Here is a 72089-nt window from a genome sequence, read left to right as displayed (position 1 = left end):
TTGCGGAGCCCGAAATCCAACGATTGGCGCACCAGGTAGGGGCGTGTCGAAGTTTCCTCCAAGATCTGCCTTCACAAACCTCCACGGCTCCGATGGCTGATGCTTTCCGGGTTCACGTAAAATGCCACGCCACCCGCATCGCCCAGACCGCGCTCGTCGGTGCCGCCGGCGCGCGTCGATCGCCGTCGTCCGTGGTGAACGCTGCCGCTGGCCCTAAAGTTCAATAGCAACACGGCTCCTCCCAGCCGGTGACGGAGCCGGTCGACGGCCGCACCGCCACTCTGTCGCTCACCTGTCCTTTGGGATCGACATTGTGTGTCAAGCCAGAGATGCCCCACGGCCAGCGCGCGCTTGCCATGGCCACCAAGATGCTCCGTTATCGGCCTGGTCCTGACCGCCACGACGACTGGCTCCAACGCATCGAGGAGCTCATCACCGCCGTCGGCGACTCAGCGACGCTCTCCTGCTCGCTCCGACCCCATCTGTCCCTGGTTAACAACAAGGAAGAAGGCGCACCACCCCCACCCCCGCGGCGTGTCCCGGACCTGGAGCCCATGCAGGAAGCGCGACCCCGCGGTCGGCCTCGTGAACCGAGGGCGGGGCTCGGAGGTGAAGCGAGCTGCCACATGATCCCTCGGCCCCGTGCCAATGTATGCGCACCCCCGGTGCCGTAAATTCCGCGTCATGAGCGCGCCCCGCTCGATGCAGACCACGTGGAGCAACAAGACCCGGCGGCCCCTGCTACTTCTCAAACAACAGCACCAGAATTTGACACGTTGATGGAGACTTGCTTGTGTTGGTTTTTCCCTTGAAGAGGAAAGGGTGATGCAGCACAGGAGCAGTAAGTATTTCCCTTAGTTTGAGAACCAAGGTATAAATCTAGTAGGAGAATCTCATCAAGTCCAGAGTACCTGCACAAACACAAAAGAGCTTGCACCCAACGCTTTAAAGGGGTTGTCAATCCCGTCAAGATTGTTTGCAAAGTGAGATCTGAAGGCGGAAAGTGCAACGAAGTAAAAAGTGTAAGGCTGAAAATATGGTGTGGAGTAGACCCGGGGGCCATAGTGTTCACTAGAGGCTTCTCTCAAAATAGCAAATATTACGGTGGGTGAACAAATTACTATCGAGCAATTGATAGAACCGCGCAAAGTCATGACGATATCTAAGGCAATGATCATACATATAGGCATCACGTCCGAGACAAGTAGACCGATACTTTCTGCATCTACTACTATTACTCCACACATCGACCGCTATCCAGCATGCATCTAGTGTATTGAGTTCATGACGAACAGAGTAATGCCTTAAGCAAGGTGACATGCTGTAGAGGGATAATCTCAAACCAATGATGAAAACCCCATCCTTTTACCCTTGATGGCAACAACACGATGCGTGCCTCGCTACCCCTTCTGTCACTTGGTGAGGTCACCGCACGGTATGAACCAAAAACCAAGCACTTCTCCCATTGCAAGAATCATAGATCATTGCAAGAATCATAGATCTATATATATATGTATATATATATGTATATATATATGTGTATATATATATAGATTGAGGTATCTGCTTTCCATGGTTCCTAATTTCGATATATTTCTTGTATGCACTTGATGAAATCCCTTTCTTTTCTTCTTGGCATACAGATTGGATTCTTGTTGATCCAATCGGAACTCTTGGGTTGAAGGGTGGCCGTGAAAGAAGAACTATTTTGATGATATGAATGAAAACAAGAGATTTCATTCTTCATGGTGTATTTCAAGACTAGGGTACCCGCATTCTAGGTCTAGGACTTGTTGCTTCGGATAAGTTCCCTTTAGAAGCTGTTTTCCTCTTCTTCAATCTCGAATCCTGAAGGAGAGGCTCCAGTTGCCAAGTCAGAAAAGATCTCGGTAGTTAAATTCATGCATGTGAAAGCTTATCTGTGAGATACAAATGATACTTGCCACTACTTGACCAAAACTGGGACTTGAGGAGGAATGAAATTCTAAGGGAAATCAATCAACTAATTGAAATAGTGATACCAGTATCGTTACTCTGGAGAAGGGCCCGACCTAAGTGCCCTCTTGAGACTTGGACTCAAAAGAGGGAAAGATTAGTGGGTCAATAACCAAGTTCCTGATTGGATTCTAGTATCTGATCAAGCCGAAGTAAGCAAGTTCCGGATTCAAGTTTCCTTTTCTGACTGGAATTCAAGTAGGATTCCACATCCACTCGGTATTCTAGTTGTACCAAGTCTTTTTCTTCAATCTTTAGAGGGAAAGTATGCTTTGGATTTGCTAAGTGATACATGTATGCTTGCCAATCCTGCTGCATTTTCTTGATCTCTCCCTGGGATTCAGAACTTGGATCTGGGAAAGGAGGCTTAAGAAGAATATGACTCCATATTAGTAGTAGTATGTTGCACTAGAATCATATGATTAGGAAGCGATAGAAGTTATCAAAAGCAAAAAGGATAGGGGCAAGAAAAGGGTTTGGAAGTTCATTCTCACCCCTACAAACTTTCTTTTCTTCTTGGCGTACATAATTCTGTGCCTTTAGTCACCCTTAGCACGAACCATCTTCTTTTCGAAGGACGGAGTTGAGACTCCTGTCTATTCGTAACACTTGCACGATGAACTATTCATCCCACTATCTCTCTTTCCATGAGATCTAATATACCCCTTTTCTACCTATACTTGGCTAGACTCGTGTACCTCGATTTACGTACATTCACCTAATTTACTAATGTTATTGCCTGCATTCGAGCAAATACCAAGAAGACATTGATCTCTAAGGAGCTGTTACGAAGTGTCGTAGTCGCTGCTAACGGTAGGATTTACTATCACGTTTTTTCATTAACGTGCTTGCACCGACTAGTTTACTACTTGCTTTAGCTTAGCTTTCCCGAAACCACCAACTCTTGCTTTTCGAGCAGGTTTTTACCAATCTGGTATCCGCTGCTGATCCATAATCTAAGATACCCGTTTTCTTTACGACAATATTCTTTATGCTGAAAAGATCCATGAAGTAAAAAGGAGGGATATGGACTCCATCCTATAAACTCAATATATAGAGGCTACTCCGGAAACAGGAAGAAACCAAACTCAACATACAAAACCGACTCGTCTTAGACAAGCTTTTCTAAATACTCAATTATACTATTATGTAGTTGACTTGCTAGGAATTGGATGAAACTATTAGTGCATCCCATTATCTATTTCTTCATTTAGCTATAAGAGCTAGAAATTGATAGAATTTATCCATTCTACTTCCTCCACTTATTTAAAATCTTCTCCAATCACACTTATTACAATCTCACACACTTCTTATTCTTCCTGACCTTGAGCGCAATGCTGAAAATCTAGTGTAGATTTTGTGATATATCATGTATAGTGGTTTGAACCAGCTCATGCTTCAGTCCAAGTGTTTGTCGTACGCCTTCCTTAAAGGGCTTAGTTTAATCAGTAGTGGTCCTATCACGGGTGTCACATTCATTTTGACCTATTCGGGAGACCCTATTTGATAAGAGATCCATGCGATGCTAGAATCCGTCACTAAAGCGCCATATTAAAAACTATATGAAAACTTCTTACACCAAGAGGAAACATTGAAAACTTGGATTAATGACAACACCATTACAACAACACTCCATAGAAAAGCTTTAGGTGAAATCTAATCCAAGATAACTCAATGAAGAAACCATGGGTTGAAAATATCCCATGATTGAAGGAATTGGAGGATTTAAATATTTCATTCTTGAAACAACTTCTCTTCGAGACTCCTCCACTAACAAGAATGTATAACACCACCTCAAGGATAAAGGAAAAGAAAAGAGTGAGCAGTTGGGAAAAAATTGATATCATGAGCCACTCCAGAAGAAGAAATGAAATCACTATGAAACAAGAATAAGAATTATGTTATTCTTATCCTTCATCAAGTTAAATTGATGACAAACAACGGATTTAGCATACCACTTATTCTTCTTGAAAGGATTGATGAGAGATATGAGCACAAACTTGAAGAGTATTGAAGGAGACACATGTAAGAATTGGAATGAATGTGGATAACAAGAATGAATGGAGATACATGAGAACGAAGAGATCATGAGCCACCTGAGAAAAAATTGAACAAGGCACCATAATAATTGAGAGACGAACAAATATACAACAGTTGGGAAGAATTTGAGGATGAAAGCTGAAAGCTAAGAACGAAGAGATCTTTTGAAATGATGGCCTTCGGAGGATCAAGAATGAAACAAATATGAAATGCACCGAATATCAAGAAATCGATTTCTCACGATCGAGAACAATTCAAGATGATAACACAAGGCTGAAATGATGAATTTTCCAAAGAATGGACCAAGATTTAAGAGCAACTCCCCTTCGGTTTCCCAAGCTGAGAATGACGAGGAGAACACCACCCAGAATAACTGAGACACTCCGGAATGATGAACAAGGAAAAGTTGAGCCAATGAAGGAAATGAATTCGAAAAGATCTTAGAGAAGGGATATGACTGATGGAATCATACTTGTGTCATAATTGAAAAGAATTATAGATCTCCAGAAAATTTTAGAAGAGCTAGATAAGATCCTGGGAAAACCTGTGGGTTATGGGCCCACTAAAAGAGAACACCATTGAAACAATTGATTAGAAAGAGAGATTGCACCGGTATAACTGAAAACTTGATGAAGTTACCACCTCGAATTAATTGAAAGGTTTGAAAACAAGAAACTCCAGAGATATCTTCAGCTCTTCGGAGAGAATAGAGAGAAATGACAACAAGAAAGACTTGATAAGAATTACGAACATGGGAAAGAATTTAAAGGATGAAAAGGATATGATGAACACAGATAGCTTGAATTGAATCCATCGGAGAAGAAAAACAAGAATGAAGAAGGATGAACTAGCCACTCCTGAGAATCTTCACAATGAATCACCAGATAGGATATAGAAGAAAGATAGCGGAAGCATCACTGAAAAGAAAGGCACTTGGATGATGATTGAATCACTGAAGAGAAGGGTGGGAGGGCAGGAAAAACAAAGACAACTTGGGACAGATGAGATGAACTCTGAAAAGAAATGAGAGATTGAACTTGCAAATCTTGAAAAGAATAGAATTGACTTGAAGAGACACACACCGGATGAAAAAGAATTGACACAACGACTCCGGTTGACAAGAATCGAAAAGACAACTTGATTGAGCAAAATAATTTGCATTCCCATAAAAATATGAGAGCACTTCTTGGAAAGATATGAATTCACCACTTGACATTGAAGCAACTCGAATTACCATACTCCAACAAAACAAAGGATGAGGCTTACAACACAAGCCGGAACAAATTCACGACAGAGATTTCGTCCGATATTTTCGTGGATAGGATCGCCCAGGCTCGATCCTACAGTAGCCATCATGTACCAAGCAGTGCACACGACATACGAAGCGCCCCCGAGTCGTAGCAAGCTATAAGGACTCTTTAAGACACAACGAGAACCGTTGTAAGACGACCGTGAACATACAAATCCACTAGATGTCGAACCCCAACATCACATCATGCATCTGTTGGAAGATTGTCCTATTTATAACTACTTGAATTCCCACCTAAGAACTCCCAAAAATTTCTGGTCATGCAATCGGGTCCTCGGATACAAGGAGTAAAATTTCACTCAACTCCTAGCAATAAGACTACCAGTCCAGTGTATCACATCCGTCAACACATAACCAGAGATCTTGGAAACTCATCTATCTCAGATCCTCGTAATCACAACATTACTAAGTATGGCGATACATCTGGACCTATCTGCACCAGTACTAGGGAAGCCGGACTCCTCTCGCCACTACTAGTATTGAAGAAATTTCGAACATCCTTCGTCCTGAGATACTAAGAAATCTGAATGATAACGATGTGCTCAAGAATCCCGTGGATCTCAACTCCCCGGGAGAAATCAAGTCAGACATGAGGAACCAAGACAGAACTTCGTCACATCGACATCATATAGATCCAAAAAAATATGCGCGTGATCCTAATTTTTTTTGAGTGAGAAGAGGAGTGGAATTCAAATTATTACGTCAAGATTCCTCACTAGAGCATAGAAGAGGAGAAAAAAGAATCCTACTCTCCGATATATAACTAGACTCAAAGCAGTTTTTCACTAGACTCGACTCGGCCAAGTTCGATCAATCAAGGGGGCTCCTAGGTCGGTACTGTTCTGATACCAACTTGTAACACCCAAGATGCGGTCCTATCATTATTTTGGCACGAGGGCCTCGACGGGGATAGAAATGCATCTCGTCGTTTCGCAAGCATGGATATCGTTACAAGTACATGTACTGCAAACATGAGTATAAGGAGTTGGCTTACACTCGCCACAAGCTACATCAGAGTCACATCAGTACAATTCATACAATCATCATGAAGAAGATCAGGGTCCGACTACGGACGAAAACAAACGATAAAAGAATGACGTCCATCCTTGCTATGCCAGGCTGCCGTCCCGGAAGCCATCCTAGATCGAAGAAGAAGAAGAGGAAACTCCAAATAGCACAATCAGCGTGCTCACGTCAAAGTAACGCTTTACCTTTACCTGTATCTCATTTCCAAGGGTATCAAGACTAGCAAAGCTTAATGGGTGAGGTATGGCTAAGTGGTGAGGCTGCAGCAAGCGACTAAGCATTTATTTGAGGTGTCTAACTTACGAGTACAAGATTAAAAGAGGGGGGGGGGTGGTGATATACACATAGCGGACGTGGACTACTGATGATCAAATGAATGATCCTGAACACCTACTTACGGCACACATAACCCTACCGTGTCGTCGATCGGAGAAGGAGCTCACGAAAGAAACAGTCATGGTTACGCACTCACTTGGCACATTTTAATTAAGCTTACTTCAAATTATCTAGAACCGGATGTTAAAGAAAGTTTCCATGTTGCCACATAACCGCAGGAACGGCTTTCCGAAAGATTTAACCCTGCAGGGGTGGTCCAACTAGTCCATCACAAACTACCACATGCTGCGCCGGAATGACCTCGATCAGGGAAACCCGTGATCTCCTCGGGTTCCTATTGGAAAACCTCAACCTCGAGATAACCCAAAGAATCCTCGGAATCCCTCGCACAAGACGCTCGAGAAAGGTAAAAAAAGTCCAGCAAGGCCACCCGATGTGCCGACATCCTGATAGGAGCTGCGTATCTCATTCTGAGGACACGACAGATTGTCCAAACTTCCGGTTGGGCAATCACAGCGTTTCCCTTGGTAGACACCGACGGTTGACAGGTTGGACCAACACTCATGCGGAGCACTGGCCCAGGAGGGGTTGATTAGTTATCCACGGGGTCCGAAAAGTCCCTATGCAATTTTGTTCGGTTATTAGGCAAATCTAGTACCAATGTTGGGCCTTGCCAGACGATCTTTATCCCAAAACGAGAATCTAGGGGGTCCCCATAACAACCCCAAGCATGTTAGGAGCGCTTATTTATGGAACATAACACCGGTAGCCAAAACTAAGGCGGCAAAGGTGGAACAAAACACCAGGCTAGAAAGGCCGAGCCTTCCACCTTTTACCAAGTATATAGGTGCATTAAATTAAACGGAATTTAATAGGGTGATATAACAAGGAACCCATGTTATCACATGGAAGCAACTGCACCTGCAACTAGCAATGCTAACACATGGTTAAGCAAGCGGTAACATAGCCAATGAGTGATTTGCTAGGTTGTGAACAGGTTGAAGGTTTTCATGGCAATGTTGGGAGGCATGTTAAACATGTGGTAGGTAGCGAGACTGAAAAGACATCGATGACGCCTAGAGGGGGGGTGAATAGGCTATTTAAAAACTTCTTCGGATTTGGCTTAAACCTAATGCGGAAATAAACTAAGAGGATACTTGTCAAGCACAAATCCTAAATGCACTTGGCACTGCAACGTGTATCAACAACACGATCTACCAAGATGGACACAATACAGTTACTAACAAGCACAAGTAAGTTACACAAACTTACTTGAGCTATATCACACGACAAGTAGGTGAACGACACAAGATACTAGATCACACTATAGCACACGATATATCAAAAGCTGCAAGTGTGAACGTGTGGATATAAAGGGTATGCTTGAATGATTAATCTTGTACAAGAAATAGCCAACATAATATAATGAGCACAAACAATATGCAATGTATGTATGCTCAAGTAACACAACTAAACCACAAGTAAGGAGTTAGGGTTAAGGATAACCAAGGTCACTGAGACGAAGATGTCTCCCGATGTTCACTTCCTTGGAGGGAAGCTAGTCACCGTTAGAGAGGTGGATGTTACCACGAAGGCACACCAACGCCACGAAGGCTCACCCTATTCTCCCTTTGAGATGACACCACGAAGGCGTTTCTCAACCACTAGTGGTAAGACTTTGACGTGGCTTCCAAACCCTCACAAACTTTTCCAGGGGTAATCACACAGATTGATTCCTCTCCGAAGAACTCCTACTGCCTAGGAGTCTCCAACCTCCAAGAGTAACAAGATCATGGGGAATTCTCAAATCTCAAATAGCTTGGGTTGAGAGAAGGAGAGGGATATGATCTATCTTTTGATTGGAACAACTCTCAAAGGGGCTCACAAATGCTCTTGGGATCTAAGATTTGGTGTGAGCAAATGTATGTGGGGGTAGAAATGTGTTCTTATGAGGATATCGCTGTGTTGGGCACCCTCTCACCAAGTGGGAGGGGGTATATATAGTGGGGAGAGTAAAACAGACGTTGGGGACACTAAGTCACACAGGGGTCGGACATCCGGCAATTCACGGATGTCCGGGCGTCCACAAGGAGTCGGACGTCCGAGAGGGGTCGGTCGTCCGAGGGATGTAAATATATCTGGACCCACTTGGTAGTTGAACACGGACCGGACGTCCGGAGAAAGCCGGAAGTCCGAGTTATTCGACTCAAACTTCTCTGGTGCACGATTCCGGATTTCCGAAAGTGGACGGACGTCCGGCCCTCGGACGTCCGGAGGGAGCCGGAAGTCCGAGTTATATGGCTCAAGTTTCTCTGGTCCGAAGCTCCGGATTGCCGAAGCTGGTCGGACGTCCGGCCCTCGGACGTCCGGAGGGAGCTGGAAATCCGAGTTATATGGCTCAAGTTTCTCTGGTGCATAGTTCCGGATTACCGAAGCTGGTCGGACGTCCGGAGGAAGCCGGATGTCCGAGGCACTGGTCCTGTTTTTTGATATCAGCAGAGTAGTGGAGATGTGGTATGAGACGAACAGTGGATATCTAGTTTGAGCAAGTTCATCACAAAACCTTTGATCCCCTCTTAGTAGTGCGGGATCCCTAAAGACTCAAGAATTGTAAAAGGGGTACCGATGATCCATACTTGAGTGTGTACTTTTATTCGCTGATCATCACTCCGCACCGCTAACTTCAAAGGAACTGATACCTTTGAGTTAGCCCTTTCACTTGAGCTTGATGTTTTTGTTCCTTCTTGGCTCAATGTTGAAATCAAGACATGATGAAGTCTTCAAGTAGCTCTCCCATACACAATGTGGAAAGCCTAGCTTATATATTCATCTTCATTTGTCCACCATGTGAACATCCACAAGGATCAAGCATGTAGTGCTCAGGAATGCTTATCTTGATCTTGTCCTTGTTAGCACATGAGCTTGTCCTTATCAACACATGATCATTCACAATAGCTTAAAAGGGGATTAGAGATTAATTATCTATATGTGTGTTGTCAGCAACACCAAAACACGATTAAGGGCATGACTGCACTTTCAATCTCCCCCTTTTTGGTAGTTGATGACAACATACATATAGCTCTCAAAAATAGTAATAGACATGTGTGGCTTATGAGAGATTTGTTACGATGCTTATGAAGCTCCCCCTTATTATATGCATAGTAAAATTGGTAAGTGCTGGAGCTCCCCCTTAATGTGTGCATTGAAGATAATAGCATGATATAACACCATAATAGTTCAACAATACATAGCATATCATATGAATCAAGGCATATCATATGAATCAATAGGATAGCACAAAACTCATCACCATATGACACAACGATAATATCATGATATCTCATCACCACATGATAGTTCAACAATACATCATCCATAGGTGATGGCATAGCACACCATACATAAGTATCGTTACAGGATGACACATCATTAAGTTCGACATAATACATCATACCATACATTGTGAGAGAAACTAAAATCGAAACTAAGATAAGATAATGTTCTCCCCCTTTGGCATCAAGGACCAAAAAGGAGGGAAAACCGACAATGCTATCACATACTCAAATATCACCCTCATCAATATCATCATTAATCAGGCATCATCCTCATCATCATCATCCTCATCGTCAGGCAAACCACTGCCACCAGCCTCGTCAAGAAAAATCAGCCCACTCATGACCAGATGGGAAGCCAAAGTCAGAAGGAGGAGCATCAGGAAGGGCCTCATCGTCACTCACATCAAGAGCGCCCGAGTCTCTCAGACGAGCCTTGAGGGCATTCTTGGAGGAGATGAGACGAGAAACCACATCATGGGTTTGACCGCACTGGAAAGAGAAGGCCTTCATCATAGCAGAATGTGCCTTGCCAATGAATTTGGCAAAGCGACCGAGAGGAGCTGAGCTGGATGAAGGGGTTGCTATCCGGGCAGCAGTGCGGCGAGTGGAGGTGGTTGGTGGGGTTTTCTTGGGAGCATAGTTATCCGCCATGTGAGCGGGAATGACCCACTTGTGATGCATGTGAGTGACAACAACAGTGAATTCAGCCACATGGTTAATAAAAGCCTGGATAAAGGGGGCGTGAGGGAAGGCTCTCTTGTATTGAAAACTAGCGAGCCGAATCTCATGCCATAGAAAGTGAGGCACATTAATTTTGCCCTTGGGATTCTCGTGCAAACGCGACATGATGTCAATACAGTAGCCACTGCAGGATCCCTTATCACCCATCTTTGGATAGATGGTGCGGATAAGACACTGAAAGATGATAAAGTAGGGAGAGCGCCAGATGGATACTTGGTTAAGATCCTTCATCCGTTCGTCTGCATCAAGTTCACGGAGTGGTTTGAGGAGATACCCACACGCCTCAATTGGCTTATGTGCATGGTTAGGATCATTCTTATGGATTTTGAAGCCCGAGTCGGGGAAACCGAGTGCGGCAACAAACTTATCATAAGAGGCTATGAACTGAACGTCAGAGGTTATCCAGCTAACAGTGTTGTTTGGGCCAAAGAAACATGTGGCATAAAATTGGTGAATAGCAGCAGCGTTAAAATCGCACCGAAAAGCAAAGGGGGCAGCAAGCCCCGATGACTCAATGAGCTCAATGGCACCCGGGTATTTCGCCGGGTGTGTGCGAATATGGTCAACATCAATAAAGTGATGGACAGAGAGACCCTTAGGAACAATGACCGTAGTAAAGATGTCCGCCTGGACGTTTGTGCGGAAACGTGAGTCCATAGAGTCACGTACAATAGAGAATTGGTCAACGTCGCGGCAGAAAGTGAGGTAGGAAGACTTAGCAGCCGTGGTGAAGTTCTTGACTTCACGACCTAAAGTAGCAGGAGGTTCACGAGAGATGCGACGAACTTCACCTTCGGGCTGTTCAGGAGGAGGTGGTGGCATATAGGAGGGCATGCGAGTCCCAGGCTTCGGCATAGACTTGCGAACGGCAGGCTGTTCAACACGGTCCTTAGCTACAAGCTCATCCTCGAAGTCAGAGCCATCAGAGGACGAGGGGAGCTGTTGAGGAGGAGGGCGCCGGGCGAGCCGGTTGAAGGGACGGCGTTGCCCATCGGAGTCATCCGACCCCGTGCCAGTAGGGGCACGAGCGGATGAGCCAGCAGTGTTCTTCCGGGTGGTGTGCTTAGTCTTGGGCATGATGAACAAGGCCTACACGGTTGGAAACCCAATGGGGAACGGTCATGGTCAAACCACATGAACGAACACATGAATCTTGGGAGAAAGGGGAACGAAACGTGAGTGAGACCGAGGGGATACCTGCAGATCGAGAGAGGAGAGGAAGGGAAGACGGATACCGCGGAGGAGATCGGATCCCGTGGAGGAGATCAGTCAGATCCCGGAGCAGGGCCCCTGGTGGCGGCGCCGGCGAGCACCTCTGGCGCTGGCAGCGGCGGCTGTGGTGGCGGCTGGGAGAAAAGGAGGCCGGTGGGGGCTAGGGCAAGGCCCAGCCCGCACCCTTCTATTTATAGAGCTCCCAAAGTGTCGGACGTCCGAGGGGCATCGGACGTCCGGAGAATGTTTAGCCGTCGGACGACAGACATGTGCCGGACGACCGGAGTGCGTTTAGCCGTCGGACGTCCAAGATCCGTCGGACGACCGAGAGAGAAGGCATAGGCAACTTCTGGGACTTGGATGATGAGGTGATAAGGAGTATTCTCGCATGTGTAGCAACCAAAGGGACCTCTCAACTAACATATTTTGGACATGGTCTGATGTAAGTCTTTTAATACGATTACTATGATAAGGGTGGGTCCGAAATACCGTCAAACGCATGAGTGCATAGAATCATGCACAAGTTATCCTCTTATAAGAGCAAGGCACATGACACAAGGGTCACGGCACAAATTTGTCTCATTCATATGACCATCAGGACCTAAGAGAACACCAACACTAAGCATTTCATCAATGTGATTGACAAGGACATGCAGGAAATTACAAAGTGGAAAAGGTATTATGTTCATGCCATGATGCAACCTACACAGTGTTGACTCTAATGTTGTACATGCATGAAGTAAATACTTGTTACCGGAAAAGCATTGGTATGGCGTAGAAGTAGCTGAGTCCTGTCTTGACTCTAATTTCTTCGTGACCAACACCATCTTCTTCTGAGTATAAGTCAAGATAGCAATGCTTCTCCAAAGTACCTAAACCACCAATTAAGCACAATATGGTCCCCAAACTTATTGGGTCCGAAGTAGTTAGTCCAACTACAATATATATAGGGTAAGATCACTCAATTATGTGCATATGGATATAAGTTTTACTTTCAAGCACACCCTAACCTTTTAATGGATACGTCTGATTTACCGTATACATATATTGGATCAAAGATACGATAGACACGGCATGTGCATCTACACATAGTAGATATGTCTACACAATCCTATCAAAATCCAAGGATATACAATTTGGACAAATGAACACATAATTTTCTATTACAGAACATTCATGTCGTCCAAAATGGGTCAGGGTGACAAATCAACATATGGTAGCACCCCAAGTTCAACACATGAACCGGTCAAGGCATCAAACCATGTAAGGCATGCATTTTGCACAACCTTACATGCATGTCTTACCCCAGTAGATGTATAAGTGTAGGTAATATGATTATAACTCCCACAACATTATGAAATAAATAGTGCGAGCTCTATCGGGAGACACATGAATTTCTCGGCACGTTATGTTGGTCAACTGAAGATAAAGCCGAAATAAAATGACCATGAAAAACACTACCAAGCTAGAGATACCATGTGTGAGAGAACACAATGGCATTTAGAGTTATCAGTGGAGGTAGGTGCCAAACCAGCACAAAGATCGTTTTATACTCACACAAGTGTGATATGGGAGTTCAACCATAAGCATAATGTTTAGATGTCATACGTTAACATCCCAATTAGTTAGATCATAGTGTGGAGAAATAATTCGAAAGGCATGCATCAACTATGCCCTTCTTTTAGATACGATCTAGCGGCTAAGCCATGAGCATTGGTGTAGTAGGACATTATACTCACGCACATCTAAGAGATTTAGATACCAACAAGGCTTATTATGCGAATTAAGATATGTGGAGCATGACACGCCACACAGTTATAGGATAACCCCATGTGGTAGATTCTGAGTGGCATACATCGGATGTTTTATCTTACCACGGGATGTGACATGCACAAAGCATATCATACTCCCATAATGTGATAATCCATGTGTTTATCATACAAGGCAATCAATCATCCAACTAAGGTGATAAGTGGATGCCAATTTAAACTTCGGATGGCTTTGACATCAAACTAATTGATTGGATAATCTTGCACCGTGAATACTACATGGAGTCCAATACATATATACACATTTTGGGTTAGTGGTGTGCGTAGAGCAGAACACTCCCCCTTAATGGGATGAGCTATTAACGTCTCAAAAGACCCACACAACGGTGCAACTAGGATGCAAGTAATGATCAGGACTACACAGAACTATATGACATACATAACGACCTATACATGATAGATAACATATAACAATCATACTAGTAGGCGCAACATGTCAAAGTACATGCTAGGTACCAAACCTAGACATGAGAAGGAGTGGGGCAGGCAACTTTCAATGTAAACAATTTAAGTACAAATCACTGCAAAGAGGCACATTGGATATGGGATATGGGCTCGATAATCCAAGTGACTTGGCTGGAGATGATACGAATGATGAAGAGTCCTCAAATCTTCATTGTGTATCCAAGTCTCCAATGTCCTCCAAAGTCACCTATTGATCAAGTTTGAGCTTGTTGGTCCCCAACTATGTTGGGTCCTAAGAGGTTAGTCACAATAGGCTTGGCAACCCAAATGGTTCTTTTCTTGACACCATTTTGAGTACCAACAAACTTGGCGAATACATTGCCAACCTTATCCTTCCCAAGGGAATAGCTATCATCAATAGTGATTGGGTTGGATAAGTTACCTCTCGTGCAAGACGAAGCGACGTGACCCTTCTCACGACACAAGTAGCAACATCTACCCTTTGTTTTCTTCCCAGTTGATTTCTCACCTCGGGGAGTGTTGGCTTGGGTCTTATTGGGAATAGGCCTTCCTTCAACTTGTAGCTGAGTGTGCGATTGATTTTGTGGCCGCTTCCCTTGTTGCTTGTGACTTTGAGACTTCGTCTTCAGAGGGCAAGATCTAACATGGTGCCCTTTAACTTTGCACTTGAAGCAAATGATTTTGGCCGAATTCCTAACTCGTTCTAGGCCACTCTTGTTCTTATTTGAGTTTACTCCAACATCATTTTTGTCATTCGGAGATGTTTGCTCACACAGGACGTTGTTGAGTGTGGACATCCCTTCATGACACTGTTCCAAGTCTTTCTTCAAAGTAGTGACTTGGGCCTTGAGCTCTTCGATTTCCTCTGCATGGTTAGTGTCAATGCAAGTACTAGAGGAAGTGTAAGCTTCATTGTTACAGCAACAAGGCAAGGAAAGTAATTCATCACACGAGGTAGCAACATTATGAGTAGACGAATTACGAGGACTAGCACATGGAAATATAGTACTTTGATTAGAAGTGGTGCCATTGTCCACATGAGGCTCACTTGATGTTACCTTGGTGATGATAGCCTCATGAGCTAACTTTTGCACATTATGGGATGTTAGAAGATCGGCATGAGAGCTTGTGAGCATTATATGGTTTTCTTCCAACTTCCCATAATTGCTAGTTAGTAAATCAAGTTGAGCACGTAGCTCAACATTCTCCTTCAATGTTGATACTTCAAAAGAGATAGGGTTAGATGTACAAGTATCATCAACAATATGAGAGGAGTAAGTAGCGATTAGAGACTTCTCATGAGTAGATTGAAGCTCCTCATAGATCTTAGAGGTTTTGATGAGCTCTCCCTTGACATTCTTGCATTCAAGGAGAAGGGCCTCAAAATCCTTTTTAAGTTTATCATGAGCAACTTCAATCTCTCCTTTTGAAGATCTTAAGTCTCTACATGCTTGATAACTCTTCTCAAGTTCATGTTCAAGTTGTTTACTTTTAGCTTGTTCATGATTAAGTGAATCATTACAATTTTCAAAGTAAGCAAGAACATCTTGGAATCTTTGAAGAGAGTTATTTTTAGCTTTATGAAGAATTTTACTGATCACATAGATATTTTCAGTCAAGTCATCATCATCATCCTCATCGCAAATATCATCGTTATTGCACAGGGAAGATGATACCTCATTATTACCTCTTTACATGAGGCACATGTGAACTGGAAGAGTTGATGATGATTCTTTTGGTGAATCAGATTCTTCATTAGTCAACAATACTTCATATTTCTTGGTTTCCCCTAAATGATTAGTCATAGAACAACTAGGGAGAAACAAGATATTTTGATCAAGAGGACACAGGAAAGCAGGCATATCATCACAGACATTTGTCGAGGGATCTTTAGGTGAAATGCATGACCTATCAGCACAATAATTTAAACTATGTGTGGTGCTAGATATGCTCGTGTCCGTGGAGGCTATGCCATTTTCATCAACATGTATTTCTTCACTCACCATGTCGTTACCTTGTGAGATTGAAGATGCTGAGGTGTGCAAGCAATCGGATATGGAAGTAGTGGTGAACTCTTTATGATCGAATAGAGTGAAGAGCTCATGCAACAACTCCTTCATCATAATATCGTCTTCATCAAGATTGGACCCACCATATATATCTTCAAGTTTAGTCCAAACTTCATGAGCTGACGTGCAAGTCAAGATAGACTTAAACACTTCAGGACTTATGGTTCGATGAATGCCAAGAAAAGCCTCACAATCAAGATACATTTCATTAGTAGATGAAGATGCATCATCCTTTTTGTCGGCAATCCCTACAAGAACAATTCGTAAAGTATTTGGGCCCATGGCCCGAAAGTGATGAAGCATACGAATTCTCCATAGGGTATAATTTGTGCCATCAAAGTCAAAGGTGTCATTGTGCACTAATCCAATAGTCGACATCGATACTCTCTAGGTCGTGAAACCTAATTAAAGAGAGACGTTGCTCTGATACCAATTGAAAAGATCTCGATGACGCCTAGAGGGGGGGGGGGGTGAATAGGCTATTTAAAAACTTCTTCAGATTTGGCTTAAACCTAATGCGGAAATAAACTAAAAGGATACTTGTCAAGCACAAATCCTAAATGCACTAGGCACTGCAACGTGTATCAACAACACGATCTACCAAGATGGACACAATACAGTTACTTGAAAGTTACACAAACTTACTTGAGCTATATCACACGACAAGTAGGTGAACGACACAAGATACTAGATCACACTATAGCACACGATATATCAAAAGCTGCAAGTGTGAACGTGTGGATATAGAGGGTATGCTTGAATGATTAATCTTGTACAACAAATAGCCAACACAATATAATGAGCACAAACAATATGCAATGTATGTATGCTCAAGTAACACAAGTAAACCACAAGTAAGGAGTTAGGGTTAAGGATAACCAAGGTCACTGAGACGAAGATGTATCCCGATGTTCACTTCCTTGGAGGGAAGCTAGTCACCGTTAGAGAGGTGGATGTTACCATGAAGGCACACCAACGCCACGAAGTCTCACCCTATTCTCCCTTTGAGATAACACCACGAAGGCGTTTCTCAACCACTAGTGGTAAGCCTTTGAGGTGGCTTCCAAACCCTCACAAACTTTTCCGGGGGTAATCACACGGATTGATTCCTCTCCGAAGAACTCCTACCTCCTAGGAGTCTCCAACCTCCAAGAGTAACAAGATCACGGGGAATGCTCAAAACTTGCTCAAATCTCAAATAGCTTGGGTTGAGAGAAGGAGAGGGAGATGATCTATCTTTTGATTGGAACAACTCTCAAAGGGGCTCACAAATGCTCTTGGGATCTAAGATTTGGTGTGAGCAAATGTATGTGGGGGTAGAAATGTGTTCTTATGAGGATATGGCTCTGTTGGGCACCCTCTCACGAAGTGGGAGGGGGTATATATAGTGGGGAGAGTAAAACAGCCATTGGGGACACTTTAAGTCACATAGGGGTCGGACATCTGACAGTTCACGGATGTCCGGGCGTCCACAAGGAGTCGGACGTCCGACCGGGGTCGGTCGTCCGAGGGATGTAATATATCTGGACCCACTGGGTAGTTGAACAGGGATCGGACGTCCCAAGAAAGCTGGAAATCCGAGTTATTCGACTCAAACTTCTCTGGTGCACGATTCCGGATTTTCGAAAGTAGACGGACGTCCGGCCCTCGGACGTCCGGAGGGAGCCGGAAGTCCGAGTTATATGGCTCAAGTTTCTCTGGTGCGAACCTCCGGATTTCCGAAGTTGGTCGGACGTCCCGCCCTCGGACGTCCGGAGGGAGCCGGAAATCCGAGTTATATGGATCAAGTTTCTCTGGTGCATAGTTCCGGATTACCGAAGCTGGTCGGACGTCCGGGCCTTGGACGTCCGGAGGAAGCCGGATGTCCGAGGCACTGGTCCTGTTTTCTGATAACAGCAGAGCAGTGGAGATATGGTATGAGCCGAACAGTGGGTATCTAGTTTGAGCAAGTTCATCACAAAACCTGTGATCCCCTCTTAATAGTGCGGGATCCCTAAATACTCAAGAATTGCAAAAGGGGTACCGATGATCCATACTTGAGTGTATACTTTTATTCGCTGATCATCACTCTGCACCGCTAACTTCAAAGGAACTGATACCGTTGAGTTAGCCCTTTCACTTGAGCTTGATGTTGTTGTTCCTTCTTGGCTCAATGTTGAAAGCAAGACATGATGAAGTATTCAAGTAGCTCTCCCATATACAATGTGGAAAGCCTAGCTTATATATTCACAAGGATCAAGCATGTAGTGCTCAGGAATGCTTATCTTGATCTTGTCCTTGTTAGCACATGAGCTTGTCCTTATCAGCACATGATCATTCACAATAGCTTAAAAGGGGATTAGTGATTAATTATCTATATGTGTGTTGTCACCAACACCAAAACACGATTAAGGGCATGACTGCACTTTCAGAGACATAAGGAAAGAAATGAGACAACTAGCATGGCATTGATAGTAATGGTATCTAGGGAAATGATCATCTTGCCAGAGATCCCGCTTGGAAGAACGACTCCGTGAAGCAGACAAACCGGCGTAGTCCAACGGGTCCTCACATTCCGACACGCTTGCGAAACTCTATCGAGACAAAGCAAACTGGAAACAAACATCAACACACGATATTCACCATGGCACATGCATACTACGATGCAACACATATGATGCATGATCAGTTTCAAATATGCAAGGCATGGCATGGCAATTCACACAGTCAAATGCTACGGATTAAGTGAAGCTCAATATGCAACGGGTTGCATATTGACAAAAGTCCACATTTAATTATTTAGTTCACTCTCATTTATTTACATAGCAATATTAAATGGTTTTAAACATGGCAAGGGGTGAAGCACAGATAATGAGGCCGTAAACGACATATATCATCTCCGAAATGACCCCACGCGTTAAATTCTAATTCTGTCCAGATTTGTCCTAATCACATTTTAAGTTTGTTAAATGAAAAAACAAAGTGGTTCACGTGATTCTACTCGTCGTTCTAGTCCATTTACATATATGTCTCATCTCCAACAGAGCTACGATTAAATAATAATGATCTAAATCGTTTCTATTACGTCGACATGCAAACCGATGCAAACAACATGTTTAAGTATTTTTATCATGCATGAAAGTTGGAATTTATTAATCTACACGACATTCTAGCCAAGCTACGTTTATAAATTATCGCGATCCGACACACGTATTTAAAACTATGGCCGTTTGAAAATATGCATTTTTCTGAAAAAGAATTAAATCCGAGGACCTAAAAAATACTAACGGGCCGAAATGTGCTAAACTGGGCCAACAAGGCATGGACACTAGATAACTAAAAGGCACTCATGCAAAAATTAGAGGGGCTTGGGGTGGTGCTTAGCTATGGGATCCACCCAAGTCGGTGGAGAGGAAGTAGGCCGACGCGCTGACTGGGTCGGCTCCGGGCGGCTGGTCCTCGGGCTGGCAGGCCGGCTGGCTCGCGAGGTGGGCCGACAGGCTCGGCCTCTGCGCTGTGCCGCGGGAGCTAGCGAGATGGGCTAGAGCAAGGGAGTGTTGGCCTCGACTAGATCGGGCGCTGGTCGCTCTTCGCTGCTCCCGAGCGGGAGGCCATGGCGGCGCGGGCAGCAGGGCTCGACGAGTCCGGTGGGCTCCTGAGGCGGGATCCGGCACTCCGGGATCCGCCGGATCCGGTGGAGGGCAGCGGCGCAGATCAGCGCGGAAGCTGCTGCTGCTCGGGGGCGACCAGATCGGGCTTGGCGGCACTGACGAAGGGTGGCCCCAGATCGAGGCGAGGCTGGAGGAGAGGGAGAGGAAGCGCTCCGACCTGGTTCCTGCGGCAACGTCGACTGGCGACCTCTGGCATGAGGCTGCGGGAACGATAGCGGGCATCGTGAGGCGGCACACGGAGGCTGCTCGGGGCATTGTTTGGCTCTGTGGTCGCCGGACGTGTCCGGTTGGACCGCGGACATGTCCGATAGGTGGGGCTTTGGGCAAATCAGAGCCCTTAGATCACGATCTAATGGCTGAGATGGGCTGGGAGGCTAGGGCTGCGGGATTAGAGGGTTTGGCCTAGCAGGTGGGATTTTTGAGGGGGGTGGCTACAATTTTGGCTAGGGGGAAACCCTAGTGGAGTGAGAGAGGTCTCTCCATAGGGTGGTTCTTATATAGGGTTGGGTTATGGTGGGGTGGACCTCGTCCGTCCGATCGCGATCCGACGACCACGAATGGAGGAAGTGGCTAGATGGGTCTAATGGGGTGTAGATGGGCTATGTAGGGATGAGAGGGAAATGGCGCGGCCCGGCGACAGAGTTTAAAACAACGAAAACCGTTCGACTATAAACCGATGACGGTGCCGCTACGGTCGACCGTTTGGGTATCAAACAGACTCCGATTGAGACGAAATTTGGCACGCGACCTACCTATATTAAAATAAGACTGCATGCCAAGTTTTAACCCAATCGAAGAATATTTTATACGCACTTTTAAAAACAATATTTTATCGATGCCGCGGGAACGTGCATGTGTGGTAGGGCTCACAACAGTCAACGACGAACACGGAGAGTACCGGCAACTAATAACGAATGCAAGTTTTGAAAACCGGCGGAAACAGAATGCCGATGCGACGCTAATGATGCTAATGATGCGATGATGAGTGCGACAAACAATCTAATCGCATGGTGGCAATGAAATAAAAAGGGGAATCTTTTGGAGTGTCGATCTCGGGATGTCATAGCGGGCATGTGTAACGACTAAGATGCGGTCCTTTCTGATTTGGGGAACGAGGCCCTGAATTGGAAAGAAGCGCATCTAAGCGTTTCGCAAACATGGTAACATAGCAATACATAATATCAACAGAATGACAATAAGAGATTCAGTTGCCATCTCATAAATATATCAGAGTACATCACACATACAAACAAGGTAGTTCCGCTACGGACTACAAAACATGAGAAATGACTATGCTACCCTGCCTGCTGGCCCACGATCACGACCACGCCTCAATCTTCTAGATAGTTCATGTACATGCGGTCCTTCTCCTCATCGTTCTGCCATGCCAGCTGCGTGCCGTCGGGATCACCTGTCTCGGGGGTACCTGAACCTGTTGGTGTTGTGAAGGAATCTCTGAGCCACGGGGACTCAACAATCTATGACCTCGGTGCCAGAACTAGTCAAGTTATTAGGTTGGAAAAGGTGGAGTATTTAGGTTGCAGCATCCTAAGCTTAATATGGTCGCTAACTTACATAGAACATATATGAAGGTGGTCTATTCTAGCGGTCGATAATAGATGATCACTAAGTGATCCTGATCACCTACTACCGTCAATCATAACCCCACCGTGTTCTCGATCGAAGAGAGCTCTTCGAAGGGGACAGTCACGGTTACACACACAGTTGGCAATTTTATTAGCTTATGTTTAAGTTATCTATTACCCGATGTTAACAAAATATTCCAAGTTGCCAAATAACTGAGGGCACGGCTTTCCGAAAGATTAAACCCTGCAGGGGTGCTCCAACTAGTCCATCACAAACGTACACGGGCCACAAAGTCATCCTCTATCACGAATGTCTTGGTCTCGTCGGATTACTTAGAGGAAAACCACAACTCTGGGGACAACCAAAGCTTCACCGGGATTCCTATACGCAAGATATATCGCTAAGGTAAGACAAGACTAGCAGGACCTCCCATCGTGTCGACGACCCTGATAAGAGCCGCGTATCTCAGTCTCAGGACACGACGGATGAGCTACGCGCACGATGGCCTGATAGACATCACTCAAGTTGCCCTGAGTTGGCCCCGAACAGTGCTCAGTTTGGACCAACACTCATGACGAGCACTGGCCCGGGTTGTTGATTAATTCCTCGGGATAGCTATTCCCTATGCAGATTATTAGTAAGTGATTAGCAAATTAACACCGATGTTGGGTACTGCTGGACAAGACTTAACACTACGTGATTTATCGAGGGGGTCCCCATAACAACCCCGAACGTGTTAGGAGCGATCATTATGGAATCAAACACCGGTAGCCGGTAACTAAGGCGGCAATAACGGAACAAAACACCCGACAAAAGGCTAGGCCTTTCGTTATTTACCAAGTATATAGGTGCATTCATTAAATAACAGATTTAGCATAATGATATCAAACTCATGTTATCACATGAGACAATTGCACCTTCAACTAGCAACGCTAACATTAGAAACTTAGCAAAGCCTACTTAGCCATTCAAGATTTGCTAGGAAGGGATAAGTGTTTGGGTTTCATGGCATATCAGGAGGCAATATATTTCAGTGGTAGGCAGCGAGCATATGACAAAGGAAACGTAATCTAGCATAACAAGTCTAGAGATGGAACCAAGGTCATATCATCTTGCCCGTGATATCCTTAGCTTGAAACTGTTCTTGTTTGTCCTGCACGTACTCTACCGAATCCACGTACTCGTTCTATGATCCCGGTGCTACCCAACATAAGAATAACATCCAATGAACAACAACACCTCAAGATGCAACAAGCACATGATGCATGAGATGAATATGAGCATGCATCACTATTTCTATCACTAGCACAAGCATGCGAAGTAAATACATGTTCTTGGACAAAAATGCATTATAAGCTATCTTGACATGCATGGGAATGACATGATCAGGTGCGTCTCGTGAAAATGATGAAAAAGCATATAAAGAACATTACAAATGGAGCTACGGATCAATTGGAAACAACGAAACAAGAAATTAAGCTCTACGTGTCCAATACATCACAATACTCTCCAATGGCTCAACTCTGGTATTTCCAGGTAGCCATGACATAAAACAATCCAACATGGATGGGGTGGAGCAAAGAATATCACCACACCATCAACTATGCACTCACAATCATCAAAACATCAAGACTGCACAATCTACCATAAACAGCATCATAGCAATTTGTGAGCTACATGCAAAGCACCTACAGCCACCCAAGTATGCCAAATAAGAGATGTGGCAGTAGCTATCCAAGAGTACTACTAGCACAAGCAAGAATATCACACAAAGGAGTTAAACACAGAAAGTTACACAGCTGCAAACTTGCCCAAAAATATCAGATTTCAGGGACTTGGTGAAAATTCCAGATTCTCATTATCTGTTTATGCTCTGAAGCATTTTGACAGCAGCCAAAACAATATCTACAGGACTCCAAATGGAATGAAATTTTATAGGGAGCTAAACAAACATATAAGCTTCAACCTTCCAGTTGAAAGCTAAGGCTGAATCACAACACATTGACCTGCACAAGCTCATCAAGAGAAGAAGAAAATATAAACACATTCTCAGACTTAGTGAAAATCTCAGATTTTCACTAATCTGGAATTTCAGCCACATGCCTACTTTGATTGGGCACAACTTGCACATATGGATTCCTAAACATGAAATGAAACCAACATGTGGTAGAGGGGGTCACCCTCTACTACCACAACCAAGAAACAAACCCTTGGGCTCACCACATCACATGGAACCAAGCTCTAAACATGGAACAAATCTGAAATATGTCATCTCCAGAAAATGTTCCAAGGGAAAAAATGATTTCACCAATGGATTCCTGGGATGATTCTACCCCAAAAGCATATAAAATACCTATGCACTTGCTTGGAACAAATGAGCACAAACTAGGATACGAAATCTACATAGAATCCTATCTAGTGAATAGTGCATCATCACATGTGCTATTCACTAGAACACCTTCTACACAAGCACTTGCACATGACCACAACATCAATGGGGTACATGAGGGGTAGACCTCATGCCTATGTGCCTTCGCACATCACCACACCATTACAAACAACAAGCAAAACATAACAACATCACCTACACATGAAATAGCTACATATGCACTCCTAGTGCAAACACACACACATGCATATGACTTGAACCACATGCACATGCTCCTGCAAGCAACCCACACCATATATACAAGGTGTGTGGGAGGGGAAAACCCTTCACACACATACACACACACACTCACTTGCACCAAAGGCACAAGCACCACATGACAAGAACAACTACCATGCATACACCCTCGATAGCAACACATACACCTCATACATGCTGCTTTAAGGAGAGGCTAAAACTCATAAGATGCATCTACACAATCTATCCTAATGCATCACACACAACAACACTATGATTGCAAGCATGCAAAACCCACACAAGACTACTACCAAGTAAACCTACGCACACATCATATATAATCACCATCTAGCATATTCACCAAGCACCACTTGCTGATATGTAGGAAGAAAATATTCCTCCATGGTGCAAGTACACCATAGCAACATGTACACAAGTCAAAAGTGAACATCACAAGGAAAAACAAAGCATAGAAAAAAATAAAAAGGTGGGGAAGGAGGGATCGAACCCTGTACCCCTCTGGTACTACCCACAGGTGCAAACCACTCTGATAGTGGCCTTGTGCTCGACAGAACAGAGCAACCTAGCAGGTTAACTACTCTGCTGCTCTATACTACTGTGCCGAAGGAAATAAATCAAAAAGGTGCCGAGGGGGGATCGAACCTGCGACCTCCTACTGGCGACAACAACAGGCTACCACTACGCTACGATACGGGAGTCTGACAGAGGGGAGGTAACCCTCAAGGTAACCTACCCCAAGCCCCTGTTCTGCCTACAGAGAAACGCCGGCGACAGAGAGGCCGCCGGGCATGCTCTGTTGATGCTGCTGTGTCGCGCTAGGGAGACGAGCCCCAACTGCTACTACTACCCTACCCTACCTGCACCATCATCTGCACCACAACTAAACAGAGCACACCCATGCACAAGACACGCACAACACCTGCACCTGCACGCACGATCTACTACACTCCCGGGACAGAGACGCTCCGGCGACCTCTAGGCTGATCCAAGCGAGGAGGAAGGAGGGAGGAGAGATCCCTCACCTAAGGAAGGAAGAGGAGAAGCCGATATGCTTGGAGGAGAAGCCAGAGGGGAAGAAGATGCTCGGAAGAAGCCCCTGCTGCAGAGCCGACGTAGTGGAAGGAGATCACCGGGGCCGAGGCATTGGCGTTGAGCTGGCCGTCGTTGAGGTCACTCCCCGGCCTCACCGAGGAAGGGAATGGGGGCGCGGACACCTCTCCCGTAACCCTGGACATGGTAGCTGCGGCGGATGACGACGGGAGCGGGGGTAGACCCCGGCGGGTGCTGCTCTCTCTCTCTCTGTGCTGCAACTACAGAACTTACCGGGAGGGGAGAAGAGAGATGGGGAATGGAGTGGCGGCGGCGGATGGGAGAGAGGGGAAACCTAGGAGAGGGGAGGCACAGACGTCCACATATATGGGGGGGACCTCAACGTTTGTGCCTCACGGCGCTTGCATCTCTCTCGGCAAGCCTGACGGAAAGGAGCAGAGGGGGTGTAGACGGCGTCTGAAGGTGGAGGGAGGTCGTGGAGCTGGGCTTAGCGCGCGGGGGAGGAGGAGTTGGGCCACGCTGTGCGTGAGTAAGCCCACCAGTGCGCAGAATAAGAGAAAATAAACACTGGAGCCTTTTTCTATTTATAGGAAAGGCGAGAGTAGTAATAAAGCACAGAAAAATCTACTGGGGATAAAATCAAACAAAAATACCCCCTGGTCACCTACTTGAATAAAGTGGAAAAGAAATATTAGGGGCAAATAAATATTTACAAAACAATATTATAGGGTCTGTTTTGTATTTGTTTGCTCCATTTAAACACCTATCCAAATCAGCAACTTCACATCTCCACATCCATCTCAAAACAACCTAAATCATGGGCATTTTTAAAACAGGAAAGGAACAAGTGGAAAAATGAGCTTGAGATGATAAAGAGGGAGAAGTTTTGAAACCTTAGGCCACCACAAGAACTATTCCTATAATTACATGCAAACTATTAGAGTTGCACCACACCACACATATCACATCACCACATATCACACAAGATAACACCACATCACATGTGACCAGAGACAACAGCACATGACACATGGAATGATATGGAATGCATTCATGCAAAGGAAGAAATAACAAGGGACATCACATGAAATCATAGCATAGATAACTCTCATGTCCATGACAAGTTGGACCCACATGAAGAAGGTTCCAAAAAGGGAAGGTTACACACTTGGGGCATTACAAACTCTCCCACACTACAAAAAGATCTCGCCCCGAGATCTACGCCTGACAGAACGCCGGAAATTCAGAATGGAGGTGATCCTCGCGTTCCCAAGTAGCCTCTTTATCGGAATGGTGTGACCATTGCACTTTGAGAAATTTGATAGTCTTGTTGCGGGTCTTGTGCTCAGTCGCCTCAAGAACCGCAACTGGATGCTCACGATAAGATAGGTCAGGCTGAAGGTCGATGTCTTGAAGATGAACAGTGCTCTCGGGGGTCTTGAAGCACCTCCGGAGCTGAGAAACATGGAACACATCATGCACATTTGTAAAGTTTGACGGGAGCTCAAGGTGGTACGCAAGGTCGCCTCTCTTGCCAACCACTCTGAACGGACCAACGAAATGAGGCGCAAGCTTGCCTTTGATGCCAAAGCGCTGCATACCCTTCATAGGCGACACCTTGAGATAGACGAAGTCATCAAGCTCATAAGACATGTCACGGTGCTTGCTATCATAATAGCTCTTCTAACGGGACTGAGCTGCTCTGAGGTTGTCGCGAATGACCCGACACATCTCCTCAGCTTCTTCTATCAAATCATTCCCAAGGATCTGACGCTCGCCGGTCTGAGACCAGTTGAGTGGGGTACGACACTTCCTGCCATAGAGAATTTCAAACGGAGCCTTGCCAGAACTAGCTTGATAACATTTGTTATACGAGAACTCCGCAAAAGGCTGACAATCCTCCCACTTCATGCCAAAAGAGATAACACAAGCCCTCAGCATAACTCGCTCCACTTGACCACTAGTCTGAGGATGAAAAGCTATGCTGAAGCGGATCTTCGTGCCCATTGCAGACTGAAAAGAGTCCCAGAACTTGGAAGTGAAGATACTTCCGCGATCCAAAGGGATCATCATAGGCACACCATGCAAGGACACAATCCTGGAGGTGTACAACTCTGCAAGCTAAGCTACTGAAATGGATTCCTTGACTGCAAGAAAATGAGCCACTTTACTCAACTTGTCGATGAGGACAAAGATGGCATCATTACCCTTCTTGGACTTCGGAAACCCGGTGAAGAAATCCATCTCAATGTGATCGAACTTCCACTCGGGAATGGGAAAAGGATGCAAAAGACCTGCTGGACGTTGCTGCTCTGCTTTCACCCTTCGACATACATCACATTCATTTATGAACTAAGCAATCTCACGCTTGATACGAGTCCACCAGAAGGTCTGTTTCACTTCATGGTACATCTTGGAGCTTCCAGGGTGAATAGAGAGCAGAGAGTCATGAGCTTCTTCCATGATTACCTTTCTGAGATCATCTTTCGGGACGACAAGACGATCCTCGAAGAACAACGTGTCTCTGGCATCAACAGTGAAGCACTTATACTTGGGAAGACTCTTTGCCACACCAATCTTGACTTTCTTTAGCATAGTGTCAAGAAGCTGTGCTGCTCGGACCTGATCTTCCAAGGTAGGAGAGATCTGAAGGTTTGCAAGAAATCCCTGAGGTACTAACTAAAGGTTGAGCTTCCTAAAAGACTCACAAAGACCAGGCTGGAGAGGTTGCAGAATGAGACTCTTGCATTACGCCTTCCTGCTCAAGGCATCCGCCACGACATTAGCTTTGCCTGGCGTGTACTCAACACTCGGATTAAAATCTTGGAGCATTTCCACCCAACGTGTTTGCCGAAGATTCATGTTAGGCTGAGTGAAGATGTACTTGAGACTCTTGTGATCGGTGAAAACTTCAACCTTTTGTTCCAACAAGAGGTGTCTCCAAGTCATCAGAGCGTGTACACAACTACTAGCTCAAGATCATGCACATGATAGATCTTCTCCGCTGGCTTCAACTGCGTGGAGGTATAAGCAACCACTTTCTTCTCTTGCATTAGAACTGCACCAAGACCCTGGAGAGAAGCGTCGCAGAACACCTGGTAAGACTTGGAATCATCCGGAGGAACCAAGACTGGAGTGGAGGTGAGCTTCTCTTTGAGTGTGTCGAAGGCCAATTGACACTCTGGAGACAAAGCATATTTCACACCTTTCTGAAGAAGACTTGAGAGCGGCTTGGCGATCTTGGAGAAGTTCTCAACGAACCTTCTACAATAGCCTGCAAGCCCGAGAAAACTTCGAAGGTGCTTCACATTCTGCGGAGGCTCCCATTCAACAATGGCCTGCACCTTGGACGGATCAACTTTCATGCCCTCTGCAGAGATAATGTGACCAAGATAGACAACTTATTTTAGCCAGAACTCACACTTGGAAAACTTGGCATACAACTTGTACTCTCTTAGCTTATCAAGCACCAATCTGAGATGTTCTTCATGTTCTTCCTCTGTTTCAGAAAAGACCAGAATGTCGTCGAGATAGAGCAAGACAAAGTCATTCTTGAACGGAGAGAATATGTAGTTCATCAATCGACAGAATGTCGGAGGAGCATTAGCCAGACCAAAAGACATGACCGTATACTCATACGAACCAAAACTAGTCCTGAAGCCTGTCTTTGGAATATCTTATTCGCGAATGCGAATTTGATGATAGCCCATTCTGAGATCAAGCTTGGAGAAGACCTTAGCACCTTTCAACTATTCGAACAACTCAGTTATGTTCGGAAGTGGATATTTGTTCCTGATTGTCTTCTTGTTCAATGGACGGTAATCGACACACAGCCAGTCCGTGGCATCCTTCTTCTTGACAAACAGAACTCCACAGCCCCACGGAGACGAGCTCGGTTTGATCAGACCCAAACGCTCCTGCTCATCGAGTTGCCTCTTAAGTTCCTTCAATTCTTCTGGACCCAATTTGTACGGCCGTTTGCACACAGGCTCGGTGCGTGGCTCAAGCTCAATGACAAATTCAACTTCTTGGTGCGGAGGCATGCCTGGAAGCTCTTTAGGAAACACATCTTCATATTCGCAGACCACTTGGACTTGTGAAATAGGATTAATCTCACCCTTTTCATTCAAAGAGAACAAACGGATTGTATCATCGCGCGCCGCGAATATAATCACGTCCTCCGAAGAGTGGGTATGCTTCACTTCTTTAGCTTCACAATCAATCGATGCCTTGTTCATGGCCAACCAGTCCATACCAAGGATCAAATCAATGTCGGAATTGCCCAAGACAATATGAGATGCCAGAAAAGCATAAGCACCCATCTTGATAGAAACATCCTTAATGACCACATTAGAGCTCATCAACGCGCCCGGGGAAACCACACGAAAGGTTTGTCCAAGGTCTTAGAAATGAAATCATGATTCCATGCAAATGGTCTAGACATGAACGAATGAGAAGCACCAAAATCAAATAACACTCTAGCAGGAATATCATTGACGATGAGATTACCCATGATCACATCTGACGAGTTTTATGCCTCAGCTGCATTCACCATGTTGACTCGAGCCGATTTGGGGTTGAACTTGACAAGAGCATTGCTTGGAGGTTTGCCTGGAGGAGGAGGCGGCAGACAGAGCTGAGAAGTGCACTTGTTGGCATAATGACCCTTCTGCCCACACTTGTGACAAGTAACCTCTGCTGGCTGCCGGTACTGAGTCTGAGGAGGCCCTTGCTTCTGATGCTGGAATCTCTGCTGAAAGACAGGGTTGGGTGGGTGGGAAGAACCACGACCACCAGAGGGCTTGAGCTGCTGCGAGTGCCGCGGAGGAGGAGGAGACACCCGAAACTTCTGTTGCTTCTGAACCACCTGAGTACAGGAAGAGCTGGAATCTCTGAAGCGCTTCTTAGAATTCTCCACCCTGAGCAAGACTGCCTCTGCCCTGAGAGCTAAGTTGTAGAACTTGTCGAACTCCTCAGGATCGTGCAAAGAAAGAGCTAACTGCAAATCTTCTTTGAAGCCACCTCTGAACTGATAAATCTTGCTCTTCTGATCAGGGATATCCTGTAAGGCGTACCAGGCTAGCTCGTGGAACTCAATGTTGTACTTGTACACGAAGTTACCACCCTGCTTCAAACGCCTGAACTTCTCACGCATCTCCTCCACGAAGCTGGAAGGAATGTAGTGGGACCTGAAGTCACGTCAGAACTCATCCCAAGTGATCACTCTAGCGCCTCTGGAATCCTTCAACTGTTGCCACCAGATAGATGCTTGCCCCTTCAACTGGAAAGTAGCAAATTTGACGAAATCCTAAGGACGAACATTGCTACACTCGAAATGCTTGTTCATATCACGGATCCAATCCTCGGCATCAAATTGCTGGTCACAGGAAGTGAAAGTCTTTGGCTGATTCGACAGGAACTAACTCAAATTAGCAAATTGATTGCCACCATGCTGGAAATTGCCTTGCTGCTCATTAGCTCTCTCTTGCAACAACTGTAGCAGCATCTAGGTGTTTGCATTAGTAGCAGCCATCACCACTTGACAGGCCTCTGCAGGAGGAGGCGGCAGCGGAGGATTCCCCGGAGGAGGAGGTGGTGGCGGCACATCCTCACGCCCTGGGTTCTGACGAGTTGGTGGAGCCATCCTGAAGACGGACAACACATTAGCCCATAGAATACATTGAAGATATAGCTGAATCAAAATGACAGGAATATCTGAACAGGAATAAAGCAATTGTAGGCGAACAAAATAGTAAGAGTGCTTCCTCAAAGTGACGGTCGACAAAATTATGATTAAGACTACTGCAAACAAGTATGAGCTAGAACTGCTCGGAACAAACATATGATCGAGATTTCATCCGATATCATCGTGAATAAGATCGCACAGGCTCGAATTTACAGTAGCCATCCCGTGCAAGGTAGTGCACACGACATACGAAGTATCCCCGAGTCGTAGCGAGCTACAAGGACTCTTTAAGATACAACGAGAACCGTTGTAAGACGACTGTGAACAAACACACCCACTAAACATCGAATCCCAACCTCAATCATACATTTGTAGGAAGATAGTCCTATAAGATACTGCTTGATATCCCACCTATGAATTCCCGAAATAACTAGTCATGCAATTTGGTACACGGATACAAGGAGTAATATCACACAACTCCTATACTAACCTGTCACCTGTATGACATCCGTCAACACACAACCAGCATCTCGGACCTTCATGTACAACAGACCCTCGTGATCACAACGATACAAAGTATGGCAGTACTCCCGAACAATCTGCACTAGTACTGGGGACATCGGGGTTATCTCGCCACTACCAGTATTGAAGCAATAACGAACATCCTTCATTCTTAGATACTCAGAAATCTGAATGATGTCGATGTGCTCAAGAATCCCCTGGAGCTCAACTCCCCGGAAGAAATCAAGGCAGACAGGAGGCACCAAGACAGAACTCCGTCACATCGAAATCATATAGATTTCACAAATACCCGCGTGATCCTAATTTTTTTTTGAGCGAGAAGAGGAGTAGAATAAAGATTTCCTAAGACGGGAACCTCACCAGAGCATGGAATAGGAGAAAAAAGAATCCTACTCTCCGATATAACTAAGACTCAAAACATTTTACCAGACTCGCCTCGGCCAAGTACGATCACACAAAGGCTCCTATGGTCGTAAGGCTCTCATTACCAACTTGTAACGACTAAGATGCGGTCCTTTCCTATTTGGAGAACGAGGCCCCGAATTGGAAAGAAGCGCATCTATGTGTTTCGCAAACATGGTAACATAGCACATACATAATATCAATAGAATGACAATAAGGGATTCAATTTCCATCTCATAAATATATCAGAGTACATCATGCATACAAACAAGGTAGTTCCGCTACGGACTACAAAACATGAGAAATGACTATGCTACCCTGCCTGCTGGCCCACGATCATGACCACGCCTCAACCTTCTGGATAGTTCACGTACATGCGGTCGTTCTCCTCATTGTTTTGCCACGCCAGCTGCATGCTGTCGGGATCACCTGTGTCGGGGGTACCTGAACCTGTTGGTGTTGTGAAGGAATCTGTGAGCCACGGGGACTCAGCAATCTATGACCTCGGTGCTAGAACTAGTCAAGTTATTAGGTTGGAAAAGGTGGAGTATTTAGGTTGCAACATCCAAAGCTTAATATGGTGGCTCACTTACGTAGAACATATATGAAGGTGGTCTATTCCGGCGGTCGATAATAGATGATCACTAAGTGATCCTGATCACCTACTACCGTCAATCATAACCCCACCGTGTTCTCGATCGAAGAGAGCTCTTCGAAGGGGACAGTCACGGTTACGCACACAGTTGGCAATTTTATTAGCTTATGTTTAAGTTATCTATTACCCGATGTTAACAAAATATTCCAAGTTGCCAAATAACTGAGGGCACGGCTTTCCGAAAGATTAAACCCTGCAGGGGTGCTCCAACTAGTCCATCACAAACGTACACGGGCCACAAAGTCATCCTCTATCACGAATGTCTTGGTCTCGTCGGATTACTTAGAGGAAAACCACAACTCTGGGGACAACCAAAGCTTCACCGGGATTCCTATACGCAAGATATATCGCTAAGGTAAGACAAGACTAGCAGGACCTCCCATCGTGTCGACGACCCTGATAAGAGCCGCGTATCTCAGTCTCAGGACACGACGGATGAGCTACGCGCACGATGGCCTGATAGACATCACTCAAGTTGCCCTGAGTTGGCCCCGAACAGTGCTCAGTTTGGACCAACACTCATGACGAGCACTGGCCCGGGTTGTTGATTAATTCCTCGGGATAGCTATTCCCTATGCAGATTATTAGTAAGTGATTAGCAAATTAACACCGATGTTGGGTACTGCTGGACAAGACTTAACACTACGTGATTTATCGAGGGGGTCCCCATAACAACCCCGAACGTGTTAGGAGCGATCATTATGGAATCAAACACCGGTAGCCGGTAACTAAGGCGGCAATAACGGAACAAAACACCCGACAAAAGGCTAGGCCTTTCGTTATTTACCAAGTATATAGGTGCATTCATTAAATAACAGATTTAGCATAATGATATCAAACTCATGTTATCACATGAGACAATTGCACCTTCAACTAGCAACGCTAACATTAGAAACTTAGCAAAGCCTACTTAGCCATTCAAGATTTGCTAGGAAGGGATAAGTGTTTGGGTTTCATGGCATATCAGGAGGCAATATATTTCAGTGGTAGGCAGCGAGCATATGACAAAGGAAACGTAATCTAGCATAACAAGTCTAGAGATGGAACCAAGGTCATATCATCTTGCCCGTGATATCCTTAGCTTGAAACTGTTCTTGTTTGTCCTGCACGTACTCTACCGAATCCACGTACTCGTTCTATGATCCCGGTGCTACCCAACATAAGAATAACATCCAATGAACAACAACACCTCAAGATGCAACAAGCACATGATGCATGAGATGAATATGAGCATGCATCACTATTTCTATCACTAGCACAAGCATGAGAAGTAAATACATGTTCCTGGATAGAAATGCATTCTAAGCTATCTTGACATGCATGGGAATTACATGACCAGGTGCGTCTCGTGAAAATGATGCAAAAGCATATAAAGAACATTAAAAACGGAGCTACGGATCAACCGGAAACAACAAAACAAGAAATGAAGCTCTATGTGTCCAATACATCACAACACTCTCCAATGGCTCAACTCTGGTATTTCCAGGTAGCCAAGACATAAAAAAATCCAACATGGATGGGGTGGAGCAAAGAATATCACCACACCATCAACTATGCACTCACAATCATCAAAACATCAAAACTGCACAATCTGCCATAAACAACATCATTGCACTTTGTGAGCTACATGAAAAGCACCTAAAGACACCCAACTATGCCAAATAAGATATGTGGCAGTAGCTATCCAAGATTACTACTATCACAAGCAATAATATCACACAAAGGAGTTAAACACAGAAAGTTACACAGCTGCAAACTTGCCCAAAAATATCAGATTTCAGGGACTTGGTGAAAATTCCAGATTCTCACTATCTGTTTATGCTCTGAAGCATTTTGGCAGCAGCCAAAACAATATCTACAGGACTCAAAATGGAATGCAATTTTATAGGGAACTAAACAAACATATAAGCTTCAACTTTCCAGTTGAAAGCTAAGGGTGAATCACAACACATTGACCTGCACAAGCTCATCAACACGAGAAGAAAATATAAACAGATTCACAAACTTAGTGAAAATCTCAGATTTTCACTAATCTAGAATTTCAGCCACATGCCTACTTTGATTGGGGACAACTTGCACATATGGATTCCTAAAAATGAAATGAAACCAACATGTGGTAGAGGGGGTCACCCTCTACTACCACAACCAAGAAACAAACCCTTGGGCTCACCACATCACATGGAACCAAGCTCTAAACATGGAACAAATCTGAAATATGTCATCTCCAGAAAATGTTCCAATGGAAAAAATGATTTCACCAATGGATTCCTGGGATGATTCTACCCCAAGAGCATATAAAATACCTATGCACTTGCTTGGAACAAATGAGCACAAACTAGGATATGAAATCTACATAGAATCCTATCTGGTGAATAGTGCATCATCACATGTGCTATTCACTAGAACACCTTATACACAAGCACATGCACATGACCACAACATCAATGGGGTACATGAGGGGTAGACCTCATCCCTATGTGCCTTGGCACATCACCACACTATTACAAACAACAAGCAAAACATAACAACATCACCTACACATGAAATAGCTACGTATGCACTCCTGGTGCAAACACACACACATGCATATGACTTGAACCACATGCACATGCTCCTGCAAGCAACCCACACCCTATATACAAGGTGTGTTGGAGGGGAAAACCCTTCACACACACACACACACACACTCACTTGCACCAAAGGCACAAGCACCACATAAGAACAACAACTACCATGCAAACACCCTCGATAGCAACACATACACCACATACATGCTGTTTTAAGGAGAGGCTAAAACTCATAAGATGCATCTACACAATCTATCCTAATGCATCACACACAACAACACTATGCTTGCAAGCATGCAAAACCTACACAAGACTACTACCAAGTAAACCTACACGCACATCATATATAATCACCATCTAGCATATTCACCAAGCACCACTTGGTGATATGTAGGAAGAAAATATTCCTCCATGGTGCAAGTACACCACAGCAACATGTACACAACTCAAAAATGAACAGCACAAGGAAAAACAAAGCATAGCAAAAAAATAAAAAGGTGGGGAAGGAGGGATCGAACCCTGTACCCCTCTAGTTCTGTCCATAGGTGCAAACCACTCTGCTAGTGGCCTTGTGCTCGACAGAACAGAGCAGCCTAGCAGGTTAACTACTCTGTTGCGCTATACTACTATGCCGAAGGAAATAAATCAAAAATATGCCACAGGGGGATCGAACCCGCGACCTCCTACTGGCAACAACAACACGCTACCACTACTCTATGATACGGGAGTTTGACAGAGGGGAGGTAACCCTCAAGGTAACCTACTGCAAGCCCCTGTTGTGCTTACAAAGAAACATCGGCGACAGGGAGGCCGCCGGGCATGCTCTGTTGCTGCTGCTGCGCCGCGCCAGGGAGACGAGCCCCTACTGCTACTACTACCCTACCCTACCTGCACCATCATCTGCACCACAACTAAACACAGCACACCCATGCACAAGACACGCACAACACCTGCACCTGCACGCACGATCTACTACACTCTCGGGACATAGACGCTCCGGCGACCTCTAGGCCGATCCAAACGAGGAGGAAGGAGGGAGGAGAGATCCCTCACCTAGGGAAGGAGGAGGAGAAGCGGATCTGCTTGGAGGAGAAGCCGGAGGGGAAGAAGACGCTTGGAAGAAGCCCCTGCTGCAGAGCCGACGTAGTGGAAGGAGATCACTGGGCCGAGGCGTTGGCGACGAGCTGGCCGTCGGTGAGGTCACTCCCCGGCCTCACCGAGGACGGGAATGGGGCGCGGGCACCTCTCCCGTGCCCGTGGACATGGTAGCTGCTGTGGACGACGATGGTAGCGGGGGTAGACGCCGGCGGCGGCTGCTGCTCTCTCTCTCTCTTTGGTGCAACTACAGAACTTACCGGGAGGGTAGAAGAGAGATGGGGAATGGAGTGGCGGTGGCGGATGGGAGAGAGGGGAACCCTAGGAGAGGGGAGGCACGGACGTCCACATATATGGGGGGGGGACCTCGACGTTTGTGCCTCACGGCGCTTGCATCTCTCTCGACAAGCCTGGCGGAAAGGAGCAGAGGGGGTGTAGACGGCATTTGAAGGTGGAGAGAGGTCGTGGAGCTCGGCTTAGCTCGCGGGGGAGGAGGAGTTGGGCCACGCTGTGCGGGAGTAAGCCCACCAGTGCGCAGAATAAGAGAAAATAAACCCTGGAGCCTTTTTCTATTTATAGGAAAGGACAGAGAAGTAATAAAGCACAGAAAAATCTACTCGGGATAAAATCAAACAAAAATACCCCCTGGTCATGATATATCATGACCTATTTGAGTAAAGTGGAAAATAAATATTAGGGGCAAATAAATATTTACAAAACAACATTATAGGGTCTATTTTGTACTTGTTTGCTCCATTTAAACACCTATCCAAATCAGCAACTTCACATCTCCACATCCATCTCAAAACAACCTAAATCATGGGCATTTTTAAAACAGGAAAGGAACAATTGGAAAAATGAGCTTGAGAAGATAAAGATGGAGAAGTTTTGAAACCTTAGGCCACCACAAGAACTATTCCTATAATCACATGCAAACTATTAGAGTTGCACCACACCACACATATCACATCACCACATATCACACAAGATAACACCACATCACATGTGACCACAAACAACAAGACATGACACATGGAATGATATGGAATGCATGCATGCAAAGGAAGAAATAACAAGGGACATCACATGAAATCATAGCATAGATAACTCTCATGTCCATGACAAGTTGGACCCACATGAAGAAGGTTCCAAAAAGGGAAGGTTACACACTTAGGGCATTACAGCGCGTGCGTGTGCCGACTGCCTAGACTACAAGCCAACACCGGAAGCGACTTGCTTCTATTCTAGATTGGATATAGATGGGGAATATGTATAGATCGTCTTTTTTCGACAACATCTCTAAAACGCATACGAGAAAATTGCACTTCACGGCATGTCCTTTCCGTCTTGATTGGATACGCATGGGGAATATTCCGCCTACTTTCTCTTCTCTTAAGTCTACAACAAGTGGGAGAGGCAGGATTCGAACCTACGTAGAAACCTTCAACAGATTTACCATCTATCGCTTTTGACCGCTCGGCCACTCTCCCCTTCCAAGCGATACGACCTCCTCAAACAAAGGGTTCCTGAATGAGAAGGATGGCGGCCTTCGTTCTTAAGTTAAGAAGAGCATATGGACAATTAGATTTGCTAGCGTTTCGGGAGAATAAATAAGGTCATTTAGTAAGTTCATAACAATTTATGTAAGGCAAGGGGCAAAGCTTCTACGACAGGTTCCCCCTAATTGCCATCATCGGCCTTTCCCAACTCCCCTCCTTCGTCGCTTCTGGCTAAGCATCTTTCGGCGGAGGAAAGGAGGCGACTAGTCGCTTCTCGCGAAGCAGCGAGTTCATGAGAAAGTGAATGAACGAGCAGGGAGTGAAGTGCAACATTCGTAAGTAAGGATCGCCATGTTCCTAAAAGGAGTGACCATCTTTTCTTCCCTTCTACTCAAACTGAGCGAGCAGCAAGCATAGGCAATAGTTTCCGTAGGGGGGGGGTGAGCAAGAAAGCATTTTAAGGCATTGATAGCTAGCGTACTCTTCTGCTATCAATGAAACCAAAATAAAAAACCAGAGCCCTTTCGTATAGATCAAGATGCAATACTTTTTCCGTACTTCTTCCATACTAGGAAGAATGGAAGGAAATCCTTTGATAACAATTCTTCCTTATTTGAAGAAATAATATGCGACGCCCGTGGAAACTCTTTCATTTCAAAAAAGTTCTTCTTCTTAAGAAGCAAATAGCATTTCCTATTGATTTGTCCCCTGGACTAGACCTATGTAGATTCAGAATTATCCGTTGCTACGCTGTTCCCAAGGACTAGCAAAATCGAAATAGAGAAATAATTGGGTCATCTTAATGGGTTCAGAAACCGCACGTTTCTCTCGATCATCATAGAGTACTTACACATACCCAGTCAGAGGAAAGTCTTTTCATAATGGATGACCCTTGAAACCATAATTTGTTGATATACACCATAAATCCGGATGATTCATGGAAGAAACACCGGACATATCCCATACTTCTTGCTCCCACCAACCGACTGATGGAAATAGACTGACTACCACAGATATTCGTGTTACTTCATCTGCACTTGTTTGTACACGAAGCGTGAGTTATATCGAGTACTCAGTAAATTATGGAAAACTTCAAATCTGAGTTTTCGAGAGGGGTGATCCACTCCAGAAATATCAATCAAAACTTGAACCCTTGTTTAGGTATGCCATTTTAGAAAGCACAAAAAATGGAAATGGGTAGTCAGTATTGGTATAAGATCTATTCCCATGTTCAGTTCTTTTCATTTTATGTACCCATTTGTTTGGTAAAATCTCCCAATTATATTGGGAAATGGATTGGTTATCTATAAATGAAAACAAAGAAAGCTTTATTTTGGTTCTGCTTCTTGCTCTAAGCTGAAAGACTTGTCGAAATCACCGGTTGGGTTGGCCCAACGAAGAAAGGCATGGGAGTGGAGAGGCGGAAGTGCAAGATTGGCTACCAACAAAGATCCCTCATTGCACACTTTTTATAGTTATGTATCCAGGATCAGTTGCATGCTCTAGTGTTGAATCGGGTATAGAACCCAGATGATTGGTTACAATTCCGAATCCGCTAAACCATCGCCTGAGGAAAAGTATTATATAGAGCAGTAGTACTTATTCTGATCCTTTCCTTATATTTAGATTCTAGTTGTTTATGTAAGTCGTATTCGTATCCTTACTACGGTTTAGTAAGGGTAACAAATAAAAGTATGCATGTTCTATTTTATTGTTCTGAGACATATGATGATAGCATTGAGAATGAGAAATCTTTGCCAAATTCACTATTATTAAGGAGTTCTGGAACGATTACTACGCTAAGCTGTTGGATATTGACAAAACAAAAAATTCTTCTAATGTTGATATGTATCAGGATGATGTTAGAATGTTGTTGATTAATGAAACGAAGAATAAAAATGGTGTGTTTTATGATACTGAATTAATAGATTTACAGAATCAAATACTTCGTCTGCACTTGTTTGTACACGAAGCGTGAGTTATATCGAGTACTCAGTAAATTATGGACAACTTCAAATCTGAGTTTTCGAGAGGGATGATCCACTCCACAAATATCAATCGAAACTTCAATCCTTGTTTAGGTATGCCATTTTTGAAAGCACAAAAAATGGAAATGGGTAGTCAGTATTGGTATAAGATCTATTCCCATGTTCAGTTCTTTTCATTTTATGTACCCATTTCTTGGGTAAAATCTCCCAATTATATTGGGAAATGGATTGGTTATCTATAAATGAAAACAAAGAAAGCTTTATTTTGGTTAGGCTTCTTGCTCTAAGCTGAAAGACTTGTCGAAATCACCGGTTGGGTTGGCCCAACCAAGAAAGGCATGGGAGTGGAGAGGCGGAAGTGAAAGATTGGCTACCAACAAAGATCCCTCATTGCATACTTTTTATAGTTATGTATCCAGGATCATCTGCATGCTCTAGTGTTGAATCGGGTATAGAACCCAGATGATTGGTTACAATTCTGAATCCGCTAAACCATCGCCTGAGGAAAAGTATTATATAGAGCAGTAGTACTTATTCTGATCCTTTCCTTATATTTAGATTCTAGTTGTTTATGTAAGTCGTATTCGTATCCTTACTACGGTTTAGTAAGGATAACAAACAAAAGTATGCATGTTCTATTTTATTGTTCTGAGACATATGATGATAGCATTGAGAATGAGAAATCTTTGCCAAATTCACGTATTATTAAGGAGTTCTGGAACGATTACTACGCTAAGCTGTTGGATATTGACAAAACAAAAAATTCTTCTAATGTTGATATGTATCAGGATGATGTTAGAATGTTGTTGATTAATGAAAAGAATAATAAAAATGGTGTGTTTTACGATACTGAATTAATAGATTTACAGAATCAAATTGCAAATTGCACAATGTAGTTCAATGAGGATAATCTATTTAAAGTAACTCCTAACATAGTAAAGTTCTTGATTAATAAAGATCAGCCTAATGCTAAGCGATATCTAAAGGGTTGCCTACCAAGTAGCTTACCTATGCTTAAGATGTTTGGTATCTATACACTTGAGGCTATCATGATTCGTGTACAAGGCTTGGTATTCAACACTCTTCAGGAATCATCCGTAGTTAAGGTAGCTAGATTTATAGATCAACTTAATTCAACTGTACAAGAACAAGCAAGGTTTCTACAATACAAAGCACCAGGTAGTGGTAAGGTGGAAGCAGTACTCACTAGTAAGGTAGAATCAGTTAAGGATGTTGTTCAGTCCAAAGGTGCTAGCCAAAAACAGAAAAAGAAAAAACTAAAGTGTCATTATGATATCGGGAAATACTTGCTCCAATTCATGATTGAAAGAAATGTTCTACATATATCAACAGATAGGGGAGTAACAAAAGAAGATCCAGTGATGGTTCTTAAGAAAGGTCAAGGGTATATAGAGAATTCTTGTTATGTTATGTACAATTTGAACAGAAATCTGCTCCCTATCAAACTAAATCTTTTGATGCTTTGCAACCCTTGGATTGGCAACCAACATAGAGGGGGTCTGATCTTGATACATTATCAGATCTCATAGGAGGTTACTTATGCAAACCCACGGGGGATATCTAGAATCACTTTTGGCTATTAACTTCCCATGACTTAAACCACTTCTATATAAAGTTACATAAAAAGAATACAAACATATGTGTGATATTTTGAATTTTCTCCAGTCTCAAGAATTTGAAATAAACAAAAGGCTCTTGAGATTTCTGGAAAAGAATCATCAATGTTTAGTTGAGTGTGGGCTTCTTTTACCAAATGCTCTGGCTCGCGTGAATCAGACAGAAGCCTCAAACATATTGAGGGAGTGCTACTTCAATAACGTCAAAAGTATTAAGAATGATTGTAGCAATAACATGCTGTTAAATAAATTATGAAAATAGGTGCAGCAGGCTAGTTATGAAGATTTTGTAATAAGACTTGCGTCAGCATATGAAGGTTATCAATTCTATTTGCCAGCATTCATGGACTTTCGTGGTAGAATCTACAGTTCAGGTGTATTGCATTTTCATGAGCGTGATTTGTCAAAAAGTTTATTACTCTTTTTTGCCGACCATCTTCAACCTCAAGCACAAAACCACCTGTCTGAAAAAAACAATCTTAGTCAACACTTAGCATGTCCTGTAGCCTTTAAGTATCAAAAGTTCTCAAACTTAGATGACACCCTTAAATGGTATAACGAACACCACACTGAAAAGTTTACTTCGGACGAAAGTTTCATTCAATTTGCTGCGCAAGCTGGTGATCCATTTTTTTCATAGCCAAGATCCTTTCTCAGGATGAAGGAGTGAGTAATTATCATCAGGTTCGAGTGACCCAAGATGCGAGTGCGAGTGCATATAAAATTATGAGTTATCTCTTGCTTAACTTAGGAATGGGTAGGAGAACGAATCGTCTTCCATCTTCAGACGGTAAAATCCAAGATGTGTACATGTGCTTTCGGGATGAGCTTAATAAATTCTTGGATACGAGATTGAATAATGTTAGTAGTAGTAATTAGAATAAAAAACTCATAGATTCTATGTTAACCAGAAAGTTCGTCAAAGGATTGTTTATGCCACTTGTATATGGGAAGAGAGTACTACCTTTTAGTTTCTAAAGATGTTACCCATATGAGAATATGTAGAAACATGATTCACAATTGCATGAAAATGAAGAATGAACTAAGACAAATAGAACATGGTTGTATCTAATTATACTAATATTGGATTAAGTAATTTCTGCTTTGCTTGATCATGCCATCATCCATCTAGACTTTTGCTGAGTTGCCTAGGATAGCTTCGCTCACACCAAACTCATAGTGCTGCCACATGCATCAGTTCAATCGATCCCGCTACAGGGAATCGACACTCTCTTTTTTCCTTTTTCTTTTTCTTCCCCTTCGGCTTCTTAGACCCCTTATTTTGATTATCTGTAAAGGTTATTTTATCTTTAGGGGTCATTTATATATTAGAGGTATAATCTTTGGGATTCTTGTTGGTAGGTTGGGGCACCTCTTTGTTGACCATTACGGGTGGTTTAACTGGGGTGCATAACAGCTTCCTTTGGATGCTTATCATCAGCCGACTTCGAGATTATCTCTTCACGTAGTTTATAAAATGTTGACTCCAGACTCGCAATATACTGATCTTTTTCTAGATCTTTCCTATGCAGTATAGCCATTTCTGACTCCAGACGTGATATATGCAGATCCCTTTCTTTTGTATTATTCTGAAGTATAGCTATTTCCGACTTCATACTAGCATTTATCTCCTGCAAATTCTTTCATTCATATTTTAGAAAAGTGCTTTCTTCTCCAGCAAAGTATATTATATACTTAGGTTCAGTATCAACCCATTTATTTTTATTATCAAACACAGGGTTCCTTTTGTTATCTACTTGGATTCCAATGTTAACTTGTAAGCATTTTTTAGCTATTTCTAGTGTGTGCCAATCTATTCTGAATGAAGATTCCATAGTGCCCTGCTTAGTTCGAGACAGATTGGCATATTGTGATACAAACCATTCATAATGAACCAAGTCTTTCTAGACCCTTGTGCTTTAGAATTATATCACCAATGGGTGTAAGAAACGTATAACTTTTTGGTGCTAAGAAGTATGCATTCTTTACAACGTGCTCCTATTTTAACTTACCCAATTCCATAGATGATATTTCATCTTCAGGAAGAGGATTTCCTAGAATAGCTCCTTCTGTATCTGTGTAGTAATAGTCAGGTCTGCTAATATATTGGTACATATGAATACGGGCACATGCTGTAATAGCCACTGAGATTTGAACAACTGTGTTAGTAGGAAGATTCCAGTCAGATGAGTTGTCAACATGTCCTATTTTGCTATTCTAACTGACCATAGAGTAATGATCCCTTAGCATGTCACTTGAGATGAAATTGGAGTTTTGTATCAAATACTCATATTGTTCCTTTTTGCATACCTCCGTTATAGTACTTTCCGGATTTCTAAAAAAATCTACCGTATAGCAAGTTCATGAGAATCTTGTAAACATATGCCATAGCATTGTCACCACTTTTCTTAGCATCTTGTCTGCTCACGAAGAGGTCTGACACAAAGATTTCAGAAGGACTAGTCATCTCCTCAAACAAGTAAGCCCTGAGTGGTATAATCTGGTAACCCAAATCGCGGGCATATTTCAGCTCTTCGCTGTAATATACACCAAAAAAATTGCCCGTTGGGAAAAGTAGTGTATTATTTTTATTTTTGTATGGCAAGAACGGGCGAGTAATAGTAGTAGGACAAACAACATAAGCCTTTTCCAATAAATTTATTGAGCCCGAAGCATCACACCAGCTAAAAGACAGATATCTTGTTCCATATAATCCAACAATTGGGCCCTATTATCCTTCAGAGAAGACACTTGAACCTTGTCATGTGCTTTTGAGCTCTTGAACCTAAGTGCGGACATAAAGTCTTAGCCAATGTTTCTAGACTATTAGGGAGTAGAGTGTATGAATCTCGTAGATTGAACAACAATTGATTCCGCCGAGATGGAGTAAGCCTAGAAACAGATAACTGGTAAAGCTTATTGTTCCTCATCAGAGGTTTAATGGAGTACTCAGCCATATGAGTTGCTAAAAACTTCATTAAGAGAATACCATCGAATCGAGAGAAATTGTGAAAGTAAACGGTATTCACGTCATTGTGTTTAGAGACCAGTTGGGCTATACGCTCTATAAATTCTACCAAATTTTTTTACTCCTTTCTGCAAAGGAAGGTAATATAAAATTGTATTCCTCACTAAAATATGTGTCTATTTGATCATCTATGTCAATGGGTAGAAAAGCCCTCCCTATAATCTGAAGTAGTATTCAAGTAGGTATATAAAATGGATAAAAAGAAAGAAGGAAATAGGGTGAGATAAGCTTATATGATATTGGAAAGAATGGAATTGAGTAAGCTTAGGCCAACCAACAAGTCATCTTCGTGTAACTTCCCATATGCCTACTTCTAAGCTAAAGTAAGGAAATAGGGTGAGATAAGCAAGAATGAGATGAACGAAGACGTAAGGTTTGTTTAGATGTAGTCTTTGTGCTTTTCAAGTTGCTTCTTGTGAAATCAACTAAGTTCGAAAAAGCCATGCCCAGGTTTCCGGGAGTTTAGATAAGATATGTCAGCTGTTGGAGGATCAAGATTATCCGAGGGATCCATATATTATGAGGGAGTATAGAGAGGGGGTCTAGAGATAGTACAGTCTCTAGTGAACCTATTCATTAAATAGACTTTTCCCTTACCTCTCATCAGCTTCCCTTTCCCTTGCTGGTGCAGTGCCATCTGGATACCTCATAAAAATAAATCAAGCAGACCGGCTAGTAAGCGATCTCGAGGGGCTATCTTCTCTCCCATGCTGGTGCCTTGCTTAACTCAAGTATAAAGTGGAAATTAAAGCCAAAATCCGGGGTAATAAAATTCCATTTTAATCTTGAGATCCAAGAAGAAGGATAGCTTCAGGAGTTCGTTTTGACTCTTAGCTTAGCTGGAAAGCTTTTGCTTGTATCTGGCAGTGGGTGTAACATCCATCATACTAAAACAGAAGAAGGTTTGCCTATCTAGCTCCAAGGCAGTTATAATAATTTACAGAACCTGGGTTTGCACCTACTGAGGAAGAGAAAGGGCCGACGACCAATACTACAACTCCAAGATAAGATCTTTCAGTCGATCATACGGCCGAGTCCTTTAATAAGGTATGGTTGTGCCAACGAGTTCTTCTAGTTATGAATCGCCGTAGGGAGGTAGCATTACATTTGTATTATTAAAATAGAGCTCGTCATAGAAAAGAATGGCCAAGAAAGTGTTAGGGCACTTTATTTCTGTTCAGTCCTGGAACTTATTCTTTTCCGATCGACCTATCAACATTAGCGATCATACCCCGTCGAGCGAGTTAGGAGCTGCTGACAAAGAAGTCCGAAACCAGATGAGATGATCGAAGAAGGTACCAGAATAGGTTCCTTCACCGAAGTCTACTTTATTTTAGAATTCAAATTCAATTCATGCCACACAGGCTGACCATTTAAAATAGGTGGAAACGTGAGACTGGAAAAGATGATCACACTTTGGAAGAGAGACAGTCGCGTACTTGCCCCGGGAGGGGGCTTTTGTTCGATACAATCACTGAACTCAACCACTTAGAATGGAGATGGCACTATCAACTTGACTTAGAGGAAGAAGTGGCAGGGGTAGGTCGGCTGTTTTAGGTCAGTATGGTTCCTCTTGTTGGCATGGCATTGGTATGCCTCGCTGTCCTTAAATCTATGGACAGGGGAGATAGAACTTTTGCTTTTCGATACCCTAAGCCGATACATGAAAAAAGAGGGATGATAGTAGTAGCAAGGGTGTTGTATTGGGTCAGTCAAAACTTACTACTTCCACATTGGTAAACGGCTTCGCCGTAGATCTATAATACAAATTTCTATTCTGGAAAAGTGAACCGTTGATAAAGAATTTTATACCGACGTTGGAGTTAGTCAACTCAATAATGATACTCTCCCTCTGGGGCCTTGAGCCAAAGCCGAGTCGTCAGGAGAGAATGCATAAGATACGATTGTAATATCAATAAGCGGAGGAGGAGAAGTAGAAGACATGCAGGACGATAAGTTCAATTAAAGATTTCTCTCTCCGGGAATACCTTCCACGGAAGGTAAGATCATCAATAGTAGGATGCTGCACCCTACTCATCTCAGCCTCTTAGAGCAAGGTACTAGTTACTGTTGACTGTTTTACTATCAGCCTCTTTCATTTCGTAACACATGAATTATCTATTTGTGTAATCACCATCATTCCTCGACATACCTCATGACTATCCAAACTCCGCTCTGCCTATGCTAAGAAAGGAACTAGATCTGTATCCTCTGATCTCTAATCAGTTTTACATGGTGCAACCACCTAGTCATTGAGGAATTATCTAACTAAAAAGTATATATACCTTGTACGTTTCCTCTGCAACATATCCACCTATTCCAGATCTCGGTAGTTCAATTCAATTAAATATAAAAAATCACAGTAATGGATCTTTCGAATGGAATCCATAGTATCGTGCATTGGAATGGAAAGGTAGAATAACCAAGACATGGATCTAGTATCAACATGACTCAACTTCCATTCTCATGACCCAACTTATTCAATCCTCGGTCAAAATGTAACATAACATCACTTATAAGAAATTATGAAATGAATGGAATCGAAACCTGGAACCGGAGCTGCAACCAAGCTATCTGATGACGGAATAGCGCCATTGAGAGTCATGTCAGAGTCATGCCCTTTGGCCCGACAGAAGAAAACAAAAAATAGGTTCTTGTTGAGCTTCATGAAGAAGACAGATAATGTGGCGAAGGAAAGCATCACTGGAGGCTATAAGGATGATGTCATCGACATATAATAGGAGGTAAGTAGTGTGACTACCAACCTTGTACACAAACTGCGAGGTGTCGGTGCGAGCTGCAACCAAATCCAATGGTGGAGGCAAACCGGCTTAAAAATTGTTGTAGGGTGATATACCAGCATATAGCTTTGACTGCTCTTAAGGTAAGGTGGTGCTTAAGCCGCACTTTTGGATTTAAGCATACCGCTCTCCTCTAAAGATCAGTTGTACCAATGCTCCATTTTCCGTAGTCGCACGAGATCCACATAGTATTCTTTTTCCATTCCTGGTGGTAATAAATAGTACGTGCTTTTATTGATTAAAGTCTGAATCCTGTAAGAAATTGATGATAGTGATTTGAATGTGTATTGGTACAATATGAAGTATCCTCTATACTACTTTAAAGTATTGGTACAATATCAAGTCTCCATACCACTCTATTTTCTATTCCATTCAATTCCTTCAATAGGTGTAAAAATGCATTTGAACTTTCTTACTCAAAAGTTGTTCACGCAGGAGGTGATAGCAGAGTAGCTGGATTTCACACTCAAAGTGTTGATGCCTATTCTTTGATGCAGGGTAGAATACCAAAATGTGTACCAGTTTTAGAATAAGCATGCACGGTCTTCTTCAAACCGAAGGGGAGAGCCCCAGTAAGAAAAGATCGAATTCATCTCGGAGCTTTGGAATAATAAGATGGACCAAGAACCCACCAACTTAATTGTGAGACGAACAACTAAAGCAGTTACTAGACGCATTATAGAGATAGAAGGAAGAGAGATCACTTTCGTTCGAAGATGGTCCGTGAGCTCACTCTGGTTAGAACTAATCCTGACAAACAACATAAGATGGCTGTCAATACTCCTTTTTTTGCTTAGTTTGGAGACCCCGATCGGCCGGAGAAGACGTAAAGACATATAGTCCACCTAAACTACAATTTCAACAACGAGGGATATAGGTACCGTTGTATTTTATCAAATCACGCCAGTCGAAGGACGAAGTAGTCGAAGAATAGGTTCCACCAGGCTGTAATAGACGATTTGAGCCGGCCTTTTGGTACCATTTCGAAGGTGATTACTTACGCATTTCAGGAAAGCAATGAATAGAAGTGCATATATATCCTTGGCCCTGCCATACGACGAAAGTTGTTCTTTAGAAATCAAGTGAACCATTGGTTTCGCCACAAGGGAGGTACTAGTTATGACTTAGAGAAATAGTGATTGATGCTCAATTAGCTAGGGCTGCTAGTTGAATGTATAGAAATAATATTGTGCCTCCAACTCACGCCCCTTAGACTCGAAAGTACTAAGGCACTTATTACGGTGAGGCAACAAACCACCATTATTGAAAACCCTTCTATCTAGACTCCCGCCGTGCTTCTAGAATCCCCCCATGCTTCTCGCGATCAGTGGTTAGTGAGGTACTAGAAACCATATTTTTTGCATAGCCTGAAAGAAAGTAGTATATTAGCGAGTCTCGCAAGTGACCTAGCCGGGTGGGTACGATTAATCTCACAACCATGCTGAATTTGAAAGCATTTCAATCTATCGAAAATCAAGTCAACCGTGGTTGGTATTAACTGGTGGTTTACCCGACTTGTTGTTCATAACCTTGAGCGAATCAAATCTGTAATGCTTTTCCATACCTTCTTGGACCTAGCACCTCTCTTTTATCTTTTTCTTCTCTTTAGTGGATGTGGTGGCGTGTGCTTCATCCCTCCTTTTAGGGTTAATGCTATCAATGGTGAATCGATCATTCACTATCCTTTTTTCTGGGATCTGCTCTTTTCAGTGGAAGGTTTGAGGGAAAGTAAGATTAGTGGGTTAATAACCTGCTTAGCTTTCCAAGTAAGGCAGTGAAGTTCCATATTTCTGTATCTTTCTTATCCCGGGATCTACTGCTCTGTTCCCTTAGATGCAATAGTTTACTGATCCGGTTTTCCCTAATTTCAATAGTGAGGAGGATGTCCAATAAAAATACTATATTCTAGTATCTGACCAAAGGGAAGAATGGAAATAAATAGAGATAGAGGTCTCGAAAGTAGGGCCTATTAAAAGTACAATGCCTTCTTGTTCTTGTTCTTCTGATCAATTGATTCAATTGGATTAAAGGGAAGAGAACACCAAAACTACTAGCGAAAAGCACTTTCACCTGGCTAGCACTTAGCAAGGTTAGTTTAGTTTGCTTGGAAAGGGATCATTCCAAATGCATAACTAAAAATGACACTGAAGACTAAAGCTAGAACATCTATAGTGACAGACGAGGGCTATTCATAACTAGAAGAAGGCCTCCAAACTACTTCAAATTAAGAAATTGTGGGGAGCTTTTGGTCAAGTCTTTGAAGGGACTCCCATCCCAGAGTGTGAAAGCTCTCGGGAGAAGGGAATCGACAACACAACTGGAGCTGCCCTTTCTTTGGTTTAGTAAGAAGCTTCGTCAAGTATGTCGATTTGTAGTACGGTTAGTTCATTCGAATCCACTGACTTCATGCACGGGGACTCGACCATCAATCCTTTCTTGTGACGAGATGTGACTGGGTGCTCTGAAACCTCCTTAAAATGAGGGGCGATGGGGTAAGGTAATTGAAGTAACTATCCAGTATTAAGATTAGGCATAAGCATAATAAACCGATCCATCTCGACACGGTGAATCTAGAATAGAGGCCGGGTTGGGAAGCAAAAGATGCAAGAGAGCCTTTTTTCGGGAAGGAAGGGACGGCCGAGAACGATGTGCTTTCTCGTGCCTAATGCCTAATGCCAAAGCGGGAGTGCCCCTCTGTTTGCTAGTTTACACTACTCCTTGAATGTGTCCTCTCGGCTCTCCTCAAAACTATTCCGAAGTTTTGAATTCCATTTCTATGGATAGGTTCTAAGCATACGAGAGAAAGGTGGATGAAAGGCAGTGACCCTATGTTCCGAATCTTGCCGTGAGTAAGTAAGGTTTTGGGGAAGTTAGAAGCCTTTCGGGCTGAATAGGGCGCTGAGAGGGTGTAGTGTAGTAAAGGAGGTGGGCTTAGAGCCAGCAAGCAAAGTAAGACAAAGCTTTATCGCGAAGAGCGCAGATGAATGAATTGGTTCTAGGGTATGCCTTTGGAGGTATGCCAGGCAATCAGGGCAAGGAAGGCTACGGGAAGAGTTTGAGGACTAGGCTAGAGGACTCGTGTCCATAAGGCTAGGAAGGAACGAGCAAAAAGATTGAACTAGCCCACGCATTTACTCCCCTATCAATCCACCAACAACTCCCATCTCCTAGCATCTCATTCCCCCACCCTGTCGTCGAGAGCAGCCAACCCTTCTCAATAGAATCCATGTGCCATTCCTTGAATGTCAAACTACCCCTCCGGTCCGAAAAGAAGCATATCCAAATAAAGGTACCAAGGTAACCCTTAGAGTCAATGCATTTTTAGCTATTAATGACTTACTGAAAAAGGCTAAAATACAAGAATCAGTTGGAGGAAACTAAGGACCAATTTCACATTGTTAGTGAGCGCGGATAAGAATGTTTCCTGGAATTCCACATCCCATATTGACTCTACCATACCTAACGTTGGCCACTAAGTCCAATCTGACCTATCTCAAATAAGATATTTTAGGATCAATTGGTTAGGCATCCCTCTTCTTTGTTTGCATAAGGCCACTAGCCATGTAGTGTTCATCATCCTTCATCTTTCGATTAGCGAGATGATCTTAAAAACTATAGGCTTGAAATTTGCCTTTCTTAAGATCCCGTTGAACATATTTTCAAAATGTTCCATCATTGGGTATAAGTAGAATCTTCATCGCCCAAAAAAACACAGTCAAAATCAAACGTTTGTCTGTGGCACATGGTTGTGTTTGAATAAATGGAGTTTCATTGTTTGTCACATGAAATTATGCACTTAGGGATCAGCCTCACAAATATGCTCTTCGAGCTTTGAAACCGTCTTCTTTGTGGACTCGGCTGTAGGCTATATATACATGGCTTGTTGAGATCCCCTTTCTCCTTCCATTCTCACTAGAAATAGTAGTAGTTGTCAATTGACGACCAGTTATCAATCAATCTGATGAACGTAACAATATCCTCCTTGAAATCCATATAATCATTCCCTGGAAAATCAACAAGATTCTCCCTCCTCTTATGGCTCAAAGGCTCGACCTGGCTAGTAAGTCGACATAGGAGAGGAGCACTCATTCATCTTGTGGTGGGCTGGCTTACTACTCCCCGATATTAGCTCTCAGCAATTAAGCAATTCCGAAATCAGTTTGTTGCCCTGCAAAGTCTTTGACCTTCGGTATATGAGTAGGAGACTTAGGAGAACCACATCGATAGGCAGTAGGGCAAGCTGCAGATTGACAAACAATTATTAGGATAGTGGGTAAGCTACTTTGGCTAGGGAATAGGTACACATAGGTCAGATACGCGGGCAACTCTCAATAACCAAAGTACGAGTTGATGAGTGACTTTCTTCTTCTCTATTCCTTCTTACTGGACTGGACAGATTCCTTTCCGTAAACTGAGTTAATGGAGTCAAGAAAGAAGCTAGTATAGTAGGCATTCTTATTCAGTAAAATAAGTCACTGATAGGCAAGACTTTCTCTCAAGATTCAGAGCTTCGAGACGACTTTCGCAGATGTTCAATCTTGTGAGGCGTATGAGCCATATTTTTAGTATTCTCCCGACCTGTTAGAGGCCACCCTAATAAGCGGAGATTGGCGGGAAAATGTTGCTCAACAAGACAGTAACCAACTCGAAAAACAAGACCCTAGCATAACAAGTGGTGTTCTGTGTACTAGAATAGAAGCCCTGCTAATTGTGAAGAACCCACGACCGGGAGCGTTAGCAATTGTATTTTACCACACCCCGTTATACCCTCCCTTGGGGGATGGCTTGGTGCTAATGTAGGACTTTCGGAGACCTTTCGCTTGTTGTTTTGGTCAAGCCTGAGTGGCCATAACTTCTACCGTGATTTAGTTTGGAGTGGTCTTGCTCTTGTTTTTCCGTTGTTGCGCGTTCTATTTTGATATTTAGGACCAAGAGGTACCGGATTCTCTTTCTGATAGGCCCTGAAAGGAGAAGAAAGGCTGGAATGCCAATGGACGTCTATCTATTCTCTAATTTACCCGATCCCTATACACTTTCCAAAAAGGAAGAATGTATGAACCATGACAGAGGAGAAAGGACGGATCACCTACCGATCTTTTATAAAACTATGCCAGAAAGGATATAAAGATTGACCGGTACAAAAGCCATCAACATCAATCTACACTCATTAAGGAGAGGGTTCCTTAGAGAATAAAATGGGGAGCGAACGAAAAAGATGTGTGGCTGAGGGGAGGAGAGAAAGAACGCATGCATGGGAAGGAAACGCTAATAAAGGCAGTCATTGAGGCGATGCCAACCTACAACATGAGAAATTTTCAGTTATCAAAGGGTACTTTTCAGAAGCTAGTGTCGATGTCTGCGCAATTCTGGTGGTGCAGGACAGAAGAGACAACTTGAATCGCGGAGAACGGGTAGCTCCGGCATGTGAACTTGTCGAACCATTCAACTATATTGTATATCGATTGGCCACATCAATGCATTTCACCTCGAAACTTGTACTTGGAATAGAGTGAGCCTTGAGATCCGCCACATCCTCCTTCAAGTCAGAGAGTTGAGATAGAACATCTTCACATTTGATCAGTTTGCTGCTTTCCTTTATACACAAGCCCCTATTATTAAGGTATGGAGGTTTTTCTGGAATGACCAAAGAACAAGACAAGTTCAATGAGGTGCAAACGCAAGAATTAAAGCAACGAGGACAAGTGCTAGGATAGGATCCCGAAGGATGGCATGCCTATTCAGCAACGTGCAGAAAGGATGGCTTCACGCAAGAATCTTGCTGAACCAGGTATGTCTTCTACTGACAGATATGCTATTTGCAATTCCATTGATTCTGCTAGTCTAGTAAAATCTGCTATAGATGGTGGTCTAGTGTTGGGCAGTACACAGGAGGAAATTGATAGGTCTACAAATTCTATTAGAGCAAGAGAACTTGCTCAAGCATTGCTTTATGAAGCTGCTCAGAAAAAGAAGTTAGTTTCTCATGAGATGGAGCAGTCTTCCAGTGTCGAGTTAAGCTCTGATTCAGAGAATGAGGATATTGCTTAGATTGTTGAAGAGTTAGATAATCACAATACTTGTATACCAGTTGGTGACAAGAACACTACGAGCAGATCTAAGAGGAGGCATAACAAAAAACAGATACCGCCATGAAGACACTAATCTTGAATGTGAGGGGCCTGGCCAGGTAGAAGGGGGCAACCTTCTGAAGTGATAGAGTGACTGGACATAGTTTGTGTGTAAGAAACTAAGAGAGAACAGTTCTCAGATAAAGAGTTAATGGCAATTGGTGGAAGAAAGCTTTTCAAGTGGTTTTGCAAGCCAACCAGTGGCAGTAAAGGTGGAATGCTTATTGGAGTCAATCTGGATGTCATGGATGCAGACCTCATTAGGGAGGGTCAATTTCTCCATGGTGTTTGAGTATAGAGGCTTTGTGATAATTGTGCTTGGGTGGATGTTCATGGTCCAACCAAACAGTCTTTAAGAGCTATGTTTTTGTCAGAGATCACTAACTTTGCACAGAGTGTTGATCTACCTTTGCGGGACATGATCAGATTTGCTCATGAAACAATGGCAGAATACATATTAATAGGATGGAAGGTTTTAATGGTTTCATATCTGAAACTGAACTACTGGAATTGAGAAGGGTTGGTGGCCTGGACTAACAAACAAGACATGCTAGTGAGAGAAGTTTAGGATAGAGTTCTGATTTCTTCAACTTATGAGGATTTATTTCCTAAGTTTTACTATCCCTCTTGCAAGCTGGGTCAGATCATTGTCCTTTACTTCTAGGAAATGGGGAAGATAGGGGCTTCCACTAAGTTTCGTTTTGAACCATCCGCAAGAAGGGTTTAGAGATATGTTGTTACAGAAACAGCCTACAAGAACTGTTGCCAATGTTCCATTCCAGACTATTGGCAACAAGTGTCTCACGGCTTCAGGAAGTTCTTGAGAGGGCGGAAGGCAAATGATGCTACTGACAATAGAAGAAGTAAATCCAATCTAATTACTGTTATATGCCTGCCATTGATAGCAAAGCTGAAACTACAAAGCTAAATCCTAATGAATGGAGGCTAAGATATGAATTGGAAGCTCAATTGGTCCAAATTTGTGAGATGGAAGAGTTATATTGGCAGAAAAAAGGAGGTGAACAGTAGAGTGGCTGCTAAAGGGACACTGCTTATTTCCATAAAAAAGTAAATGGGAGGAAAAGAAAGAATAGTATTTCTATCAAGGAAGATGGTGAGAAATCTATACATTCTCCAAAAGAGCTAAGAGAGCATATCACTTCATACTAGAAAGTGGATTTGGGAGAGTAGAGTGAAGCAATGTTCACTTACGGCATGATATCTGGGATATCACTGGGTGCTTACCTAATGAAGAAGCTGAGGCCCTCATTCAACCTTTTAGTATGGAGGAATAGGTAAGGTGGTGAAACGACAATCAGGAACAGAATACCGAGTAAAGGTGGATACAAAGAAAGGAGATAGAAAGATTTTTTCCTTTCCTTCATGCAGCAGAGCAGATACCATGATAAGATGGATACACAAATATGGAACAGAACACTACACTAGGGAATTGAAGGATTCTAGTTTCCCACTACTTGACCCCAAGTCAAGAAAAAGGAAGCTATTCCCTTCACTGAGCAGAGAGAAATCTTTAACTGAACTTCTCATCCTGCCTGCCAACCCATCTTTTTATCAAAAAGCATGGAAACTATCTAATTGAACATAGAATCCACGCCTGTGAAAAGTAAGCAATTTCATCATTTTCCTTCGCAACACAGCTCACTCAATTCTAGAGATACCAAATAGTTTGAGTGATCGACCGACCTTGTCGCATGATGAGCCCATTCTATCTCTTCCATCCCGCCTTCTGAACTGAACCCTAGAGAAAGACTTCTTGAACATAACAGAGCAACAATCCTAGAAACTCCCATTTTCCATTGATCTGGGCGATGTTTCTTACTCTACCTTTCAATTCCTTTGCCTTTCTTCTTCTGATCGGTCCAATGGTTCAGACTAGGACGCATAAACACCGAAGAGAGGATGTCACACTTAATATAAAATTGTTTAGTTTAGGCATTTAGCTTAGCTTAAAATAGATATGTAACATGATGTACTTACACGTGTAACCACTCCGTCTTTTAGACCGGGTTCATAATTGAACCCACAACAAACCTCAGATGATGTGACTTCTCCACCCTCTAGGCAATTCAAAACTAGTCCCATTAGCTCGAATTTACTAATGTTAGAAAGGAAGACAAAGGTGCGAAAGCAAAGCATTTGTTTCAAGTGCTGTCGTGTCCTTGAGGTTCAAAGTCTCCAAAAGAGCCCTCTTGATCGAGAAGAGTAAGCATTGCCTGGTAAGGTAGAGCGGAAGCATAGGTTTTTGGATCCCAGCGTAGGAGTTTCAAGCTCGGATTACGCTTATAAAGAGCACTATTTGGCTTGGCCCCTTCCTGCCAAAGATTTGAGATAACTAAAGTGACTCACAACCAAACTGGTGGAGCCAACCCCAAAGAGGAAATGTGTAGATGGTAGGTGAGCGCCTAGCCCCTTAGTCTTTCGGATCGGAAGATTCACTAGTTTCATCCAAAGGCTTTTGTCTCGTCTTCCTCAAATTGTTGATCGAGGATTGGAAATCAAAGACATTGCTAAAGCAGACGCCTACTGAACGGGAATTCTTTTACCTGCTAGAACGAAATCTGATCAAAATTTTGTTTCTTAGAAAAGAAAATATGAACTCACAATGTGTAACAGAAATAAACGCACCGGTTGAGAAACCACCATAGTTGGATGATTGCCCGCGCTAGTAAGACAGCTTTGACTCTTCTTGACCGTGACCTGGTGATCAGTCACACCCTCTTTAGAGGTTCTAGGCCCTGCCTATTGGCTCATCTACCACAAAAATAGAATCTCATGATTATCCTGGTACAAAAGGTTCGTTAGGCCTGCATTCAGAGACTTCTTCCTCAGACTCATATCCATAAAGATATTCTCTCGCTTTCTAGTTGTACCCTTCTTCAGACCCACCACGGAGGTTAGAGATTTCCCGTTATCAACATTGTCCACGCAAGATTCTATTTTTATAATGCTCGGAGCCAACCAAACAGTTTGCTACGTCCCTCAAGAAAATAAAAACTTCATTTGAAATTAAGGACCAACTTAGTCAGTCGATAGAACATTGGAATCATAAACTGATCTACGTGTGGACTCAAATAGTAACCCTGTTTGTGGGAATTTGAAATTAGCATAAGTAGCAAGAGTACAAAGCGACCTCCTATTCCTAAAAGATAGCTCTCAACGTCCTCCACCTGCCACCTCTTCGTGTCTCTTTCTCATCTGGCTTTCTAGCGCAATGGTAACCACCATGATAATATGATACTTGAGCTCTGCCACTCCAAAATCCTTTGTTTCAACAGGCATTTATGTGATAGTGAAGCCGAGATCAGGTAGGCATACTTAAGTGACTTAGGCAACTAAAGAGGTAGACAACTAAAGCACGGTTCGTGTTTGACTGTTGATATGACAATGACTCCTGCTTATCCATAAGCTTCAATTGAGAGAGGTACCATCCACAAGAGACCATAGCCCTGGATATTATGTTGAATCAGACTTTTCTGGGTAGGGAAACAATATGATCTACTCGTGCAAGAAAACTAGAGACTTTCTGCTCCTTGATCCCGGAATATCCATATTCATTGGCAGGTGAAGACCAACATAATCATGTTTTGAGATTAGATTGAAACAAGCATACTTTTCGGATGAGACAACACCAAGAAAAATATGATCTGGAAAACACCTTCACTTCTGTGGGTCATACACGTACTTTACTCAATTCAAGAATGCAGATCTCAACAAAACCTATTCCTCTGTTTCTTGGCGCCAAAGGGACTACCACTATATTCCATTCCTTCCTTAATGATTTGAAGATTCTATTCCTTCGGATGTTTACGACTTCAATAACAGGCTTGAACTAGAATTACGTACCTTGACTCATAGGAACTCAGACCGCGGTGTTAAGAAACATACCTATTTTATTCATCGCTAGAAGCCAATCATTACCTAAGGTTTCTTCCACGGGTTTTAGGGTCGAAGGAACTATTTCTAACTGTTGACTCGAGTGCCAGGCCAAAGCAATGAAAAGACCCTTTATTTAATATGGTCACGCCCATGAGAGAAAGTCTAGCCCTATCAACACCTTCTGATCCTAGTTGGCTTGAGTAAGGAAGGCTACTTCTAAGAAATCTAGAGAACATCGAACCTCATTGAAAAGAAATAACTTTCAGCCAACATAAAGATCCAGCAACCTTTTGCCTGACCTCGGCTCTGACGCATTCCTCCTAGCCTAGATATACACTACATTCTTTGGGATCAATGCCTACTTCTTGAACTTGAAATACCAGTATCCCTTCTTCGATAAGTGGAATGTTTCGCTTGAGCATCTACTTTGGCAAAACCCTTGTTATCTATTCTATGTATTTGTGGCCTAGCCCTCTATAAGGCACACGTTTTTCATACGTGAGGCTATAGAAGTAAAGTAACAATCTTGGAGGAGGAAGTAGTTCACTTGTCGGGCACCTGGGCTCCCTATTCGTAAATTCACTTACGTGACGAGCAATTAACAAGGCGCGCTGTGTTTGAATGACATGTTATTTGAATAATATTGCTGTTGTGTTGCAAGTCACAGTCTTCCAAAATAAGAGACGACTATGGACAAAGATACCAGGTAAACAGAGTGCCAGTGATTGCCTTGGTTGATACTGCCAGCACACACTGATTTGCAGACCCCAAAGATTGTGAAGCGGGCTGGTTACGACTCAACTCCGTATAAACCTATGGAAATCACAGTAGCAAATGGCGCTAAGATGTATTGTGAGCACAAATGTGATGGCATGCTATGGGTAATGCAAGGGAAGGAGTTTCAGTTTGACATGAAAGTCATGGAGGTAGGTTCGTATGAGGGGGAGATTGGATTTTGTTGCTATAAGAAGGAAGGGCCAATTATTTTCTCAACCAGTGCACCATCCATAACATTGGTGAAGGAAGGCAAGAAAGTAGTTTGAAAGAGAATTCACGATCAGACAAGGAGGTCAGTAGAAAGAGGAAGTGTGCATTTAAGTTACAACATCTTCTGTTTCCAAGTCGATAGGCTTCTTTTGATAAAGGAAACTATTCCTCAGCTCGCTATACTCAAACCCTTGCCTTTTCCTCGATTCCCATTGAGAAAACAACCGATTGACCATTTTATGACCTATTCTTCGGAATATAGACGTATCGAAGATCTAGAAACGATGCAATGACTCCTGTTCAATCCTTTTCCGATGAAATGAATGAATTACCACGCTTTCCGTCGGCTGATAAAGAACTTTTTGATGATCGATTGCTTCACCCATGATCTGATGATCTTGCTATTGTTGGGGAACGTTGCATGGGAAACAAAAAATTTCCTAGGCACACGAAGACCTATCATGGTGATGTTCATCTACGAGAGGGAGATCGGATCCACATACCCTTGTAGATCACTAAGCAGGAAGCGTTAAGAAACGCGGTTGATGTAGTGGTACAACTTCGTAATTCAAATCACCGTCGTCCCACGAAGCGTTCCGATCTAGCACCGAACGGACGACACCTCCACGTTCAGCACACGTACAGCTCGATGACGATCTCCGCCTTCTTGATCCAACAAGAGAGACAGGGAAGTAGATGAGTTCTCCGGCAGCGTGATGGCGCACCCGTGATGGTGATGATCTATTCCTGCAGGGCTCCGCCCGAGCTCCGCAGAAAACCGATCTAGAGGAAGAACTACGAAGTAGAGGTTTGAGTTGCACGTGGCAAATTTGTGTCTCAAAAACCCTAAAACCTCTAGTATATATAGGATGAGGGGAGGGGCTAGCCTTGGGGCTCAAGGGAGCCCCAAGGGCGCCGGCCGAGAGAGGAGAGGAGGACTCCAACTCCAATTCGGTTTGGGGAAGGAGGAGTCCTCCTCTTCTTTCCCACCTCCCTCTTTTTTTTCTTTGGTTTTCTTCTTCTAGCGCAATAGCCCACTTGGGCTGACCTCACCAGCCCACTAAGGGCTGGTGTGCCACCCTAGGACTATTGGGCTCACTACCGGGTGGGTGGGCCCCTCCCGGTGAATACCCGGAACCCATTTGTCACTCTCAGTACACTGGTACAGCCAAAATCTTTCCGGAGAACAACTGAAAGCATCCTATATATTAATCTTCGTTTCCGGACCACTCCGGAAACCCTCGTGACGTCCTTGGTCTCATCCGGGACTCCAAACAACCTTCGGTCACCAAAACCTATAACTCAATTATACCGAAACATTACCGAACCTTAAGTGTGCAGACCCATGCGGGTTCGAGAACTATGCACACATGACCTGAGACACTCCCCGGTCAATATCCAACAGCGGGACCTGGATGTCCATATTGGATCCTACATATTCTACGAAGATCTTATCGGTTGAACTTCTGAGCTAAGGATTCACATAATCCCATATAACATTCCCTTTGTCGTTCGGTATGTTACTTGCCCGAGATTTGATCGTCGGTATCCCTATACCTATTTCAATCTCGTTACCTGAAGTTTCTTTACTCGTTCCGTAATACAAGATCCTGTGACTAACACTTGAGTCACATTGCTTGCACGGCTTATATGTGATGTTGTATTACCGAGTGGGCCCCGAGATACCTCTCCGTCACACGGAGTGACAAATCCCAGTCTTGATCCATGTAACTCAACGAACATCTTCGGAGATACCTGTAGAGCACCTTTATAGTCACCCAGTAACATTGTGATGCTTGATACACACAAGGTATTCCTCCGATGTCAGTGAGTTACATGATATCATGGTCATAGGAATGAATACTTGGCACGCAGAAAACAATAGCAACAAAATAACACGATCACATGCTACCTTTATAATTTGGGTCTTGTCCATCACATCATTCTCTTGAGGTGATCTAGTTATCAAGTGACAACACTTGCATATGGTCAGAAAACCTTAACCATCATTTATCAAATGGCTAGTCAACTAGAGGCTTACTAGGGACATTGTCTTGTCTATATATCCACACATGTATCTATGCTTTCATTCAATACAATTATAGCATGATAATAAACGATTATCTTGAAACAGGAAATATAATAATAACTATTTTATCATTGCCTCTAGGGCATATTTCCAACAGTCTCCCACTTGCACTAGAGTCAATAATCTAGTCTCACATCGCTATGCGATTTACATTGTAATTAATCTAAGACCCATACAGTTCTGGCGTTGATCATGCTTTGCTCGTGGAAGAGGTTTAGTTAGCGGATCTACAACATTCAGATCTGTGTGCACTTTGCAAATATTTACGTCCTCTCCTTCGATATAGTCGCGGATGAGGTTGAAGCGTCGTTTGATGTGCCTGGTCTTTTTTGAAACCTTGGTTCCTTGCTAAAGCAATGGCACCAGTGTTGTCACATAATAGAATTATTGGATTTAGTGTGCTCGGCATGACTCCTAGATCCATCATGAACTGCTTCATCCAGACACCCTCCTTAGCTGCCTTCGAGACAACCATGTACTTTGCTTCACATGTAGAATCTGTTACGACGCTTTGCTTGGAACTGCACCAGCTTACCGCACCCCCATTAAGAATAAATACGTATCTGGTTTGAGACTTAGAATCATCCGGATCAGTGTCAAAGCTTGCATCGACGTAACCCTTTACGACGAACTCTTCATCACCTCCATAAACGAGAAACATTTCCTTAGTCCTTTTCAGGTACTTCAGAATATTCTTGACCGCCATCCAGTGATCCACTCTCGGATTACTTTGAAACATGCCTGCCATACTTATGGCCAGGCTGACATCTGGTCTTATGCACATCATTGCATACATGATAGACCCTATGGCTGAAGCATAGGGGATGGTACTCATCTTTTCCCTATCTTCCGCAGTTACTAGACACTGAGTCTTACTCAACTTTATACCTTGTAACACTGGCAAGAACCCCTTCTTGGACTGCTCCATTTTGAACTTCTTCAAAACTTTATCAAGGTATGTGCTTTGTGAAAGTCCTATTAGGCGCCTCAATCTATCCCTATAGATCTTAATGCCTAATATGTAAGCAGCTTCTCCTAGGTCTTTCATTGAAAAACTTTTGGTCAAGTAATCTTTTATGCTTTCTAAAAACTCCACATTGTTTCCAATCAGCAATATTTCATCCACATATAATATTATAAATGCTACAGAGCTCCCACTCACTTTCTTGTAAATACAAGATTCTCCAACAACTTGTATAAACCCAAATGCTTTGATCACCTCATCAAAGCGCTTATTCCTACTCCGAGATGCTTGCACCAGTCCATAAATGGATCACTGGAGCTTGCATACTTCGTTAGCATTCTTTGGATAGACAAAACCTTCGGGTTGCATCATATACAACTCTTCCTTAGGAAAACCGTTAAGGAACGCCGTTTTGACATCCATCTGCCAGATTTCATAATCGAAAAATGCAGCTATAGCTAACATGATTCAGACGGACTTAAGCATCGCTACCGGTGAGAATGTCTCATCGTAGTCAACTCCTGAACTTGTGAAAAACCCTTTGCCACAACTCGAGCTTTATAAACGGTCACATTACCGTCTGCGTCCGTCTTCTTCTTAAAGATCCATTTGTTCTGAATAGCCTTGCGACCTTCAGGTAATACTTCCAAAGTCCACACTTTGTTTTCATACATAGATCCTATCTCGGACTTCATGGCCTCCAACCATTTGTTGGAATCCGGGCCTACCATTGCTTCTTCATAATTCGTAGGTTCATTGTTGTCTAACAACATGATAGATAAGACAGGATTACCATACCACTCAGGAGCAGTACATGATCTTGTCGACCTACGAGGTCCGATAGTAACTTGATTTGAAGCTTCATGATCATCATCATTAGCTTCCTCCTCAACCGACGTTGCCTCGACAGAGGTTTCCCCTGCCCTGCGCCACCATCTAAAGGGAGCAGAGGTTCTACAACCTCATCAAGTTCTATCTTCCTCTGACTCAATTCTTTTGAGAGAAACTCCTTCTCAAGAAAAGCTCCATTCTTAGCAACAAACACTTTGCCGTTGGATCTGAGATAGAAGGTGTACCCAACTGTCTCCTTTGGGTAACCTATGAAGACGCGCTTTTCCGCTTTGGGTTCCAGCTTTTCAGGCTGAAGCTTTTTGACATAAGCATCGCATCCCCAAACTTTAAGAAACGACAACTTTGGCCTCTTGCCATGCTATAGCTCATATGGTGTCGTCTCAATGGATTTTGACGGTGCCCTATTTAAAGTGAATGCAGTTGTCTCTAATGCATAACTCCAAAATGATAACGACAAATCGGTAAGGAACATCATAGATCGCACCATATCTAACAAAGTACGATTATGACATTCGGACACACCATTACGCTGTGGTGTTCCACATGGTGTCAACTATGAAACGATTCCACATTGTCTTAAGTGAGCACCAAACTCGAAACTCAGATATTCACCCCCTCGATCACATCGTAGGAACTTGATCTTCTTGTTACGATGATTTTCAAGTTTACTCTGAAATTGCTTGAACTTCTCAAACGTTTCAGACTTGTGCTTCATCAAGTAGATATATCCATACCTACTCAAATCATCAGTGAATGTGAGAAAATAACGATATCCTCTGCGCGCCTCCACACTCATTGGACCGCACACATCAGTACGTATGATCTCCAACAAGTCACTTGCACGCTCCATTGTTCCAGAGAACGGAGTCTTAGTCATCTTGCCCATGAGGCATGGTTCGCACGTGTCAAGTGATTCAAAATCAAGTGACTCCAAAAGCCCATCAGTATGGAGTTTCTTCATGCTCTTTACTCCAGTATGACCTAAGTGGCAGTGCCACAAAAATGTGGCGCTATCATTGTTAACTCTACATCTTTTGGTCTCAATGTTATGTTTATGTGTGTCATCACAATCAAGATTCAATATGAACAAACCCGTCACATTGGGTGCATGACCATAAAATATATTACTCATAAAAATAGAACAACCATTATTCTCTAACTTAAATGAGTAACCTCTCGCAATAAACAAGATCCAGATATAATGTTCATGCTTAACGCAGGCACTAAATAACAATTATTTAAGTTCGTAACTAATCCTGATGGTAACGAAAGTGAGACTATGCCGACGGCCATTGCATCAACCTTGGAACCATTTCCCACGTGCATCGTCACTTCATCCTTCACCAGCCTTCGTTTATTCCGCAGTCCCTGCTTCGAGTTGCAAATATGAGCAACATAACCAGTATCAAATACCCAGGCACTACTACGAGAGTTGGTTAGGTACACATCAATAACAAGTATATCACATATACCTGGTTTGGCGTTGGCCGCCTTCTTATAAGCCAAATACTTGGGGCAGTTGCGCTTCAAGTGACCCGATACGTCCATTTTGCATCATGCTTTCATGTTGATATTTATTGCTTCTTGGGCTGTTATATTACTTGTGGTACCATATTTATGCCTTTTCTCTGTTATTTTGCAAGGTTTACTTGAAGAGGGAGAATTCAGGCAGATGGAATTCTGGACTGGAAAAGGAGCAAATCCTAGTCCACTATTCAGCACATCTCCAAATGCCCTGAAAATTTACGTGGATTTTTTCTAGATTATATTAAAAATACTGGGCGAAAGAACTACCGGAGGGGTGCCACCAGGGCCCCACAAGCCACCACTCCGCCAGCACCCCCCTGGTGGCGGTGGGCAAGCTTGTGGGCTGCCTGAAGGCCCACTAGCCCCCCTCTTTTCCTATATGAAGCGTCCTGGTCTGGAAAAAAAATCAAGAGGGAGCTTTTTCGTGGTTTTGCCGCCGCCACGAGGCGGAACTTGAGCAGATCCAATCTAGAGCTCCGGCAGGACGATCTTGCCGGGGAAACTTCCCTCCCAGAGGGGGAAATCGTCGCCATCGTCATCACCAACACTCCTCTCATCGGAGGGGAGGCATCTTCATCAGCACCATCTCCTCTCCAATCCCTAGTTCATCTCTTGTAATCAATCTTCATCTCGCGACTCCGATTGGTACTTGTAAGGATGCTAGTAGTGTTGATTACTCTTTGTAGTTGATGCTTGTTGGATTACTTGGTGGAAGAGTTTACGTTCAGATCCTTGATGCTATTCATTACACCTCTGGTCATGATTATGATTATGTCTTGTGAGTAGTTACTTCTGTTCCTGAGGACACGGGATAAGTCATGTTAATAATAGTCATGTGAATTTGATATTCGTTCGGTATTTTGATATGTTGTATGTTGTTTTTCCTCTAGTGGTGTTATGTGAACGTCGACTACATAACACTTCACCATATTTGGGCCTAGAGGAAGGCATTGGGAAGTAGTAAGTAGATGATGGGTTGCAGGAGTGACAGAAGCTTAAGCCCTAGTCTATGCGTTGCTTCATGAGGGGCTGATTTGGATCCACTAGTTTAATGCTATGGTTAGACTTTGTCTTAATTCTTCTTTTGTAGTTGCGGATGCTTGCGAGAGAGGTTAATAATAAGTGGTATTCTTGTCCAAGTAAGGGCAGTACCCAAGCGCTGGTCCACCCACATATCAAACTATCAAAGTAACGAACGCGAATCATATGAACATGATGAAACTAGCATGACAGAAATTCCTGTGTGTCCTCGGGAGCGTTTTTCCTCCTATAAGACTTTGTTCAGGCTTGTCCCTTGCTGCAAAAGGGATTGGGCCACTTTCTGCACCGTTTCTACTACTTGTTACTTTTTTCTCGCTACATTTCACCTCGCTACACAATCACTTGTTACCGCTACTTTCAGTGCTTGCAGTTATTACCTTGCTGAAATCCGTTTATCAGAGCCTTCTGCTCCTCGTTGGGTTCAACACTCTTACTTATCTAAAGGACTATGATTGATCCCCTATACTTGTGGGTCATCAAGACTCTTTTCTGGCGCCGTTGCCGGGGAGTGAAGCGCCTTTGGTAAGTAGAAATTGGTAAGGAAACATTTTTATACTGTGCTGTAATTTATTGTCACTTGTCACTATGGAAACTCTTCCTTTGAGGAGTTTGTTCGGGGTATCTTCACCACGAAAGGAAGCACGAGGAGTTGCTTCTCAACCTGAGGTACCTACTGAAAATATCTTTTATGAAATTCCTTTGGGTATCCTTGAGAAACTGCTGGCTAATCCTTTTACAGGAGATGGATCTTCACATCCAGACTTTCATCTAATCTATGTAGATGAAGTTTGTGGTTTATTTAAGCTTGCAGGTTTGCCCGAGGATGAGGTAAAGAAGAAAGTATTTCCTTTATCTTTGAAGGATAAGGCGTTGACATGGTATAGGCTATGTGATGATACTGGATCATGGGGATACAATCGGTTGAAATTGGAATTTCATCAAAATTCTATCCTATGCATTTAGTACATCGTGATCGAAACTTTATTTATAACTTTTGGCCTCGTGACAGGGAAAGCATAGCTCAAGCTTGGGGGAGGCTTAAATCAATGCTATATTCATGCCCCAATCATGAGCTCTCGAGAGAAATCATCACTCAAAACTTTTATGCTCGGCTTTCTCAAGAAGATCGTACCATGCTTAACACTTCTTGTGCCGGTTCTTTTATGAAGAAGGATATTGATCACAAGTGGAATTTATTGGAGAGAATTAAACACAACTCTGAAGATTGGGAGCTGGAGGAAGGTAAGGACTCAGGTATGAATTTCCAGTTTGATTGCGTTTAATCTTTTGTTGAGACAAACATTTCTAGAGATTTTAGCGCTAAGTTTGGACTTGAATCTGAGATAGTAGCTTCTCTATGTGAATCTTTTGCTGCTCATGTTGATCTTCCCAAAGAGAAGTGGTTTAAATATCATCCTCCTGTAGAAAGCAACATAGCCAAAACCAATCTAGTTGAGGAGAAAATCATAGCTTTTAGTGATCCTGTTGTTCCTTGTGCTTACACTGAGAAACCACCATACCCTACTAGGATAAAGGATTATTCTAAAGCTCCAACTGTGATACGTAGGGGTTACATTAGACCACTTTCACCCCCTGAGGAGACTAGAGTTGAACCTGGTGTTGCTATTATCAAAGATCTCTTAGCCGAAGACATAGATGGGCATGTTATCAAATTCTGTGAGGACTCGGCTAGAATTGCTAAACCTGACGCGAAGGACAAACACGGACCTGTAGTTGGCTTGCCCGTTGTTTCTGTTAAGATAGGAGATCACTGTTACCATGGTTTATGTGATATGGGAGGTAGTGTTAGTGCAATACCCCGTTCTCTATATGATGAAATCAAAGATGAGATTGCACCTGCTGAGTTAGAACCCATTGGTGTCACTATTATGCTAGCTAATAGAGACACTATCTTCCCTCTGGGAATTGTGAGAGACGTAGAAGTCCTGTGTGGTAAGACAAAGTATCCTACTGATTTCCTCATCCTTGGTACTGCACAAGATAGCTTTTGTCCCATCATATTTGGTAGACCCTTTCTCAACACTGTCAATGCTCACATTGATTGCATCAAGCAGACTGTCACAGTAAGTTTCGAGGGTGTGTCTCATGAATTTAACTTCTCCAAGTTTGATAGACAAACCCATGAAAGAGAGTCTTCTGGTTGAGATGAAATCATTGCTCTTGCCTCTATTGCCGTACCTCCTACGGATCCTTTAGAGCAATATCTGCTTGAGCATGAAAATGATATGCATATGGAGGAGAGATATGAGATAGATAGAATTGTCTTAGAACAACATCCTATTCTCAAGAATAATCTGCCTGTTGAACTGCTTGGAGATCCACCCCCACCAAAGGGTGATCCTGTGTTCGAGCTTAAACAGTTGCCTGATACTCTTAAGTATGCCTATCTTGATGAGAAGGAGATATATCCTGTCATTATTAGTGCTCTCCTCTCAGAGCGCGAAGAGAAGAAGTTACTAAAAACTCTGAGGAAGCACCGCGCTTCTATTGGATATACTCTTGATGATCTTAAGGGTATTAGTCCTACTCTATGTCAGCACAAGATTAAAACCGATCCTGACTTTAAACCAGTTGCTGATCATCAAAGGAGATTAAATCCTAAGATGAAAGAGGTCGTTAGAAAAGAAATACTAAAGCTTCTGGAAGCAGGAATCATTTATCCTGTTGCTCATAGTGATTGGGTAAGTCGAGTACATTCCGTACCTAAGAAGGGAGGTATCACCGTCGTTCCTAATGATAAGGATGAACTAATCCCACAAAGGATTATTATCGGCTATAGAATGGTGATAGACTTCCGGAAACTGAACAAGGCAACCAGGAAAGATCATTATCCTTTGCCGTTCATCGACCAAATGCACAAACACATTTCTGCTTTGACGGTTATTCAGGTTTCTCGCAAATACCTGTTGCACAATCTGATCAAGAGAAAACCACTTTCACCTGCCCTTTCGGTACCTTTGCCTATAGACGTATGCCTTTTGGCTTATGTAATGCACCTGCCACCTTCCAAAGATGTATGATGGCTATGTTCTCTGACTTTTGTGAAAAGATTGTCGAGGTTTTCATGGATGACTTCTCCGTTTACGGGTCTTCCTTTGATGATTGCCTCAGCAACCTTGATCGAGTCTTACGGAGATGCAAAGAAACCAACCTCATCTTGAATTGGGAGAAGTGCCACTTTATGGTTAATGAAGGTATCATCTTAGGACACAAAATCTCTGAAAGAGGCATTGAAGTTGATAAGGCTAAGGTTGATGCAATTGAGAAAATGCCTTGCCCCACAGATATCAGAGGTATACGAAGTTTCTTAGGTCATGATGGTTTCTATAGAAGGTTCATTAAAGACTTCTCTAAGATTTCTAGGCCTCATACCAACCTCTTGTAGAAGGATGTTCATTTTGTTTTTGATGAGGATTGTGAGGAAGCTTTTGAAATACTTAAGAAGTCTTTGATAACCACACCTATTGTTCAACCACCTGACTGGAACTTGCCATTTGAAATCATGTGTGACGCTAGTGATTATGCTCTTGGTGTTGTTCTAGGACAAAGAGTTGACAAGAAGTTGAATGTCATTCACTACGCTAGTAAAACTCTAGACAGTGCCCAAAGACACTATGCCACTACGGATTAGGAATTTTTAGCAGTCGTGTTTGCATGTGAAAAGTTCAGATCTTACATAGTTGACTCCAAAGTCACTATTCACTCTGATCATGCTGCTATTAAGTACCTCATGCAGAAGAAGGACGCTAAGCCTAGGCTGATGACATGGGTTCTCCTGCTACAGGAATTTGATTTGCACGTCGTTGACCGAAAGGGTGCTGATAACCCTGTAGCAGATAACTTGTCTAGGCTAGAGAATGTCCTTGATGACCCACTACCTATTGATGACAGCTTTCCTAATGAGCAATTAAATGTCATCCGCACTTCACTTAGTGCACCGTGGTATGCCGATTATGCAAACTATATCGTAGCCAAATACATACCACCCAGTTTCACCTATCCACAAAAGAAGAAATTCTTCTTTGATTTGAGACATTACTTTTGGGATGATCCTCACCTTTATAAGGAAGGAGTAGATGTTGTTATTAGACGTTGTGTGCCTGAACATGAACAGGGATAGATCCTGCAGAAGTGTCATTCCGAAGCCTACGGAGGATACCATGCTGGAGATAGAACTGCCCATAAGGTATTGCAATCGGGTTTCTATTGGCCCACTCTCTTCAAGGATGCATGTAAGTTTGTCTTGTCTTGTGACGAATGCCAAAGGATAGGGAACATCAGTAAGCGTCAAGAGATGCCTATGCACTATTCACTTGTCATTGAACCATTTGATGTCTGGGGCTTTGATTATATGGGACCCTTCCCGAGTTCCAATGAGTACACTCACACCTTAGTTGATGTGGATTACGTTACTAAGTGGGTAGAAGCTATCCCCACTAAAAATTCTGATCACCACACCTCTGTTAAGATACTTAAAGAAGTCATATTCCCAAGGTTTGGAGTCCCTAGATACTTGATGACTGATGGCAGTTCACACTTCATTCATGGTGTTTTCCGTAAGATGCTAGCTAAGTATGATGTCAACCATAGAGTTGCATCTCCTTATCATCCTAAGTCTAGTGGTCAAGTGGAGTTGAGTAATAGGGAGATCAAGTTGATCCTACAAAAGACCGTCAATAGATCTTGAAAGAACTGGTCTAGCAAACTTGACGATGCACTATGGGCTTATAGGACTGCTTATAAGAATCCCATGGGCATGTCACCGTATAAAATGGTTTACGGTAAGGCCTGTCATTTACATCTTGAGCTGGAACACAAAGCTTATTGGGCAATCAAAGAGCTCAACTTTGATTTCAAACTTGCCAGTGAGAAGCGGTTGTTTGATATCAGCTCGTTAGATGAATGGAGAGCCCAGGCATATGAGAATGCCAAGTTGTTCAAGGAAAAGGTTAAGAGATGGCACGACAAACGGATACAGAAATGAGAGTTCAATGTAGGTGATTATGTCTTGCTATACAATTCTCGTTTGAGATTCTTTGCAGGCAAGCTTCTCTCTAAAGGGGAAGGTCCCTATGTTGTCGAGGAAGTATATTGTTCCGGTGCCATCAAAATCAATAACACGGAAGGAAATTTTCCTAGAGTGGTAAATGGGCAAAGAATCAAGCATTACATCTCTCGTACTCCCATAAATGTTGAGACCAATATCATCAATGTCATAACTCCAGAGGAGTACATAAGGCATGTTTATCAGCCTGTTTCAGACCTTGAAAACGAAGATGTATCTGTTTCGGCAAGAAATTGGACTCCCATACTTTTCCAATAGGAAATTTCTTCCGTTTTGGAATTTTTGGAAAATTAGAAAAATAAAAAGCAGTCCGGAGGGCGAACGAGGCAGCCACAAGCCCCCACTCCGCCACCACACCCCCTGGTGGCGGTGGGCAAGCTTGTGGGCACCTCGTGTGCCTCTCGGACTCCGTTTTCTTGCTTCTGGCCCAGAAAAAATCAATATATAGTCGTCCGAAGGTTTTGATCTCCGTATCGCGTAGTATTCCATTGTTTTCGTTTCGAGCTTGTTTCTGCCGCAGATCTAGATCATCATGACTTCCCCAAACACTCCTAAGGACAAGATCTTCGAGAAGGTCATCAATCCCTACCTCACGGAAGTGCTTAAACACCCTCAATCTATCAAGATGAGCGAGGGGATGTTGCACATCCGTGATGTCGAGGGGCCTAAGAAGACCAAAAGCATGGAGGCGAGGCTCGAAGCAATTGAGCAACAAGTCTTCAAGTGCCAAGGGATGGTGAAGCATGGACTCAACGCCAACCACATGATGATCACAGAGTTCACTAGCAATCACAAGATGGATGCCATTGATATTGGGAAACACCTCTCCAGGCTCTATGATAGGGTTGATCAACTTCAGGGCCAGATCTATGACCTGCAGAACCAAAACTGTGAGTATGAGTACAGATTTAAATCAATAAGGTTGGCTGCAGATTTGAGGATTCCGGCGACTCGTTCATCCTGCCATGATGGAGCACCTATGCCTTGGAAGATGGAGGATCAGACTACTCCGACAACAACACCACCATCACCACCAAAGGAAGACAACTAAACATTGGTATGGGCAATCCCCTTGGTTTCTGCCAAGCTTGGGGGAGTTGCCCTGGTATCGTATCACCTTTATATCTTTTGCTTTTACCTTTGTTTTAGTTCTTTCCTTTTCAGTTTTTATTTCTTCTTTTAGAGGAATAAGTCTTTAGTTTTTAGTTTGAGTCTTTTCCTTTTGTCTCTTACCCGTTGTATTCGAGCTTACGAGCTATATAATAAAGAGTGTCTTAGTCAAGGGCTTTGCTTTGTGCCATGATCAAAGAGTATGAAAAGAACGATAGCATGAAAGATCATGAGACGATCTTATGGAAAGTTATAACTTCACATATGACAAGTATGATGATTCAAAGTTGTTGAGAATAAATCAACATAGACCTCAGTCATTGTTGCAATTAATCAGAAGTAATAAGGAAAGAGAGGTTCCCATATAAATATATCATCTTAGACATTTTTTACAATTGTGAGCACTCACCAAACTATTACATGCCTAGGAGTAGATGTTGGACAAGGAAGACAACATAATGAATTGTGTTTGCTTGGTTCCAAACAATGTTATATGATTAGAGATCCCTTAGCATGTGACGATTGCTTCCACCTCATTTTAGCCAAAACTCCGCACCAAGTAGAGATACTACTTGTGCACCCATAAACTCCAACCCAGTTTTGCCATGAGAGTCCACCATACCTACCTATGGATTGAATAAGATCCTTCAAGTAAGTTGTCATCGGTGCAAGCAATAAAAAATGCTCCCTAATATGTATGATCTATTAGTGTGTGGAAAATAAGCTTTGTACAAACCTGTGATGAGGAAGACATAAAAGCGACAGACTCAATAATAAAGTTCTTTATCATAGGAGGCAATATAAAGTGACGTTCCTCCGCACTAAGAGGACACGCATCCAAACCTCAAAAGCGCATGACAACCTCTGCTTCCCTCTGCGAAGGGCCTATCTTATGCCTTTACTTTTTACCCTTGTAAGAGTCATGGTGATCATCACCAATTCCCTTTTTGCCTTTGTCTTGGCTACCGTCACATGCTTGGGAAAGATCTATATTCTTATATCAACTTGGAGTTGAGTACTCATGCTTTATTGTTGTTGACTTTACCCTTGAGGTAAATGGTTGGGAGGCAAAACTATAAGCCCCTATCTTCCTCTGTGTCCAGCTGAAACTTTGACACCATGAGTACCACATAAGTTGTAACATTTGTGGAAAACAAAATAGATGATTCAGTATGTGGGTTTGCCTTACAAGCTCTTATTTGACTCTTTCTGATGTTGTGATAAATTGCAATTGCTTCAGTGACTATGGACTATTGTTGGTTACTTCTCGGTAAGG

General features: G+C 43.2%; 2 pseudogenes; both read right to left on the bottom strand.

Moving 5' to 3' along the window:
- Positions 1 to 38413: 38413 nt before the first annotated feature.
- Positions 38414 to 39378, bottom strand: LOC123408980 (annotated as a pseudogene).
- Positions 39379 to 39555: 177 nt separating this feature from the next.
- Positions 39556 to 44968, bottom strand: LOC123408979 (annotated as a pseudogene).
- Positions 44969 to 72089: the final 27121 nt, after the last annotated feature.

The sequence above is a fragment of the Hordeum vulgare genome, chromosome 7H (assembly GCF_904849725.1).
Source record: "Hordeum vulgare subsp. vulgare chromosome 7H, MorexV3_pseudomolecules_assembly, whole genome shotgun sequence".
Taxonomy (NCBI): Eukaryota; Viridiplantae; Streptophyta; class Magnoliopsida; order Poales; family Poaceae; genus Hordeum; species Hordeum vulgare.
The sequence above is the reverse complement of the archived record's forward strand: the minus strand, read 5'-3'. Positions and strand labels throughout refer to the sequence as shown.